We start from the raw sequence: 72,089 nt of genomic DNA, 5'->3' as shown, positions 1-72,089 counted from the left end.
TAAAAATGAAGAAAAAACTGCGTAGCAGATTCCTTTATCTATAGCGACTATGTGGTGCGATAACTATAGCTTTTATCAGAAATCAGTCATTCGTTACCCTTCTTCAAGATACAAGATACACACCAGGAAAACGTAGCCAAAATAAAAGAAGAATTTGTTAAAAGAATCTGCCATCTTCTCTGGCTTTTTTTTCCTACGCTCAATTCTAAAACGTTCTATAGAATTAGTTTTATAACAGAAAGAACGAAAGCTTCCATAACCTAGATGGCCTTCAGCCACCTGTCACACAGCACAGAACCCGATATTGACCAGAATCACACGCACGCTCATTGACTATGTACCGTCCGTAACGTTGCATTTCAGACAATCACTTAAAGTTTAAATGAAACAAGTTAAAAATGCACTGACGCTTCTTCCGCGCAATCGACTTTTCTGTACAGCGTATGATACTGTATGAAACTTTCAGCCGGGCGTAGTGGCCTGTGTTGTTGCAGTGCCAGGCACACGATCATGGATAACTTTACCCTTAAATAAAATAAAAACTACTAAGGCTAAAGGGGTGCAATTTGGATCAACATACCAGTTCGCAGCCCTCTAGCTTCGGTAGTTATTAAGATCTGAGGACAGACAAAAAAAAAAAAAGTGCGGACGGACCGACAAAGCCGTCACAATTGTTTTCTTTTACAGAAAACTAAAAATGTATGGAGTAAAAAAAAAAAAAAAAAAAAAAAAAACACGTTAAAAACCCTTCAAACTACGATAACTTATAATTTGGCTGATGTGCACATCTCATCCAATATGATAGTTACATTTTAGCTTAATTACACATTTCAAGCTGAATGAGTATTTCCTTCTCCACGCAAAAAAAAAAAAAAAAAAAAAAAAAAAAAAAAAAAAAAAATCGTGATCTCAGTTATACATATATAGATTGTGGAAGCAAAGCCTGACTCTTTAGTATGCACCTGGAATCACCTGAAGCTAAGCAATCCATACAAATGCTTTATTCATTGTTCGTTGCATGCTGTGTTTTTAACCTTTTTGGGGACAATCTATCGCTAGTTGGAGTCGTCCGTTTGAAAATCAAAACTGACGAAGAATGAAATTTCAGAGCAATGGGACAACAGTGATGTAAACCAATGGACTAAAATTTTATTTGAAACAACATTGCTCTCTGAAAATCTTATATACCTGATGGAAATCGGCAGCTTCTTGTTCTCAGTACACGGTATGAGAAAAAGTTAACAGCTACAGGGGCAGTAGTATTTGAGATATAGAATTGATTTCAGAAGAGATTTTTTTTTTATTGCTTGCTGACACAGATTTTTATTTGTTTAGATCTAAAACAGCCATAGCTGATCCAAATAGCTGAACGCAGAGATGAAATTAATCTACAAGACTTAGCAGATCTCCAACTAGGGCCTGCTTTGATATCTATAAGTTTAATCAATACGATGTTGAACAAGATAAACGTTACTCAAGTTGTGTAAAAAAAAAAAAAATACCCAGCATGCGAAAGTGTGTTCGTTATAATTAAGAACAGTGAGTGCATTGGTCTGAAAGGAATGTTTAACAAGAGACGGCTGCCGATAATGCAGATCATGACGTGACTATACTAATAGTGAGAAATCAAGTTTTGCTGGGTACAGCAGGTACCGATGTGATAAGCTTTTAGAAAGTGCACCTCTTGACGAAGAGTGTTACATCCAGCATGCCAAAAGAGGAATACTTGCCATTTAGAGACGCTTTTCCGGGACAGTGCTTCTGTAATGAGAAAAGAAAGTTGTAATTGCCAACTCTGCTCTCCCGCAGAAGCATTGGCCACACATGTTACTTACTTTGATACCCGATCTACCAAAGCCCCCTTTGCAACAGCAGCCTGGTCTCCTTATAAGGGCTGAAGTACACAGATTACGGCAGCAGAATTTGAATAATTCAAATGTATGTAGGCTGAGAAACGCCTAGATAAAAGCAGAAAGTGGTAGGGTCGAGAGGGAAAAAATAAGGCGTAGAACAGGTAAAAGTAGGCGCTGAATTGGGTAATCAATAAGTATCAATTTGGATAAACATTTAGATATTGTTCTTGAATGCATCAATTTCATTTTGTATTTCAAGACTCATAATTTTACTTGGGATATTTTCCAGACGATTCCAGCGACAGGATTTTCATTTTCTGTGAATCTTGTAATCTCTGTGTGTATTTGTCACAGCGAATGAAATCGAGCGACTAATTGCACGATAATCAATCATACGGTCAGCCTATTAATAAAGCGAGTATAAGTTATCACCAGTCAGGTAACATATTCTTGAGTTCTTTTATTTTTGATGTCATGAGATTTTATATAAGAATTTATCATTCTTTCAGTCTGGGTTCTTCCTTTATTTATTTATTATGTTCAGCATTTTTCGTTTGTGTTTTGACTGCAGTTTTCTCTCCCTTTTTATATATAATTTTTCTTTGAATTTGCGTTGACTTTAATCAACCATGTGCCTCATAATGTAACGATCAAATGGTGCTCCTCTGTTACTTTCATATACTATGTATGCCTAAGAAAATGCAGTGTTCATCCATATATTCAGTGTGTAATAATAATAGTCAAAAGGGAGTAAACCATTTTTATGCGTGCTGTTGTACATCCCAGGTTCCCAAACAGTCCACTGCCTCACCCCTACCACCTCTCTCTCTCTCTCTCTCTCTTGTACACACACACACACACACACACACCACGCACGCACACACACACACACACACACACACACACACACATATATATATATATATATATATATATATATATATATATATATATATATATATAGTCCTTTTCTTTTTGGCATCCTCTAACTTTGGATATTCACACTGACATCAAGACAATAGAAAATCGATATTTCTTCTATTTCCGGGATTTTTTGTATATAACTAAAATCCGACTTTCTACAATCACTACTCAAACATTAAACTCCGTCTGACAAAAGAAGAGAAACGAAAGGTAACTATGTTGATTCCACAAGATGAACACGATTGAGATGTGATAATGAGGATTAAGTAATGAAACGATGTTGTTCGTGAATATCAGATAGGATATAATGGATTATATGGACCGAAATCATGATAACGTGCAACATTTAGTATACTAGTGACGTTTGGAATATTCTGAACCCCTTCTCCAAAAAACTGTTCATAAGTTATATCTTACTGCAATTCGTAATGATGAAAGAATCAATACTTCTCTTTTAAGTGATTAAAGAACTATTTGACACTTATCATCCTTATCTCTGATAAATGGTTGTGAAGGTTGCATTTCTCACAAAAGAGAACCGGAGAGGTTAGAAACACCCGAAAGAACTAAAACCAGTTCTACATTTATGAGAGCAACCTAAAGTGGGATGCTTTGCTAGAGAGTCGCGATGCGGGATGATAACTCATCAATGGGCGGGCGAACAAATGCCACGGAAGCTGCAGACAGGGGACCTAATTTCCGTTCTGTGGTCGCTGTCACACGAACGTTATTTTTTGTCTCCGTGTGCCTCCAAAAGAAACAACACAACATTTACTGTCGCCTAAATCACACACAAGTACACGCCCGCGCGCGCGCAAACACAAGAGCTAGACTAATAATAGTAAGGATTCTCCAGAGGAGAGATGAAACAAATATAGAATATAAGTGCAAGTACAAAATTATCCGGAGCCCCAAAAAACTTAACTTAAGTACACACACACACACACACACACACATGTAGCACGACAGCAACGAAAATAATTATAGGTACCGCAGGATTTTGAAAATGGACGATCTCTTGAAAGTCTGTTGCATAAACGTAGGGCAAGATAAAAATTCATTTTTTTCTAAGGTAGTATGTCTGCGGTGTTAATTATTCATGTCAATGCAACTGCATCCTGTATCTGCACTAATATCTCTAGTAGTACCTGTGATCAGCATGTTCTTTTTATAATTAGTCTCTTCACTTTAGTCTTTCTTAAGTTATAAAAGAATAAGAAAATTTGTCAAGCTCTGAACATTATCTTTCTAGCAAGGCTGGCCAGTGGTCGAATAAATCTACAGATTTTATGAAGCTATAACCCTCTACCAACCTTCCAAACACTGCCTGTCGCAGTATGCAATAAAAATCCATTTAGAGTTCGTGAAAGTTCTGGAACCACATATAGACACATGCATTTTACGCACACGCATGCACGCACGCGAATGATAGATTTTTTCTCTTGTGGCACTTGCTAATGATACTTTGCTTTTATTTTACAAAATAAATGTTTTTGCATTCAAATAAGAAATAAATATGCAGGAGGTTAGCTGCCAGTTAGTGAATCTTACACAAAATCCTATAGTCATGTAGCATATCACTTACAAGCATGGTTGTACAGTTTAATACTGTTTATTTGGTTTAATGCGCTATTGACGAGCCTGAGCGTTTGGTGTGTAATTGCTGGAAGCTGTTAATTATTATTATTATTATTATTATTATTATTATTATTATTATTATTATTATTATTATTATTATTATTATTATTATTGTACGATACAGTATTGAAATAAGATGGTAGCGTTAACTTTGGCTGTTTCTTAGAGGAGCCTGCCCCTAATTCAGGAAACGATCTATGAATAAATAATAATAATAATAATAATAATAATAATAATAATAATAATAATAATAATAATAATAATAATAATAATAATAATAATAATAATAATAATAAGAATGTGGTTCTTGTTGTTGTTTAAATACTGTATTGGTCATCATGAACAGAGCCAAGTGACCCAGTTTTATGTAGACGATAACGACGGAATTCGTGAGTTATTCGGGCTTCTTTCATCCTTGTAACAACCTTTTCCGGCCATTGTAAACAAGTCGATTTGTGCTCTTAACTCCTAAGAGGAGTATTCTAGTAGTGGCGAGAATTAGAACTGAAGCCTTTTTTCAAGAAGGAATAACTACTAGGTAGCCTATATCTTTTGCTCATTTAGCCTATTTAGTGTGGAACACTAGTCCAACGACCTCAATGGCTTCTGGAGGAGGACAGGCTAATTTCGAAGGGTAAGCTTGTATACTCCTAGCCTAGGCTATAGGCAGTGGCCTATTTTTCGGTATTCTATACCAACCTTATAGTTATCAGGTTGGTTTCTAGTAGTTAGCCTAACCCGTACCGGATTTATGGAGGATGGCACCTGGTCACTTCCCCCCTCCCCCACCCCCATGGATATATAGCTACTAAATAGCTTAATAGAACATTGTATTCTTTCAGTGAACCATTAGCTGTTATTTTAATTACGTAGGCTAAGTCTACAGTCAGTGACTTTGATACCAAGGTTAGCATTCTTAAGTAGGTTGGTTAGGCTATATACCTACCTATTAGGTACCTACTAGGTAGGTATCATGAGCTGCAAGAACGATGTAGCCTTGTTGCCAACTGTGAGCTTTGGGTAACCACAATTGGTGTTAATATGCCAGTTACGCAGTTTATAATTAGCCTAATGGATATTTAGAAAAAGTAAAAGTTTAACTTTAAATGGTAATTGCATTCCAGAATTTAAAATATTTTCACATTTTAACGTGGTCTTTGAATGTTTCGTACGTTCATTTGTCCCTACACAAATACAAACTTTTGACCTTGGCATAGGATTTTGCTTACCAACACAAGCCGGAACAACTGGTAACTTTCAGATAGGTCATTAGCTATATACTAGTACTAACAGTATGGAGAAGCCCCTCCCACTCGTCAGTCAGCACTCCACTTTGTTTTCAGCCGCTTTCCTTTTGTTGTATTTTGTGTATATTTGCTAATATATTTTCATTATGCAAATCCCTAACTTGTGACAACCTTGGGAGAGGAAACCTTTTAATATTAAGCATTGTTCCTGGAAATTGACTCGCATATACCTACCTACTATTCTGTGCATCATGCAGGAAGCAGTAGAGCAACCAATTTAGCCCTTGTGGTGGGTGTCGAGTCTTGCCTTCTGAACAGTGGGTAAAGTTTGCTTGGAAAAAGAAGAAAGTTTCTCTGGTGTCATCAAGTGCAATACTCTGCCAGTGACACCGAAGATTCTGTCTGGTTCTGTTTTGTCCGTGGCGAAGCCTCCACCTGCTGTTGTTACTCGGAAGGGAGCAGTTTCTCCATTGCCGTCTCCTACTACAGCGTCGGTAGAGAGCCAGCAGAGGGTAGTGGATAACCGGTTTGACTACTCTCTGGCAGTCTCCTTTTGCCCAGAGGGGGAATTGTCCTCAGAAGGGCACTCCTCCTTGGGGTGAAGGGATGTGGCTTCTCCCAACCTAACTTGTCTTAGTGTTGTGGAGCCAGAGGGGCTAAGCTTGTCCCATAAGCACTTCCTTCCACTGTATTTCACTACTCTCATGGTTACAGTGTCTACCGACTCAAGGGCCACCACTACATCGCTGAACACTGCACATGCCCTAGGTAGTTTGCCCACAGGTGTTGCCCTCTATATCTTCTTCCTTTGGTGATGGCCTCGACACCCTGCTGTCCAAGGCTGGCCTCAGCCGGAAGAAATCGAAGAAGAGTAATTGGAAATCATCGTCATCATCATCATCATCATCATCTTCATCTGCACTTCATCTTTAAGTGCTGTCACCTCCTCCTCCTCTACTTTCAAAGCTATTAAGCTATTTTGTTTGGCTGAGCAGATTTTTGTCTGGCTGCTTTAATTCACCAGTGTGGGAATCTGCTATCTTTAACTGTCAGAGTAAGTTTCATCCCAAGTAAGTGTTCAAAACAAAATTTGCTATGTGACTAGCCCAGCGTCTCCACAGTTAAGTGGTTTTCAAGACATTCAAAACACACCTGGTAGTAAATAACAGGTGAATTAAACAACCATTTGGGTCAAGCAAGTGATCTTTATCTTGAATGCCAACTGCACTGGTTGGTAGGAAGATATAGCTATCTTTAACAGTAGTTAAGTATTCAAATAATGAATGGTATTAAGAAAATTTACATATCTCTTCATGTGTTGCAGGAATGATAGTCTCCAGGCAGGAAGGAGTGATGTATCTAAAAGCACTGATCGTCGTTATAACCAGGTAATACAGTCTGCTAAATATGAGCTAGTGAGTACTTTACTACTGGACTGTATTAGCAAAAATTGGATTTTATGTTCTGTTGATGGAAAATTAGATAAAAAACTAAATTCAAAATTTGTACAGTCTTTGTTCTCTTTTGAAAGAGTGTAAGTATTCTATATTAGTTCCTGAAAATGTCTTTATAATTTTTCATTTGTGTTATGTTTAGGCTAAGAGTTGTTTCAATTTTTAAAACTCAAGAAAGGCTCAACATTTGGACAAAAACTAATGTAAAATCCATGAGTAAGCTTGTTTTTGTTGTTGGTCTTGTAGTTGAGGGTTAGAAGGCTAAGATGGCACTTGTTTTTGCGGTTTTCGCTTATCAGCACCCTGCTGAGAACGGAACCCCCACTGATAACCGGGACATTGCCTGTAAAAGGTTCTTGTTTGTGTAGTACGTATATACTTATTAAAAATACAAATCACTCTAAAAAAGTTTATATTTTGTATCCAAATGCTTATACAGAGGAGGTTTTACTGACTTTTGTCAAAGCAATCCTGGTAAGTTGTCATAATTTGTATTAGTTACAACTTCCAGAGTGGAGGTAATTTTTTTGACACTTTCAAATTTGACAGTTACTGTTGTTATTATTAGTTAGTATGGCAGTTTTTAAAATATACGTATATATACTCTTTTGCATGTCCAATTGTACATTATTGGTACATTACAGGTTGTTCAGGAGTATATGAAGAGAAATCTATTGAAGTCTGACTCTGAACGCAGTAGTATCTCACCATCACAAGTATTGTCACTGCACGCTGATAAAGCAGGCCCTAATGAAGGATCTTATGTAAGGTAAAGTCAATGAATATTTTCAGTGAAATTACAACAAAAGAAGATGAAAATTTAAATTTAGAAGACAAATTTATTGGTAGTGTGATTTTTGCTTCCATACAAAGTATGTTCTGTAAATTTAATTTTGTAAAGTTGTTGTTAAGATAGTTACGGTATGCATAATATTATAAGGTACTTTATTAATACGTACCACATAAGTCTGACTATTGAAAGGTTCTCAAAGGACATCCTTGAATGATCTGCTCCTAAATGTGAATTGAAAATGGAACAAGGCTAAGTCAGTATGTCAGAAAAAGTCTAAATATCTGAAACTTAAGTAAGAACAGATTAAGGGGAACAAAAGGAAAGGAAAAAGCATAATGCAGTAAAGCTGGCACTGAAGGGATGCTGCAAAGAAGCTTGATTAGTATTTACAGTACACTACTGTACGTGACAGTTTTAATTGTAACCCCCCTCCCTTTGGGAATTTAAGAGTGCCAATATGCTGCATAATATATATAAGTACATATTACTATCTACATTGTAGTTTTTATATCCCTTTTCACAAGTAACTGGAAATTTAATTCCTATATTGAATCTGGTTGCCTAGCCATTGTGAAGTTGTTTACATATATTCTCTTTCAGTTGGGAATGCCCTGATACTCCTCAGTCCCAGAAATTTGCAGCATCAAAGGACCGAGGCTCAGAAACTGGAACCCCTCTTTATTCATTTATTGATGACCCAGACCCTGCCAATTTTCATTCTCTGGATTCTAAGATGACCTCTACAGCACAGTCCGTTAGGAATCCTACAGGTGGCTTTCAGTTTGGTTCTGATAATAGCAAGGCTTCATTTACATTTGAAGATGCATTTCAAAACACAGATCCTTTTTCACCCTGTGCAGAAAATGTTGTTTCTCTCTCATTTTGTTCTCTGCCATCACCTGAAGAGCTTGAGATGAAAACGCCACACAGTGATAATAACCAGTCACCAGCATCAGGAGGTGCTCCAAAGGACAGTGGGAAGAGAATTTCCCCTCCAAAACTGGCTTTTGTTTTTCCCAGCCCAAATAAGAATAAGCCAAGTAAGCAAGGCCCAGTCATGACTACATTTTCAAAATTAGATGATGTAAAGGAAAATGAAGATAATTCTCCTCTACCTCTTGGTGTAAGTATGTCTTTGTTAGATCCAGTATGTCTGCTTTTTATGTAAAGCATCTGCCATTCTCCCTGGATGAAATGAATTTTGTTGCATGTTGCCAACTACTAACGGATTGACCCCATAAGTGATAGGTTCATTGGGCAGTCAGAAGTGAAATTCTGAAGAAAATATCATAAAAAGTAAACAAAATTTCCACTTTGATGTTCTTGCAATGGTATGATTTACCAATAAACTCTCTTTAAGAGACTGCAATTTACCTTAATCATCTGATAATGTTCTTTGTATCAATTGACTCCACTGTGTTGGTCATATCACTTTTGGTAATGATATGCTTGACTACTTAGGGAAGAAAACTTTTGTATGGTTTTAATATATTTGATGAGATTTTAGATAGTGTATTCTGTTCTGGAGTGCCTTTGTTTTATGTTTTTAAACTCTTTTAATACTTCTAATAATATATTTACTTTTGTCCTACAGACTCCTACAGAATCCCAAGATAGTTCTGTCAGCCATCACACACCCAGCATTTGGGTTACTAATGTCAGGGGATCATCACACAATTTGTTAGGCAAGTGTATAGCATCAGTTAATTGTTTTGATGATCTCATTTCTTGAGAGATATCCAATTTCATCAGTTCTCTGGCACCTCCATTATCCAATTTCATCAGTTCTCTGGCACCTCCATTCATCAGATTTCGTTACTTATCAGACATGTCCAAGTCCAGAAAAGAAAATCCTTATCTTGCCATTTAATCCTTACCTTTCATCTTGACCCTCTACTCCTAACACATTCCACCCAGTGGCATAACTTAATGTCGGTTGTCCCCAGGGCAGACTGAAAGTACTGCTCCATTCCCATGACAAAAGTACTAAAGTAATGAAAGTTAATCGCACATTTTTAAGCCTTAACATCTCAATCATTTATTGTAGTTCACAAAGCTAAAACAAAAACAACAGTAGAGTTGATCAGTCGCTGTTCAGTGTTCTGATCAGAGGAAATATGCTAGAAAATCTAGAATTATGCCTGACCAGACATGCTCAAAAGATGCCAGAGTGCCACTCCCATGGATAGTGCAACTTGGGGTGGACCGCCCCCATAGTTATGCCACTGGTTCCACCAAACCTCTCTTCACTCCTTGCTCCTCACTCATCCTTACCACAAGCCTAAACCATCTCCTATCTCAACGTTGTGTCCATATTCTTTGCCATTCCAGCATATCTCCAAATTTCTTTGTCGTTCAGCCTCTCGTGCAGTGAGATGACCAAAGTCCACCTCATTTCTTATCACCTCAGCTCTTATCACATCGGCTCCAGTTTGTTTTCTATTTTAATGTCACGTCTCTGAATTATAAATCATCATTGATCTGATCATGGTAAAATAAATCTCTATTTTCAGTTTACTTGCAAGTACTGTACTTTTATTTTAAAAAATTAGTGTACTATAACTGTATTTTAATTTGTAGTATTAAGCTCACAGGAGCAGGCAATACTGGTTTTATTTTTATTTTATTACATTTTCATCTATTGAGTTTTATCAGGTTTTCATGTGATTTAAAGGTGGACCTGCAAAAACAGAGAATTCGCCTCGCAGAATTCAATCTTGGACTGGGGAGCCCACCCCATCAGATGAAAAGAAGTCAAGGTAAGACTTGGAAATTACTCTTAGTGTAATTTGGAATGATCCCTTTCTTTAGTTGCATTTATTTTTCTTTTTGTTATGAGAGATGAGGAGGCCATTAAAAAGATAAAGGAAAATGTCGGTCTCGAAACAGAATTGAGAAAATCCTTGTGATTGTTTACTATATATAAGAATATAAGAAGCAGCCACCTCATCATGAAAAATAACCTGCACTCCCTAGATCCTGTATGGTTGTAGTGCCGTCAGTGCACTTCATGTGGTGTACTATAGACATTACTTAGGGTCATTGCAGTGTTCCCTTCGGCCCCCTAGCTGCAACTTCTTTCATTCCTTTAACTGTACTTCTGTTCATATTCTTTTAATTCCATATGACTTTCCACCCTCTCATAACAATTGTTTCATAGTGCAACTGTGAGGTTTTCCTCCCATCACACCTATCAAACCTTGTTGGTGTCAGTTTACGTTTCAGTGCTGAATGACCTCATAGGTCCCAGCATTTGGCCTTTGGCCTAAATTCCTCATATTCTATCTTCTGTACCCCTAGAGCAAAATTTGAAGATTTTAGTGTCATCTATGAGTCTGCATGCCAGGTGGATGGATGCCGCCACTCATGCATTGGGATAACACTTACCAAGCTCTCAAAGCTCCTCTTTGTCACCCACCTCACTTCAGCCACCATCATTCTGGTACCTGGGCTGAAAGGCAAAGTGGAGTGCAGACCGACAAGTGTTCAAGGCTTCCCCTGTATTTTTGGCAGCTAATAACCTTGTTTGAAAGTTAACCTGTTGTTCAGGTTTGTATTTTAGGAAGAATACAAATTACTTTAAAAATTTGTTATATTGCAAAGCTTTAGTAGGTTTGGACATGTGATGAGAATGGATGAGGAATATGGTAAAAAGAGAATTAGATAAAAGTTGCATAGGAGAATGCCTGTTAGAAGCCTAAGGATGACATAGCAAAAGAAGACAGGTTTTGTAGGACTGTAGGTTGCACATTCTCGAGATATTACACTTAAAGTGTTTGTAAATCTTTAATACATACTGACATATATTTATGGAATCATTCATGTTTTAAGTTTTTAATTTTCAGCTATGTTTTTATGTACTTCATTTTTGCATGCTTTCTGTAAATATTTACGATGCTATTAGCTATTGCATGGGTCTCAGCCAAAGCTGTAAGTTTGTGTAAAAAGAAAAGAGGTTGTTATTGGACAGTAAAGTTACTGATGTTTGTAGATAATACAATACATTATCAAAAGAAGCTGCACTGAAAGATGCAGGTGAAAGTTTGAAAGCTTAGAAAACAAGTTGAAAGTTGATGTTTGCAAGAGTAATTAATGTTGATACCTTTTATAAATATATTTAGGTTATAGCTATACTCGTACAGTATATAATTTTTTGCCTTGCCTGCATTTGGTTTTACAGGATGAAACAATATGAAAGAAGAGCACTGTCAGAGTCAGTGTATCCCCCTGAGGAGTCAAATAGAAAAAGTTACACTTTTCATCCGTCACCTATTTCTTCAAATGAAAAAAGAGCTCATTCTTTTGACAGTAAGTTTTATTTTTATATTAGTACTATCGCAGTTATACCTTAGTTTTCGAACTTAATTAGTTCCAGAAGACTTGTAAACAATCAATCCTCAAACTCATAAAAATCATGTGAATTGGATCATTCTGGATCAGACCTCAAAATGAAAAAAAAAAAAAAATAAGGGAGGATCTGACCTCCAACTTTATCCGGATGTGTGTGTGTGCAAGATTTTCTCCTGATGCATAAGCTGTAAACATTATATTCCTAACTTCATGTGAAGTGGTCTTTGTAATTAATGCTCATTAATTACGAAGACCTAACAAAAATTATTAAACAGTTATAATTGGAAAAATAAAGTAATTGAACAGAAATCTAGTTCTAAATTCAGTACATTAAATAAATAAAAACATGCTAAATCTATAAACAATAAGCCTTGTTATTTCACCAATGAAAATTTTTAAAATATGCTATATTTTATTACGAAAAATTTTCTGTACTGTTTAACATGCACATTATTTACTTTTTACATTTTCATTCTAATGAATGAATCGTAAATATCCTATTCTATAATTCCTGTATCTTTAACTTGATGCAAAACACCTTTTTCAAACCTTTTTATGCTTTTGCATCCCCCAGCAAGAACAACAACAACAACAAAGTAGTTTGTAGGCTTACTCTCCGATTAAATGAAAATAAAATTAAGAAATTTACCAAACCTATATATTACACAAAAAACATAAATATGTAGCTGAAATAAATGCAAATTTGTTCACACCTTACCTGTAGTTGGGTAGTTGAAGTTTTTGCTGGGTGATGAGGAAGGTGAAGAGGAGGAAAGATATTATTGTTGGGAAGGAGAGGTCCCATCCACAAAAACAGCTGTGGTTGTTTTTCTTTTCTCTCTTATTTCTAGTGACTGCCTTTTCTTAAACTTGCACTTCCCCCAACTTGCACACCCATCAGTGTACCTCATACAGTGCACTGTAGGCATTACGTAAGATTCTTGGCAGCATCCCTCTGTCCCTCAGTTGCATCCCCTTTCATTCTTTTAGCTGTATCTCCATTTGTAGTCTTTCATTTCCTCATCTTACTTCCCACCCTCCTAACAATTCTTTCATAGTGCAGCTGCAAGGTTTTGCTCCTGTTTCATCTTTAAAACCATCATACATACTCTCAATTACTGTTTTGAGCACTGCATAATCTCATAGTTCCCAGTGCTTTGTCTTTCATGTAAAATTTATAATCCATTCCATTCCCAATTTGCACACATTTCTTTTATTATGTAGGGACATTCTCCTGTCCTTCCTCCTCTGAAGACAGTTCTTCAACTGTATTTAGTTGATGCTCCCTCTAAAGGTCCTGCAGAAGTTCTGTGGTGAGGTCTGCTTTGTATGTACTCTTACACTAACTTTTCCACGTTGTCACACACTAACTTTTCCACGTTGTCATCACTGACCTCCCCATGGATTTAATCTGAGACAGTATTCTCTACAACAGGCTCTGCCTCAAAGCCTTCAGAGTTACTTCCTGTTAGAGCATCAGGCCACAGTTTCCTCCAGGCAGAGTGCATAGTCCTGTGAGACACCCCCTCCCCCCAGCGGGTAATGTGTCTTAAGCTGGTATCACACTTGTCATTTCTTGCTCGCAGTTTTGGCCAGCATCCAGCCGATGCTCACGAGCAAAAGTGTTGTATTGTCACACTAGGACCTCGTGGTTTCAAGGAGCAGTAGGAAAAAGTAAACAAAACTGATCAACTGATATCATCATGGCGCCCAGAAATTGTCAGACTGTTGCAAGATGTGTTGCAGTGATGTGTTTTCTCGGAAACTTACGTGAATGCAGGAGTAACAAAAAACGTTTGTGGGTTCAAGAGTGGCTCAGGAGAAGAGAAGCCAAAGGTCTGAGAGTATGTCCTATCAGCAGCAGCCATCTTGTTTGTTTACAATACGCGGTCGCTCGTGGTTCGTGCTCGCTGCTTCCCGTCCAGATGGGAAGCTAAAAGCTCACAGTTTTCCATTTTCAGCAGCAACAGCTCGCTGCTGGAGAAAAAAAAGGCCTAGTGTGAGGCCATCTTATAGATTCTCTTTGGTTTTGGAAATTTTGTAAAAGCTGCACAAGGGTCCCTAGGAGATTATATTCTAGTCTGTTTTATTTATGATTTCTTAAAGGACAAATGATCAAGTCCTTGTATTTGAGGTAGAAAACTTGTATGTTTGTGTGTACATATTTAAGTCTGATCTACATTCAGATACATAAAGTGAGTAAACATTGTCACTGTACTAAAAGCTATATGGTTTCAATGCTCATTCAGTTTTAAAATAATCTTAAGTTCAAACCCATCAGTCATCTAAAGCCCCCTTTCATAGTTCAGATGTCGCAGATATGAAATAATTGTTTGATTGGCTTGAAAAAATATTAATGATCTCTTTCTTCTATTGCAGCTTCCAATACCACAATGCATATGCTGCATTCACCTTCACCTTCACCAAATTATTTTGCGTCCGAGGATTTGTATTACAACCATGATAAAACAGACTATGAGAGAAAACTTGACCGCCAAGAGAGAATTGGCTGGTGTCTAATCATTTTTGGAATTTCTATACTAATAAGTGCTGTCATTGTTATTCTCGTCATAGAAAGTAAGTACTTTTAACAGTTTTTGTGGTTGTGAATGTGTGTGTGGTACATAACTTCAGCATTTTAGTGAACTAAATTTTGATATCTAGCATCTTCAAGTTGTATGGACAGAAGTTTTGTGATTGGTATATTATTTTGTACCTGGTTTTTAAGATCATATATTTTAATGCTTTCTTGTAGAAGGTTGCTGGTCAAGTCACACAGGTGGGGGATGACAATACAGGGTTTTCAAGCAATAGTAGGTCTTGCAGTTGTCGGCATTTTCCCTTTAAAATTTAATTACTGTTCTTTCCCTTGTTTTGCGCTCAGGGTTTTTAAATTTTCTCTGCTCTTGTTGCAATCTGAGGGTTTTCCATTTTTGCAACGTTTGGTGGAGTCTTATTTCTGTTCTGTATGAATTTAGCAAAAAATTATAAGGTTGTAAATGGTGTATTTAGTGAATATGCATCCAAGTGTTTTCCTCTACACAATTGTAAATACATGTATGTTATAACAGACTTATTCATCCCAGTTTGGAATAGTATTAGAAATATTGCTCCCTATTTTATCATACTGCTTCCATTGCTTTCTTGATAGGATGATTGAATCAAAGGCAACTCATCTGGTCACTGACCATGTTTCTAGTGAGGTATGTCTATCAGAATCTTGCTGTCTAATTCTCCTTTGGCAGGTTGACGGAAATTAAAGATCAACATAGAAAAAATCAGCTTAGGAGTATTGTCCCCCTTATGAGTCTTTTTATGACTGACTCTGAGGAGCAAAAATGTTATCCCCCCACTCTATACACACCCTACCCTCACCACCTATTGTTTCCATTGTTGGTGATGTGTCTTATAGAGTCTGTGTGGTTTTTGGGAATTTTGTTAAAGCTGCATAAGGGACCCTAGGAGATTATATTAGTGTTTTATTTTTGATTTCCTAAAGGACGAATGGCTAAGTCCTTGTATTTAAGGTAGAATACTTTTATGTTTGTGTCTATTTAGGTCTGATCTACATTCAGATACATAAAGGAAGTAAACATGTCATTGTACTAAAAGCTATGTGATTTCAGTGCTCTTTCAATTAAAATACTGGTCATAAGTTCAAAATGTAGTGACTGCTCAGTAGTGCAAATTTTGTTCATAAATCTTCATACATCTTATATCATAAACCCATCAGAAATCTGGACCCCTCATTCACAGATCAAATGTTGCAGTTGTGAAAATCTACACAGCTTGCTTGGACAGGTTGGAAGAGTAATTTTCATTAATTTTATATCTTTCATATCCTAGAATTATAATTTGTTCCGATACGTAATACAAACCATCGGTCCTTTAACAATAGGAAGTAGCTAGCGGCAGCTGGAACGGTCGTAAGCTTCGAACAAGGGGAGAACGGTAGTTAACTGCTTGTCCGACAGTCGCGCGCCGCGCGACTGGGAGGTAAACAAATCACTTTTGCTTTCGGCCGCGGGTGTGAAGGACGTGTTCGTCATCGCTCTCTGCCCGCTTCATCGTCGTATGCTTTGTTTATATTGTGTTTTCTACTAATGGTTTGTTTGACTTGAAAATGAAACTGTAAGTACACTGTTTTCATTTTCATTACTTAATTATGAACCAACATGGAGTTATCGCCGTAGATGTGGCGATTTCCTCTCTTTTCATGAATTGAACCCTTGAATTATGTCTCGGTGCCGAGGGCGGGCGCGCTCGCGCCGAGTCATGTATTTTGGGCGAAAGTGTGTAATTGAAAAATGTAAGTACTCTTTTCATTATATTTTTGCCCTGTGCGTTCGTTACCGAGAGTGTGATTGCGCTCGGCACGAGCCTTTTAATTTTGTATAATAGAATGCAATGAAAGTGGATTCGCAATTGCAATATTCTTTTCATTTTCATTTATTTATTTGCATGAAATTTAATTTGGATCAATTTTCGTTCTTACCCGGGAATTGATCCTTACGATTTTTTTATGTGAAAATGAAATCGCAAGTGCAGTATTCTGTTTCATTTTCATATATATATTTTATGATAGCATCATATTATTGGATCAAGTTTCCGTTCTTACCCGGGAATTGATCTTTTCCCCTTTAAGTTCTATGAAGTGAATCGCAAGGGCAGTATTCTGTTTCATTTTCATATTACTTTTCACTGCTGTGCGGGGTAGGGGAAGCGAAGGTCTGCCAGGAAGTCGTCGGAAAGCTCTCCCGCGACTCCCTTGGTATCCGATTCTTCGTCTTCCTTCCTGCCCCCCGCTCAGCTTCTTCGTTGTATTTTGTATTTGGGGTCTTCCTTGCGTTCGGGGTGGGGCATGTCTTCCCCCCGTGCGTGAGGGAACCCCTCTTACTAATCTATCTATGTTACCGCAGGTGCTACATCCGTGGGAGACGACCTTGGACAGGTATGGACCACCGCGGAGGCAGGGCGTGCCTAGCATCCACGGGCTGCTGCAGCGTCTAGCGAGGTCTGGGGCGGTCTCCACTACTACCACGGCCGCTTATGCTGCTCCCCCCCCCCTCCTGGTCTACACTCCCCATGCTGTGTCGATGACGCCGTCTGCCGCTACTAGGGCCGCAGCCGTACCGAGGTGGGGTTGCCGCCGCCGCCTGTTTTCTTCGTGTTGCCTGCCCCAGACTTCCGCTGTTCCAGCAGCTCGCCCCTGGACCGGCCGCCAGGACCCAGGTTCCGCTGGCTGCCGATGATTCTACGAGGCGATCGCTGGGCCTGCCGTACCTGCCGCTGATGTGATTCCCGCTGTTGGCTTGGCTGTCCCTTCTGGGTCTACCGCTGCCGCTGTTCCTGCCGCTCCTGACTGGTTGCTGTTCCTGTCGCTCCTGGTTCCTGTGCCTGTCCATGCTGTCCTGCCCACGTGTGTCTTCCCCAGTCCCAGGTCCTTCCGGACAGGTGCAGTCGGGCCGTGTTGCTTCGGCAATAGCCCCGGCTCCGGCCTGGATGGAGGACCTGACGACTGTCCTGCGTGAGCTGACGAGGAAGGAGAAGAGGAAGCTGTCATCTTCGTCTTCATCGTCTGCTGCTGCCTCTTCCCCTTCGACTTCTAAGGCCCATAAGCCGAAGAAGAAGGCTGCCTTCCCCCCTAAGAAGTCTCCTTCGGGAACTTCTAAGGGCCCGTCCCACCTCGGTGGGACGGGGGGGTCCTTCTGGCTGGTCCTCCTGCTCCTTTCGGGAGTCGGAGGGGGGCCCGTCCTCCCTTCCGTAAGGAAGAGATAGACGGGGATGGACCAGAGGTGAGTATCGGTTAGCTCTGGTACTTCCTCGCCTGGTGCTAGCGGCGATGCCGCTACGCCAGGTTCCGGCTCGGTCTCTCGTTCGCGAGAGATTCCGAGTGTACGTTCTCCCTCGGGAGACCGTGCAGCCAAGTTTCGGCGCCAGAGTTCGCTCGGCGCCAAGACGCGGCACGGAGCAGAAGGCTGGTGAGAGACGCTCAGGTGACTCTTGCCAGGCCAGTGGCCGCTCTTGCAGCGACCAGCTGGTAACCCACCGGGTTTTTCCCCCCTAAGAAGGCTCCTTCGGGACCTTCTAAGGGCCCGTCTCGCTCCGGCGATTCGGGGAGCTCTTCTGCTGGTCCTCCTGCTCCCTCGGGAACAGGGCCCGTCTTTTCTTCTACCAAGGAGAAGAAGACGGGGACCAGAGGAGTACCAGCTTCGGCTGGCACTCCTCGCCTGGTTCTAGCGGTTTTTCTGCCGCTAAACCAGGATCCGCCTCGGCTTCTCGTTAGCGAGAAGTACCGAGTGGACGGTCTCCCGCGGGAGACCGTCCAGCCAAAGTCTTGACACTCGAGCTCGCTCGCCGCCAAGACCGAAGCGCGGAGCAGAAGACTGGCGAGTGTCGTGCAGACGACTCTCGCTAGGCCAGTGGACGCTCTCGCAGCGACCAGCTGGCTGCTCGGGTTGACGTGACGGTCGCTGACCAGCCACGGGTTGAGGCGAGGAAGGGGTCCCCGCGGTCGTCGGTACCAGCCACGGCTGGTACCAGCGGCTCGACGCGCCGAGAGGACGCTCGCCGGTCTCACCGCGACAACGAGCCTAGCAGGTCACCTGACGCCGCTCCCATCGGGACCGGGCGGAGACGGTAACCAGCAACAGCTCGCCTGACGCTAGAGATCAGCGTCGACGTTCTCAGCCGAGCCTCTCGCCCCAGGCGAGCGGCAAGGCTAGGCCTGCTGCTCGATCGCCACTGCGGGTGGACGATCAGCAGCAGCCCTCCAAGCACGCTGGTCCTGCCAGCGAGCTAGGGGGGAGCGTCAGGTCTGCCTCTCCTGTACCTTCAACCTCCTCGGGCTACACCGGGAGGAGCGAGGTACCTATGAGTGATCGCGAGAGGTGCGCCGCTCGCGATCCCGCTATGACGCCGTATGGACCAGGCACGGTTCTAGGACCGACCAGGGCATACGCGCAAGTAGCTGGAGGCGACCGTCAGGGGTCTGCCGCTGTTCCTCCTTCTGAAGGAGGAGTATCTCGGGATCTGTTCTTGTTGGAGGGACTGGACGGTTCCTTACTCCGCAAGACACGGTTACTCCAGAGATACAGAGGAATTTGCAGAAGTCATTAAGCTGATTCGTCACCATAATGACCTTGCGGAAGGATTGCCGCTCCCACCAGCAGAGCCCACGTCTCTGCTCGAGTCGTTTTGGGCCCGAGAGGGAACCCAAACCGACGGTGGGTCTGCCGCGATCGGAACTTGCCGATTCTGTCTCGAACCAGAGTCTCTCGTCTCCGGACAAGAAGGCTCTCTCAGTTCTGGCCGGTCGATCAAGCTTCCACCTCCTCTACTGCGACAGCGGCGTTTCTACGTGTCTTCGGACACCGTATTTGAATACTCCTTCGGTCCTCCTGAGAGGTTTCGACCTCGACGAGGACTGGAATGAGTCGGAGGACGGTATCGGCTCTCTCCTGTCAGGTGTCGATCAGCCCCACCCAGACGACGTTCACAGTGGCGGCAGACCCTTACCTACAGTGAGAGTTCGTAACCCTCCGCGGGAAAACGTTTTCTCCTGACGATACGTTTTCCCAGACTCTGAGAGGCCATCGCCGCAAGGCGATGGCTGTTCCTACTCTTCTCCAACTGCTAGTTCCACTGGGAAGGCGAGCGAGTATCCAATTCCTTCCCCATTCCCTCTCTCCTTACGGTTACGAGGGAAAGGGGAGGGATCCTACAGAGATTTCTCTGTAGGATCCCACGTTCGGGACTGCGCTACCGGGGGGACCTTCGGGTCCTACCTGACGTAAGCCCCGGTCGTTGAGGAGGAATCCTGCCCCATTCTCGATTTCTACGGGAATCGAGAGGACCACCAGCCGATATCGTTTGACGAATTCGGTGGGGGTTTCGCAGACTGCTTAGAATTCTACGGAATTTCTAACGCATTCAGTGTTCGAGTTTTACGATCTCCAAACACTTACGCGAGACCACGGTCCAAAGTGAGCGAGACGAGAATCCCCGATATACACGATAATCGGGAACCTCGCCTATGCTCGAATTCCTGGAATTTCTAGCATTGGGAAGAAGACTGCTGCTGAAGAAACTATCTCACAGTAGGCGACCAACCTGGACTAGAGAAGATCGGACGGGAATATCCAGTTTGGCTTGAACTATCGTCTTAGTATTCTGTTCACCATTGAAGCTTTCCTTCGAGGAAGACTTCTCCTTCACTCTCTTTGATAGAGATCGAAGGTGGTCGATCTCCAATCCTTATTTTGTTTTCTTGAAGGAAAGAATTTAGGATGGAGATCGTTGTTCAGAATCCTACAAATATACTACGTATATTAACCTCGCGACATGATTCTACTAAGCAGTTGAATTGTCCGAGGGGTAGGCGCATATTCTAGTTAATCTACGGATTGCGACTTATAAGAGAAGTATTCTAATTGAACTGCAACTCGGGGTTGCCTGCAACCTCCCAGGAGTTTTCAGTTTCAATTTTATATACTTATGGTTTTGTCACGACAACACCATTTCAACTTTTATATTTACCGAAATTCGTTTCGCCTAAATATAATTGCTCGAGCATATCTTTTATGCGTCGGTAGTTCTAGCCGAACGCATTCCTTCGTGGAATAATGGATTACCTGGCAACTCAGGATGACGATGTCAGCGAGAGCTCAGGCTCAACTACTGCGTATTGAACTGCCTGATAGCAGCTCAGTATCAGCTGGGCCTCCGATATGCACGGTCATGTATGTCTCTCTCTGCCCTGCTTTGATTGACTACCGAACCGTATCTCTGCCCACAATCATGGACTTAGGTCTCTGATTAACGGGGATTCTCGCAATAATGAAGGACCATCTACTGCTGTGACGCTAGATTCCATCGCCTTCGACATTGCGAGAATTTTCAACAGAGATATCTCTTGGACTCTTTCATCTTTCTGTTTACCGCACGGTAACAGAAGTCTGTACAAGTCTCCCGCTGCATCGCACTGCGATAATGCGAATGATTTTGCAGACATCTGAGTTTGTCTTCAAAATATCTCTTATTCGTAGGTGTACAATTGTTCATTGTTCAACCGAATTACGAGATGTGTCAGAAGACATCGCCTACTCTCCGACCTGACAGCTCTACTTCCAAACGTTCAGCCCATGAGAAGCAGTTCTTCAGGCGGCTTTCCCCTGTGTTTTCATTACTGAAGAACGCCCCCGCTTTCTTGCAACTACGACTTCTCACCGGACAGCAATGAAATAGCGTTAGCGTTTTCAGTCATTTGTAAGCACAGGTTATGAATCTTGAGAATCCTTCTCTCGATTCATCTGTGAAGACGTAGGTTGCATTCAATATCTACCTTAGTCTTCAACGGTACATAGTGTTGTTTCTCCTTAGCTGAGATTCAACAACCATGAGATGTTTTACCTTCAGGGACCTCGGTCTCTAGAAGGCAATTGACTTTCGCCTGTTGGGCACATGCCTTAAGAGAATCATCACCTCGCTGTCCGGCATTGGTGACAAACAAATACATTATTTGTTTGGTCTTTCGGCATAACCCTTTAAAGGCGAAGGTCACGTGACTTACTCGGATGCTTTGACAACTTGCCTCCTACCGAACGCAGTCAGTCGGCAGCTGTCAGAGCGGCCGAGTCAGTTACGAACTACGCTGTTGACTTAGTTCGGTTGTTACAGAGCAATCATTACTTCGTTTTAATAGCTTGTCACAGTACCCATACCATTGACACCCACCATGGAGTGTCGGTGTCCTATCCACTACCGAGAACTTCGCTGCATGGGATAGGAGGATGCGAGAGCTTCGTGGCAAAAACGGACAGACCAGTATGGGTACTGGACATCACCGAAGTAGAGAAGAGGGATAGGTCATGCGACTATTTCCTTCTTTTCCTCTGAGGAACTGCATGACTTCTCCTGCGAAGTCAAGCATCCAGGGGATGGGGATCCGTGACGCTCGATTTCGTACCGAACTTCGTAGCGAAGACTCAGAACCCTTCGGTCCCTGACGATTGGTTCGAGTCGTTCACAATTCCCTCCCTAATGGACTTCACCGCCTTCGATGCGAAGGAGATGCTGCCTTGTCCGCAAGAACTTCTCCGTGGCGCAGGTACTGAAGGCAGGGGTCTGGTCAACCAGACCACATGCCCTTCCTTCTACCTTCGGGATATTGCCCACAGGTCCTTGGATCTTTTTCCTTGGGACCCGTGGTGGCTGCTCAACACGTTGTGTAGCGAACCCAGACCCTCGCAGGCTGAACAGCATCGAGTCCTGGTGTGACCATAAGAATGGATGAGTGAATGAGAGTGTGACTGGCTCCTCTTCCCATCTTTTTCTTCCCCTCTACCTGTGGTTAGAGGGACACGGTCGTCACCCTGCTGGATAAGGACAAGATGCAGGTGAGCTACTCAACAGAGCCCCATCCTATCCCTTTCACTAGGGATAGGAGCGTATATCCACCACTTCCTCCAACAAGGGGGAGGAAGTGGATGCCAGCTTGAGACAACCCATACTTTATGTTGCCTCTTGCAAACAGGAACAAGTTCTTGCTTGCTGGTACGAAGAGATACGCTTGCCTCTCTCTTAGTACTCGGCCCAGAGGTCTGACCATTGATCCTGCGGTGCACACCCCGATCAATCGGACAGAGGCTTGGATCCCTCCCTCGCTCTTACGACCAGGGAGGCATTCCAGGGATGGACGAACACCAGTCTGTTCATCAAAAGACTCAGATTCCTCCCACCAAGAAGTGAGTCTTCCTATTGTTAAAGGACCGATGGTTTGTATTACGTATCGGAACAAATGACAATTTGTCGAAAATTGCATTTTTCCTAACTATACAAACCTGAGGTCCTTTACATATAGTCCCTCCTCATGCCACCCCTCACTCTGCGTATTTTGCATGGGCCAAAAGCAAAAGTGATTTGTTTTGTCGGACAAGCAGTTAACTACCGTTCTCCCCTTGTTCGAAGCTTACGACCGTTCCAGCTGCCGCTAGCTACTTCCTATTGTTAAAGGACCTCAGGTTTGTATAGTTAGGAAAAATGCAATTTTCGACAAATTGTCATGTATTCGACATAATCCATTTTATCTTGCATTTTTCTTGGAAAGGTTAATGACTAATTGTGGCTTGCTTCCTGTCATGTTTTCTGCACTGCTTAGTGAATTTCACTTTTCTTTGTCTTGCTCTCTGTGTACCTTAGTATGTAGTAGTATATTTGTACATATCTGTTTTGTTTTTGTTCCAGTTTTGATAGTACGTAGTTGTTTTTGCTGTTAACTGCCAAGGAGCTGGGTAATGGTGCTAGGTGATTTTATCCAGTTACCTCTTGGTTTTTGTATACTAAGCACTGGATGAGACTTATGAGTTTTTTTTTTTTTTTTTTTTTTTTATTTTAGAACTCCAGGATATTACCAACTGTCAGGAGTGGGTCTCTGGCACCATCAGCTTTTTTTTCTGGCTTGGAAGGAAAAATGTTTTGGCTGTGGCCTCCAGCGCCATGAGGATATCTTCACATTAGGATAATCATCTGTCTTCTGGTCGACACTGTTATAGGAAAGTGAGATGCAATCACTAAGGATCTTGTTTCCCAGCTTTATTCCTTAGACCTTAATGACATGAGGAACTCGGAATTTCTTGACCTGGATTTGCCTCCAGAGAAATTGGTTAGAGATTTTTCAGAGAACTGGTTTTGTTTGTGACAATGGTTGTGATGACCAGCGTAGGTGCTTCTACCTTCAGGCTTGAGAATACACTTGTCTGGTGACAATCTGAACACCAATTAGGGTTCAAAATGATGGTTAGATTTATAGGATAGAATGTTTTGTACTTTAAAAGCTTAACATTTGCTTTAGTGAAATCACTGATTTGTATGCTTTAATTGACAGTTCCAGCCCATGATTTTGAAGAGGAGGAATTTGAGCCTGACAGCAAATCATTCTTTGATTACATGGAGAATGTTCAAGGTTTGTTTGAAGGTGTTTTATGTAATTTTTATGGCACTAATACGTTTGTACTTGGTTTTATTTTCTTACATTTAAAATACCAGTACGTATATGTATTTACTGTAATTTAAAGGGATTCCAATGGAAAAACCCAACCTCAATATGTCCTGTGTCAATCAAATCTGGAGTTGTGAAAGAAAGTATGAATTAGAATTATAGCACAGGCAGTCCCTGGGTTACGACGGGGGTTCCGTTCTTGAGACGCTTCGTAAGCCGAAAATCGTCGTAAGCCAGAACATCGTAAAAAATCCTAAGAAAACCTTATTTTTAATGCTTTGGGTGCATTGAAAACTATGTAAACTGCTTTTTTATTGCATTTTTCATAAAAAAAACTTTAAATATTGATTATTTTGCATTTTTGGTGTCATATTTCATCTGCCAGATCAGCGTTGTAGGCGTCGTAACCCTGGAAATAATGTCTGACGAGTACAATTGAGAAGCGCCTTAACCTCGGAACGTCGTAACCCGAACCCGTCGTAACCCAGGGACTGCCTGCACCTAGTACTGTTCACCATCACTTTTTATGCTGGGCTTTCTCTATTTTGTAGACATCTAATGAATTCTCTCCAATCACTTGATCTCGCACTTTTTTTTCTGTGATGATGTAATTATAAAAAGCACAAAAAATTATTCCAATAATCACAGTAAAGATTCACATAATAGGCATAGCGATCAACAATCACTGACATTTGTTTCCAGTTAGTGACAAGAAGTTTCAAATGATTAAATATAAACGTGAAATAGCCACCCAGTCATCATCACCTCAGTCTGGTGTAGGATTATGGCCAAAGTATCCACCAAAACAATCTACTGTATCTCTTTGTTGAGCTGTGCTTCTTTTTACAGCAGATTATGCCACCACTGAAATTTGTAATGTTTAGTGATTGTAGAAGTGTGTTCAAAGCCTTCAGTTATTTTTCCAGAAGTCCATTTGCTTGGCAATTAAATTTCCTTTTCAGAAATTTTATGGAACTGGTATAAATGGTGAAATATGTTGGTTCCATATTTATTTAGGCATTAAAGAAAATGATTATGCTGATAAAACAGCCATGCTAGAACTACTGACCAGAACAAATTTAGGTTCACATCATGGCAAACTAAAGAGACAACTGGGGAAATTCACATGTAGTAGGTAATAGCCTTGGTGTTTAACAGAAATCTCTATGAAATAAAGTTGCTAAACATCTGTATGCCTTGACAAAGAGTACAGTTATCAAATGACATATAAAGTAAGTGTTAAGTAACAACAACTTGGAGTTGCCAGATGTTGCCGTAGCTTGCCGTGATGTGTGCCAATATTCATGAAGCCAACTGTGAACATTTCTGTTTGTGTGTGTGTGTTTTTTTCTTTTTTTTTTTTACTCCATCTTTAAAAACCATTACACCAGGTAAGGTTGGCTTTAATAGGTAATGATTCTGATAATAAAAAATTTGAAAAAGATAAAACCCCTGTTGGACTGGTGTGTTTTTCATTCCAAAAAAGATTTAGTACATTGAAATTCTGTCACTTTTTGAAATTTGGTACAACATGAAGGCAGTACAGTAAATGTTATCCAGAAATTTCTTGACTGCAAATAATTGCCAAACAATATTCAGAATGAAAACTTTGGCAAAAATTGCTGAAAAATTCCATCAAAACAAAAATTTTAGGAGATTATGCACTTACCATAACCCTCAAAGAGCCTATTGATGCCTTTTGGCATCACCATCTTCCAAACTTCAGAGAGCTTTGAAATGCCATGTTGCATCACTAAAAGGTATTTTTTTCATAGATTGTTATAAATTCAGAATTTCAAAAGTTGTATAAACAAGCCCTAGATGATGATCATAATGCAATAGTTCTTATTTGATCTGAAGCCTATGTAGCAACTGTTCTTAAAACTTTAAATGAAGCAGTGTTTTCTTGGTCGAGTTGGTATAAGAAAATACACTAGGTACATTTCTGTAAACCTCCATACCTTTCATATGTAAATGTAGTTGCATTCTTATACCTTCACTACTACTGTATATTGGTCTTTTTTTTCCAATAAATGCCAGGAACAGTCAGTGGTTGATACTGGTATGCATAGAAATATTGCATTTGTCTCATTTTTAGTTTTCTATAAAAGAAAACTATTGTGCCAGCCTTGTTTGCTGTCCGCACTTTTTCTGTCCACCCAAAGATCTTAAAAACTACTGAAGCTAGAGGGCTGCAAATTGGTATGTTGATCATCTGTCCTCCAGTCATCAAACATACCAAATTGCAGTCCTCTAGCCTTAATTGTTTTCCTTTTATTTAGAATTATAATTAGCCATAATCTTGCTTCTGGCAACGATATAGAACAGGCCACCACTGGGCCATGGGTAAAGTTTATGAGCTGCAGCTCGCACAGCATTATACTGAGACCACCAAAAGATAGATTTATTTTCAGTGGCCTTGCTTATATGCTGTAGCGGCTGTACAGGAAACTTGATTGTGCCAAAGAAACTTCAACGCATTTTTTTTCCTGGTTTTCATGATAACAATATTAATCTTAGAGATTTAGCAAGTTAGAAAATATTAAGTAACTGAATTGGAGGCAAGTGATTAGATTTTTGCATGTGGTGTATTAGGATATATTAAGTAACTGAATTGGAGAAACCTCATCGGATTTTTGCTTGTGGTGTATAAGTGTCTGCCAATTAATTGGTAATTTAGGGTTATTTCTCTGTGCAGGTTTACAGATTTGATGTTTGTGTAGTTTTTAAGGAACAATTCATTAATTTTGTGGTATGTGGATGGAGTCCAGTGTTAGTTTAACGAGGAATATGCTGTAATTTCGTGAAAGGGATTTTGATAGAACATCCTACAGTATCTTCATTATTAGTGACTACTACTTGTGATTTTCTCAGCATTATTCTTTTCTCATTTTAGCTGTTTAAAGTTACAAGGCAAATTGTCCCTGGAATCAACTTTGTTTGAAAAAAAGTGTGTGTGTTGGGGGATGGAGGTGGAGGCAACTTAGCATTTCTGTGAATTGTGCCAAAAGATGAAAATGACTATAAGTATTTAATTTAATAAATTTGATTTATTCTGTAATATTTTTAACAACTGTAATGGAAGGAGTATGAATATTTAATGAAAGCTAAGTGAACTGATGGATTTTAGTGTTCATCATCATCCAACCATTTTTCAATATTTACTACTGTATGACCTTAGGGTACCACTCCTTTGAGTAAGTCCCAAAATTCCTGTCATCTGTTCATCTGAAAGTGAAACTGATCATTATAATGCATTTTTGCAGAGGATGTGTTGTCAGCACTTCAGTAATTTTTAAGGTGAGCTCTGTGTAGCAGTAGACAAGAGAAAGGAACAAGTTTTTATTTATTTTGTTATGGATTGAAATACTGACGATTGTGTCTATATGTAATATTGGATAACTTATGTTGTTTTTTTGGGTGAGATATACTGTATTTAAAACAATGTGTAGTGATATACTACCCTTCTGTAATTATTTTGTTAATGTGTAGAGAGAGTTTTTTTCTTATGCAAAATATAAAGTTTTGAGACTTTGATATGTGCTTTTATTGAAAATTCAACATTTTTTATAAAGAGATATAATTGTAGTTACGCTATTTCAAGTTTAAATCTAGTATAATTTATTTTCTTACAGAAATCACTAAGAATTGTAGTAAATAAGTAAAAACTTAGTGTGTTCCACATGTTATACAGAAGATAAGAAATTATATGGTTCTAAATTAATGTAGTGCATTTGTATCCTGTGAAATAAACCAGATCAGCTGAAGGGCAGACCTTGGCTCTTCTGCTCAGTCCAAAACTAGGACGAGCCCTGTGGATCAAACTTAAGTAGAGCTGGTATTCTGTTATTAGTAAGGTATCAAGTGTTGACAAAGTTTAGTGCCAAAGGCACAAGGATAAAATAGAGAATATTCATCCCAGAAAATTAGTTTTACAACTGTTAAGAAGAAATACAACCATCCTTGATTTTGGTATTTGAAGAGGAAATTAGAATGAGTCTTCTCTCGAGGGCCGATTTTGTATTTTAGTATCACATACTGTTGAGACTTCACAAGAGAGATGGTACTTTGCTGCAAGTTATAATGTAATTTTGTATATTTTCCTTATTTACATAGTGGAAATGCGTAGTGCGTGAAAGGAAGATATGTTTTGTTGTTCATATTTGTATTTAGCTATGAAAAGCATTGTGTTTGGTCATTTCATTTATAAGATTGTAAGTATACATGCAATATTGCTTAAGTATTGGTATTCTGTTAATTGTCAATTCAGTAGTTGGTCAAATATTTCATTGTTGGTTAATGACGGCTGCGAGTCAGTCATAGTTGAGATATCGCCCTATAAAGAGTGTCCTGCGTATCTCCAATAGTCGTCGGGGTATCCAGGCCACTTAAATAATCCTTTCATCTATAAATTCGTTTAAATAAATTCCTTTATGAGATATGCATATCTAAGAATAAGGAAAATTTTCTTGTGGTGTTCCTTTGATGATGGTTATGAAATACTCGAGATTGTGCTAACACCGATCTTAGACAATTCAGGCTAGGAATAATGAGTCTGCCGTTTGCATTAATAGTAAGTTCACATCATTTATAAATGCATTGTGTACATAAGTGCTATTTAGAATGTGTGAAGTAATCTCGGTGCTTTAGTGTAGAACTTGGGCTACAATTAGGTTAGTACAGTTCAGTTTAGGCTGTATGAGCCCTTGTGATTTGAAACACACACTTCAAACCGAGTCCGTAATAAATACCTCATGAAGGCATGTGAGTTTTAAGCTGTAGAATAAATGAATGTCTGGCTAAAAGAAAAGATGATGCAATTAGTCCCAAAGAAGAAGTGGATTGCTCCTCCAGAAGGTTATACACTCAACCCATCTTGCAAATGCTGTGGTTGTGATATCATTGTGAGAAGTTATTAACAGTACTAATACATAATGGAAGCCTTTAGAGCAGTGGCTGAACAGAACATTACATGAAGATAAGGCGCTTCAAGGATATTGCACAACTTCTAACTCTGTCCAGACTTGAAACCCATGGAAGGCAAGGTGAAGGCAGTCCTTCAACAAGGTCTACTTATTCCTGATGATAATTGCTTATAGAAGGGATCCTTGGAAAAACTTGTTTACTCATTGAACAACTTAGGATTGGGAGGGCTGTTAAGGCAGGACAAAAATTAAATATAGATCAAAGCTTAGACAAGCAAATATCAAAACGTTTGTGGATGTTGGCAACAAAAAAAGGGGGCCCCCCAAGTAAAGACTGTTGAAAAGTCCTTACCCATGGGAAAGAACCAGTCTTGAAAAAGTTTCCTGGAATCGGCCGAGAAATTCCCAAAATACTTACCAATGGTAAGTTATTCCAAGAAGTTGATATAGAAAATAATAGAACTCAATAGAGTATCCTAAAAGAAGGGGATCAAAGGATGAGATTGTGTAAAAGACACATAGCTGACAATTCTTCAAGTTGAGAGAGCTTAAAATATACCATATGTAGTGTATAGCTTCTGATCTTGTCTAAAAAGACAAAAAAATGCTGGACATTAGACATCTGAAAGCAATGCAAAGACAATTCCGAAAGGACTGGTGTCTGGTGGGGCAATCAAACCAACTTTCCCAAGAAACAATTTCCAAGTTGTATCTGAAGAGGGAAGTAGCGCCTCAAGGCCTCTCCACACGAGCGGGCCTGATCAGCGTGCTCTGGGGTTGACGGGCAAATTCTGGCGGGCTTACCTGTGAATGTTGTCCACACTGGTGAGGCGATGGAGAGGTGGGCGTGCCCGACAATGCCAGTAGTGTGTTGAGTGCGGTACGATAAACATGGAGCCTACCGCAAAGAAGAAGATATTGTGTAGCATGATAATTGCTGTGTGCGATGAAAGAGAAGAAAAAGAAGAGAATATGGTGCAAAGAATTGCTCAGTAAAAGAAATGTATATGGTTAACGTACGTCTGCCAGGATCGAAGTCAAGCCATCTGGCACCACCATGATGATTTTGCTACAAGACCCGTTGGGCAGTTTGACGGTTTGCTCATCAAGCGTGCCCGTTATAGGGGAGGTCCGTTGATCAGGCCCGGTCGTGTGGACAGGCCTTCAGTGGCGTGGTTGATATGGTGTTTGCGTCCCACCTCTGTGGTCGTGGGTTCGATTCTCGGGTCGGCCATTCCATTGAGGAGTGAGAGATGTGTTTCTGGTGATAGAAGTTTACTCTCGACGGGGTTCGGAAGTCACGTAAAGCCGTTGGTCCCGTTGGTGAATAACCACTGGTTCCATGCAACGTAAAAACGCCATACAAACAAACAAACTGAATAGGGAAGTGGTTGTTGCTAAACCAGAAATGTGGGCCAGAATAATGAATGGTTGTGTTTATCTTTGTCCTTAGCAGCTTTTTTGAGAAAAAATTAAGAGTAGCAAGAAGATTAATCAGTAGAAATAAGGCTTAAGGGGGATCGCGGGGGTTTTTTTCCGACTTTTTTAACGACAGGATGTTGATATATATTTTTTTGGGGGTTGTTAAAAGGATATTGTGTGGAACTTCTGGAAAAAATTTTTTGTTCAGTGACCTTAGGTTTGTGACGCCAGAGCATTTTTCGGTCAAAAATGGCCATTTCAAAATGCATCTCCTCCTCTGCTTTTTGGTTTTTAAGGGATGAGATTTGAACCACGTATAAAACATATGAACCTTTGATATAAAGCCGGGGATTTTGATTTTTCAATTATTTTTCGAGATATGAATTTTTTTTTTTTTATGAAATTTTCCCGGAAAAATTACAGGAAAAAATATTGCCAAAAATCAGGAACTCAAAATATTAAAAATCCCTGGCTTTTTTTCAATCTACCCATGTTTCCCCCATATTATATATAGATTTCATTTAGATTGGTCCAATACTAAGGGAGGAGATACATTTTGAAGGTGAAAAACTTACTGTTTTGAGAACGGGCCTTCAAAGTTTAGGTACATAAAAAAAGGTAAAAGACTGTGTTACCATTAATTTTATGGTTTTATTTTTTATTTTTGAGTATTAATGCAAAAATATTATGAATAGGAATATTAATAATTGCTTATCTTTGTGCTCCAGCAAGCTTAGTCTTGTGTGCTGTGTTCCAAAATTTTGAATGAAAACTTTTCATTCGCGTTTTGTGTAAGACCGCGAACGCAGCGTTTCAAGCAATTCTTTCTTTCCTCAGACAGGGCTTCATACACAGCCTTTATTTTCCTTTTCACTCTCAGCATCTAAATTGATAACTGTTGAAGATTCTCTTGAACTCTATTTTCTCTCTTTCTTTACCCATTGCTATGCTGCGCTGAAAATAGCACCAAGAATCTTCCCCTTTTTGGGACAAAGTCCATGACGTTGATTTTCTTTGGAACTGAATATATGGTTGGATGATGCCATTATACCCTTCTTCATATCAATCCATGATTTACCAATATTACGGTGGATTGCCCTGCCATAATAATTAATCATTATGCTAATGTTTGTATCCGACAATTGTTGGAGACGGACATATCTTTTTAGGACATATCTTTTTAGGACATATCTTTTTTACTAGTGGTCTCAAATCAATCCTTTCCAAATGGATCCTCGAAATTACTTTGCATCCACAATTCGGTATTCGTGATTCATGTAATTTTTCAAGTCTTGCTTCGCTTATTATTATCATTTATTTTCACTATCGTTGATAATATCAGCCTCCGATCTACTGCTTTCTTCTTCTAAAATATCTTTGCCCTTTAGCAGTGATGAACGAATAAAGGGACGATTAGGGGTGGATGTGGTTGGCCTCTGGACAGCAGAGATCATAGCGTGCGCCATTTGCTGCGCGGCCTCTCTCTCTGTCGTCGTCGCTTCATTCCCATCTATGGCACTAGTTTCTTGAATTCTCTGTTCTACTTCTTCGATGGGCATATCCAATTGGCTTTTCCGCATTCTAGAGGCATGAAGTGAAGTCTTGGACCTTTTAGGCATGGTGAAAAACCAAAAACACCGCAGAAAACAGAGTTCAGTCAAGGCTAGCGAGCGTGAAAAAATGCGACCCTATAAAGTGCAAGTTTTATAGGCAACTGTTGGCCACTCCAGTGGGCACGCGCTGCGGCGCTGAGCCTCATGACTCATGATGCGTGCTTGTCTTGTCTAGGAATAACTAAAAAGGTACCAATTAGGCTATTATTGACATTATATATTTCATTTCAAAGGAAGTTTTCGTAACATATATCACAAAAAACTATACCAGACTAAAATCATTTGCGCTACTGGTGTTTTTGTGGGTATAAGTTATTGTTACATTTCAGGCCATAACTAGAAAAGTAAGGCGAATTTTAGCATAATACTTCGTGGACACATTCTTGAATGCTCTACGAAGCCATAGAATTTTTTTTCAGCAAATCGAATATGTTTCATATTTTTTTTTTGGCGTTTTTTAGGCAGCCGATCCCCTGAAGTGGAATCTTTTAGCATATATTTGAATTTTTGCGACTGAAGAAGGACGAGTCATTTGTTGCCAAAGGAATGAGGAGACCGCCAGTGAAAAACTTAGTGCTGGAGTTGGGAGATAAATCTTCAGTTGGATTAGCTGCTTACATGGGTTAAAATCACATAGATCAAAGAACAAAACTAAATTTTGATGGGAATTGAAGTGTTTGGAAAGGGGACCCATTAAGGTGCGTCCACATGGTCGAACAATGTCCGACAGACAAACATTGTTACCATATAGGCGAAGCAAGATGACGTCATAAGTGTTGAAACAATGGACGTAGATCTGGCAACGAACAGTGGTACCAGATGAAGTTGTATACCAATGTTTGCCCATCGGACATTGTTCGACCATGTGGACGCTCCTTTAGAGTTGGGCAGTATAGCAGTATATATATTTATATATATCTAATATATATAGATATTTATATATATATATATAATTTATTTTATATATATATATGTAGATATATAATGTATATATATATAGATATTATATGTGTGTGTGTACAGAATGAAAACACCGTATCGTGCTTTAAGAAATCAATAGGATCCACAGTAATATTCTTGCTTATCCAGATGAAATATATTTGTTTTAATATTTACAAAGTTTAGAGCTTTCGTCCGTCCTTCTGTGGACTTGACCATCAAGTCCACAGAAGAAAGCTATAATCTTTGTAAATATTAAAACATATTTCATGTGGATAAACAAGATTATTACTGTGGATCCTATTGATTACGTAATATTTTGTCACATGGCCGCACATGGCTTGTTTTATTCAGTAATCACTAAACCTTGGGAGTAGATAATGAGTTTAAGCTATTTCAATTCCCGCGTGTATAAAAGGAGATGGCCACTGATTTTCTTCAAAATCGGACTTCTTATTTCTATGTTTGTATATAATGTCTCCTTTTACAAATTCAAAATATTTATTTCATTAGTTGCAATAAACTTTATCTTTTTTTATTTAACGTAGAAATATAGTTTACTCATGATCTCGTTCATATAGAATACGTTTCTCTCGTGTTTGTCAGGCAGCTCAATTCTAAATTGTTCAACTTCAGTCTGTATTTCAAAATTGCTGTTTCAACATTAGTCAGTTTGATATTTTTTACATGAACAAGGACGTTTATAGTGAAGTTTTCATTGATTTTGTCTAATTAAATTTTTATCTACATTAAGTAGTGTTGTGAGTATATAGATACTAAATTTTGTTAACCTTAAATTGTATAAATCACAAGAGAGAAAACTTCCACAGCTGAAGTAGCTCCGAAGGGTTAAGATCTGAAAGACATAATCCAAGATATTTTTAGCAAAGTATCCATGTGACTTACTAATCAATAATTAAATGGGGAAACGTGGAAATACATAAAAGTGCTCAAATAGTATGAATTTACGGAGGTTTCAAGTGTTTTATGACTGTTCATAATTAGGAATGTTTAGACGACTTGGCGTGAGACTGAGAGTGAAGATCTTGGAGGTTTCAAGAGGAAAGGAGAATCTGGAAATTTGTATAAGTGTTATGGAGGAAGTATTAAAGAAAGGTCTTTGATATCCAGGAAGTGTGCGACTGTGACGATTGGCACAGGTTATTATTTAGGGCCGTTGCAATGCTTCTGATGAGACATTTACTCTGGCTAATATAGCGGGCAATGCTGTGGAAATTTTCTGGGTAGTGGATTCCTTTACGATTCAGCAGCTAATACTGTGATTGTTGCAGTGACCAGTGTTCTTATATTTCTAGAGACACTCTTTTTATAGGGAGAACTAATGAAGACGTACAAGGTTTATATAAACAAAATTTGAAGAAGAGAGTTTGCATTGTTGCACGACCAGTGTTTTATTTATATTTCTAGAGACAACCATTTCATAGGAAGAAATTTATGAAGACGTACAAGGTTTGTATAAACAGAAAATAGAAGAGAGTGCATCTAATAAAATAAAAAGTGTTGCCTTTAAACGGGTTCTACCCAAAATTCGCTGTGTTCTTTTCATAGATATAGATGGGATGGTTCTTCTCCTTTTGTTTGATTTATTTGGGTATTTTTCTTCTTTGTACCCTGATTTTTCACAGCTTTGAACAGGAGCGCACAGAACTGTGAGATCGCGCAGCCGTCCTATGAGACGTTCAGACGCAAGGTCAACTGGTAAGAACGTGAATAAAAAGAAGAAAAAAGAAGTTGTTCCCGTTACTTTTTTTCGTACATAAATGCTGGAAGCGAGTTTTACTTGATCATTTCATATGATTTTCGCTTTGATTGAAATTATACTCTCTATTATACTGTATAACAAAGAATGCATAAAAGTTTGAATCCTAGTTTCCATGGCGTTAAAAGGCTTGTTGCTTAAGATTCTCGTTGACACGTTACAGAATCTCACTGACTTGAAACAAGCTAACATGTTAATAAGAGACCAATTAAAGAATTGCAGTATATTTGACAGTTGTTTGCCACTGAAACCTGCGATCTACGGCGCATCTTCATGATGTAAGCAAACAGCTGGCCGATATTAAAGGTGCTGTCGCTCATTGTGTTAAACTAAAGGAATTTGCGTTTATTGATTTAGGCTCGGTTGTAAATACATCAGTGTTGGAGACTTGTTGCAAACTGATCGTCTTTTACATTGTAAGATGTGGCTATGTTTATCACGAATAGCGTAAAGGTGAACTTACAGCATGGGATGTAATTATTGACTAATTGGATTACGAGGCGACCCAGATTCCATTATGTATGAGATACGATGACACCTCCGTATTTGTAATGAGAATTAAGTGTATGATCAAAGTTACGTATCACTTTTCAGTAATCCTACCTGAAAAGCAACACGTGATGAAAGCACACGAAACACTGCGTGCAAAAAGTTGAAAGTCGACGTTCATTTGTTTCGTGAAGTTTGGCCTTCTGGTTGTAGCTTTCAGTCCTCGCGAAACGGCGAAGAAGAGTCTGTTTCCCGCCAGTGAAGGCTTACGCGTGGAACGTGTGTGTGCAGTGCGAAAAAGGAGTGTTCATTTCTATCGCACCCTGCAAGATGAGTGACCACGAAGATGAAAAGACGATCGCCGAAGATCTGGTGGTGACCAAGTATAAGATGGCGGGCGAAATCGTCAACCGTGAGTATAGGGCTGAGTGATGTCAGACCCGAGGAAAACAGTAGCCCTGGCCTTAGTACCGGGTGTCCATGTTTGATGATGAGTGTCGGAGAGAGAGAGAGTGGAAGGCGCGTGGGAGGCAGGCCTCCATATCTAACTCCTTTATTGACTCTAAGTCGAGACGCATTACGTCTTGTTGTTTGTTAAGATGAGGTGTGCAGTGAAAGGACGACTTTTGAGTCTTGGGGAAGGGCGATCATGGGTTACGACTCCAAGAATCTATTGTAATCTGGTCGTCTTGTGACGAGCCTTTGTTGGCAACTTAGTATGAACTTATTTCTACTCACTTTAGTATGAACCTGTCTCTGTTCACGTACCCCCTCACGTTTTATAGAGATGGACACGGCAGTCGGTGCTCTTGACAGGTAGACTTTCAGGAGATATTGCGGGACGAGATGATCCATCTGCAGTGTCTCATTCTACCCAAGGTATTGTACCGTGGGCAGCCCATCTAGGTAAATCGACTTACCGTACCCCAAATGTAATCCAAACTTTCATTGACGTAACCGATCGCGAAACTGCCATAGGTTGGGTACGATGACAGTCCTTTGCTTGATGTGTAGGTTGGTTTGCGCTAGTCCTTGTTGGAACGTGTCTTTCAAGTTGCTTGTTGGACTGATAGACTGCTCTTGTGGGCATAGACATCCTAAGGCTGGGCATGTCAGTATTGAATTAAGCCTTTGGCCCAACACTGATTATCTTAATTGTAATGCAGGAGCATTGTATAGCCCATTTTAGACTACTTAAGGTAAAATACTGAATGGCCGGCATCTACCCAAGTGTGACCACCTTCCCAAAAATTATGGCCTTAATTTGCCTTTTGGAAGATAAAAACTTACTTCAAGAGGAAAGTAGAGGTCTCGAGGTGGCAAGGTCAATTATGCTACAAGGATACCTCCTAACATAACCTACAAGAAGGTACCAGGTCCTTCCTGACCAGCCTTGACTCCTTTATTCTGGCCTAACTTAAATTGTCATGGGTATAGGTATCTAGGTAGTGATTCATGTCGACCTAACTTTGCCCATTGGCTCCATACTGGCAGGAGGGTCACTTGTCAGGTTCACAAGGAAACTGAAATGGTCATGATAAGGTTTATATCCACTCATGCAAATTAATTCACTATAAAATGTTTAACATTGCTTGAATGGTTGTCTCCTACAGTTATAACATCTCTTGACTTTAAGGTTTGGATGAGCAGTTATTGCTATCTAAGAGGTCTGGTGGTTTTATTTTCAGTGTTTAGTAACTTATGTATGGCAAAGCATCTTATCTGACTTTGGCGAGCTTTGTCCCTTCTCGAACCCCCAACCTGACAAATTATGGCACCATAAATCACTTGCCTAATTTTATGGTTTGCTTTCAGCATTATTGTTCTGTTGTTGGTATCTTTCTTCTCATCTTCCACCCTCACTTAACAATTGTTTTATAGTGCAACTGTGAGTTCATCCTCCTACACTTTATAATACCTTTTATTCTCATAGCTCCCAGTGCTTGGACTTTGGCCTAATTCTTATATTGCAATTCAATTATATTCCAGTTGTTGGACAAGATATAAATACCAATATGAAACACTTGATAATTTGTTAATTTTAAGGAAGAGTTCTGCACACACACAATGCAATAATAATGAAAGGGATGTAGCTTATATTATTGATACCAATGTGAAATAACTTGAGAAGTGTTCACATTAATCCCTGTGGGGCTGTTACTAAACATGGCATCCCACTGAGCATTTCTGCTTAAAAATAGAATATGGTAATGTTCCCATTTTAGTGGTAAATTTTTCAAGTTAATATACTCCCCTTTTGAAGTTATTCTGCCAAAAAAAATAAACAATAGCATTTCTGTGCAGTGCTATTCCTCAGAATTGCCTGTAAGTAATTTTATTTTATTGAAAGTGAGGGACAAGAATTCTATGGTAGTAAGGTAACTTAATTTCTCACTAAAGTATAATGTACCATGGATATAAGAATGTTCAAGGTCTTCATGGCATGTTGACCTTTGTAGCTTATGCACTCTGTATCCTTTTGAGAGATCCAGAAATCCTGAGCCTTTTTTTGGTAAACAATCCTCAGAAAACTGCTCTTCCTCAGTTCCTGTTATGTTTCATAGTAACAGTCGATTAGTTTTTTTTAGCCTGTTAAATGTCATGTTCACAGTGGAAATATCCAGGTTATTTACATATTTTGCTCAGTTTCCCATTCTTACCAGCCTTAGTTAAAACTGAGTTTCATACCAGAAATTGGCTTTGGTTGGGCAATTTTGGTGGAAAGAAATTGTGTAGTGTGGTCGAGTTTCCTAAATGATTTGGAACTTTTCTGCTCTTAATAATTTTTTTGACCAAAGGATAATTCATTCTCCCAATAAGTGTCACTGTTAATGCCATCTGTTGTGGCACATAGGTAATAGGTATTGCTTCCTCATCATCTTACATAGCCAAAACCTGCTGCCCCCCCCCCACTTATTTAATTTTCTTTTACACCAGCCATGTTTCAGCTCCATATATCAAAGCTGGTCTTATTAGTACTGTTTTATACATTCTTCTTTCAACTTTTATGTTGATCTTGCAGCCATGTAAGACACCTGCCATCTTTCTCCAATGTTGCTATCCAATCTGCAATGGGTGTTATTTCTACATCCAAATTTCCATCACCAGCTACTGTTGAACCAAGATACTTAAACTTTTCTACTCTGTTCAACCTTGTCCCTTCCATAGTGATTTTTAATCCTCTGTCTTGTAGGACCTTCCATTGCTCTAGTTTTCACTCCACTACCCCACTGTTGGTGCTGCATGTCACGATGTCAAAAACAAACGGCATGCACCATGGGGATTTATCTTATTCCTTGAGATAACACAAAAAAAAAAAAATAGTCAATTATAAAAGAAAAAAAATAACTGGACAGTACATTTGAATAAGTCGAAGGAGGTTAGACTTATAGAGGTGACATGACCCAGATTAAGTGAAGCCACCACTCGCCATCAATTTGACATTTCTGACTTGTGTATTTGTGAGTGAGCTACGATTAGAACTTTGTTGTGATTATCAATTTTTATTTACAATTAGGTATCTTACTAATATTTGAGCATTAAGGAAAAATTGTAAAACTTGCAGCGCACCACTTTTGTCTCAGTATGATCATTCAGGAATTCCTTGGAAGCAAAGCAATCATTACATACCTTATGGTATTTAATAATTTAATATGAACTCGCTAAATCTTTGTTTTAGGGAGAAGAAATGACAAATTCAGGAAAAATGCTTTGCTGATTAGTTTTTTGATGTTGTGAAGCATTCAGTGATGCTCTCACAGATGACCCTGATTACACAGAGCAGTACTTAAGTTGAAAAGTAAAGGGGACCTAAATCACCCCCCAGATTATCTTGAGATTTGCCAGTGCTGTGAAAAAATGTTCGATAAGGTCAGTATCTTTTTCTTAAAATTATGATATTAGTCTAGGAAGGAAAGAATTTCATAAACTATGCATTGTTAGAATTACATACCAACAGATTTGTTCAAGTTCTATAGCAGAATATATGTATAACAGTAAGCCACTAAGGAAAAAATCACATATGTTGCTTATTAAAGCTATTTCAGCAAATTAGGTACTTCCGAGTATGATATTCTCAAGTTGCAGAGCAGTTTTCAGCAACGTTGCTTGCACAAAGCAAACTGCAGTCTACAGACATAGTATGCAAAGCTTCTAGGCTACACTTTTAACTATCTGTTGACACAACATGCATTTATTCCTATTTATAAATTATGAGAATTTGTTTTTAAGAGAGTCGACTAAATGTGTTTATTGTATCGACAAAATTCTTGGATGGACCCCGTATTACTTAAACTTACTGGCCTTGGTGTGTGTTACAAATGTTTTCAGGGCAAATAGCTTCTGTTATTTTGATACTAATTATTGTCTGTAATTTGCCTAAAAGAAGGCTGCTTTTTTTTTCCCCTTATCTGTAGTTTAGTCTCAGTTTCTATTAAGTTATATGGAAATTATTGGTCATTTCACATGTTTAAGCCGTTGTTTTTGTTTCTGTTAGATCTATATAGCACTTGAATCGAAAAGAAATAATGTACATGGTTCAGAAAGTGTTCGTCTTCCTTGAAAGAAAACAAACAGAAGGAAAGAAAGAAATAACTATTTATTCGCGTAATGGCCATTGCTTAGCAAAAGTTTTTTTACCATCTTTCTGACTTGTCACCTGTCTTCATGGATTAGTTTGTATGGTCAGGGCATCTCCATAAATCTAACCTCCTTGACTAAGTCCTTTCTTCTGATTAGGCTAACCTTAATCCTGAAGTTAATCCTGAAAATGTACTTTTCTAGATTTGGATTAAATACCTCTTGCATGATGGAAAATGTGTCATTGGTGTTAATTATAGGAAAGTTTTGTTCCTTCATAGCCAGACTATTGGGAAGTATTATATAATTAATATTGTCTTACAACCGAGTTAGGAATATGTATTAGTTTTTTCACGTCACACTTACTTTGAAAACAACAATTTTAGAATGGGAAGTCAAAATTCATATCATAGAAAGCAATCAAACACTTTGTTTATAGCACAAAATCCTAGTAAGAAAAATTTTATATCAGGCACACTTTCTTGATAGAGTAAATGTTTTCTTTTCTGAGCATTATAATTCAATCCATTTCATAGCCTGGAAAGTTACATGTTGACATGAAGTGTCCAGGATTGTAGGATAAGACAACTGAATTGCCTTGGTTTCCATACAGTTAGTGCAATCATGACCATAAAGTTTTATATATACTAGCTAAGGTTTCAGTTTAGTTTAAAATTTAGTGTTCAATTTGTTGATATTTCAAGGTGTAATGGAGAGTAATTTTTTATACATTTAATGTTCAAGATTTTTCCAATGCTAGAGTTCCCTGGGGAAATGTCTCTATTGGACTCTGTTTTGTGTGGCAGTGGTGTAAATTGCTTGTACATAAATTTATTTATTTGAATGCCAGCAAACTGTTGGAGTTGTACCTAGAGGTTTGACCTTGGGTTTTGGTGGAATAGCCTAGGCTTGTGGTCAAGGATAAATGTTCACCCTAATTCCTCCCTGTGTATCATGGTGTTCTTTCGTATGTTAATGCCTTTAATACTGTATTTATTTAAAAGTTACATGTGGTAATATTGTTCACCGTCAACCAGTTATGACAAGTATCTGTACCATAGTTTGTGCACACAAGTACTTTGAGGGTGTATTTGAAAGAAATTTAGTCACTAGTGTCACCAAGCCAAATGTTGCTTGGCATGACTAGGACAGGGTATGAAGTAGAACACTACCATGAGCCATGGATCAGCCAAGGTCACTGAATTTTCCAATATCCAAAGTTCCCAAGGGGTATAATTGAGCAGATGCACATAATTTAAAAAGATGTATGTGCCTTTGTTGGTTTGTGTTTGTTCTCAGTCCTTTCAGATGGTTATATATTAAATAGTAAGTACTTGTGGCCATGTTGTAGGATATTTAGATTGTAAGCTGATTTTGGGGAAGTCTTAAGGTTTCATAAATTTTTATCAGTTTCTCATGACATTGTGCAGTAATTTTGCTTTTAAAGTTTTATTATTATTATTATTATTATTCCTAGACATTTTTTTTATATTTCTGCTGGCACTTTTAAGCATTGAATTTACAATGTACAGTACTGTGTTCAGATTTTTTTTCATGTAATCTATAGGACACTTTGCCATCATTTTCCAAATAGTACACATATAGAGTAGATTACATTTATTTATATTTTGTTGTTTATTTATTTTTATACATATGTATCTTATTTAATTAAGATGAAAATGCTTTCTTCAATTCTAGGGGTCCTGAAACATGTTGTATCCAAATGTGTGGTATCAGCTTCAGTGCGAGATATTTGTGCGGAAGGTGATGCGCTCCTCGAGGAAGAAACCTGTAAGGTTTTCAAGAAAGAGAAGGAAATGAAGAAAGGCATTGCGTTTCCTGTTTGTGCGTCTGTTAATAATTGCATCAATCACTACAGCCCCTTGGCCTCAGAGGGTGACACCATCCTAGCCGAGGGTGATCTTGTAAAAATTGACATAGGTGCTCACATTGATGGGTTCATTGCTGTAGCAGGTCACACTGTGGTAGTTGGAGCATCCAAGGAAAATAGGGTATGTTTGTTTGGTGTTATTTCCTTGTAATGTTAGTGATTGAAGTATAGGATCCATTCTGGATTTAGTTAAGCAGATTCATATATATATATATATATATATATATATATATATATATATATATATATATATATATATATATATATATATATATATATAATATATTATATAATATATATATATATATATATATAGTATATATATATATATATATATATATATATATATATATATATATATATATATATATTATATATATATATATATGATATATATATATATATATATATATATATATATATATATATAGTATATATATATATATATATATATTATATATATATATATATATATATATATATATATATATATATATATATATATAGATATATATATATGTTATGTATATAATTATATATATATATATATATATATATATATATATATATATATATATATATATATATATATATATATATATATATTATATATATTATGATATTATATATATTATATATATATACAGTGTTCCCCCCGTATTCGCGGGGGATGCGTGCCAGACCCCCCCGTGAATAGTTAGAATCCGCAAATGTTTGGAACCCCTATAAAAGCGTTAAAAACAGCCTATTTCGTTAGTTAAAACTTAAGAAAAACCACTAAAAATTTTCATACTTGGTTTTTTTAATAGTTTTATCACAAAAAGTGCATTTTATGATAAAATTGATCACAAAAACCAGGAATTTGTGGACATTTCTCATAGAAAAATACAGCAAATGTGCGAATTTCCCGCGAATAATGCAGGGAAACGTTCCCGAGAGAAATCCGCGAATGTGTGAGTCCGCGAATACGGGGGGTCCACTGTATATAATATTTCATTAGATAAGATTTTTACCCATTTACCTGTGCCTAATACATTTTAGGTCGTCCTCTTTATTTTTAAAGGTTTTAAACCCATGCAGGTTTTACCTATGCCCAATGTAATTCTGGTTACCCTCTTAGTCCATTAGTTTTTTTTTAATACATCTCATGAAGAATTAATTAAAAAGTTGGTGACCACTTATTGAAAACTGAAAGTTCTGACAACTCTCCTCCGAAGAACTCGGTTGCATATTAACGTCTGAGTCTTACATGAAAATAAAATTAAGTGAAAGCAGTAGTTGAAGGGAAGATGGCTTACCAATTTTAACCTACTTCAGAGACCATAATTGATTGAATTCCCAAACCACCCTTTGTATAAACTGCTTGATGTATGGAAATTTGGAAAATAATGTTTTCATGCTTTTGAATGTGCACACTGTGGATCAGGAGACCGCAACCCAGTGGAATTGTGGAAGACCAGAAATGTATTTGTGGTCAAGACTATCATGCATGGGTTTGCTTAGATAAAAAAAATTTTCTTTTATTTTTTACATATAGCATATGTATACATACCTAAGAAGCTACTATGAACTTTCATTATAATGGCATAGCTTTAACATTATTTTATTTATTTATTTTTTTTAATATCCTTTTAAACATTTCAGGTTAAAGGCCGTCGAGCAGATGTCGTGTTAGCAGCGTACAATGCCTCAGAGGCGGCATTACGTTTAGTCAGGCCTGGTAATTGTAATTTTGCAGTTACGGACACTGTCACAAAGATTGCGGAGGTGTACAAGTGTAAGCCTGTAGAGGGTATGCTTTCCTTCCAGCTCCAGCAGGGTCGTATTGATGGCGAAAAAACTATTGTACAAAATCCTACTGAAGCACAACGAAAAGAAGTAGAAAAACAGGATTTTGAAACACATGAAGTGTATGGCATTGATGTTATTATATCCACAGGAGATGGGCAGGTAAGAATTGTTTTAGGTTTTGTCATTTATTCAATGAGTTCATAAAATGATGATAAACATTGCATCCATGTGTGTATAACTGAATTCACATGATTAAAAGATGCAAGGGCCATCTGATATCTGGTGTTAGAAAAGTTATCCAAAAGTTAAGACAGCAGGTATGTAAGCAATTAAAAATACAAATCGATTAAAAATTTGTTATTTCTGTAATGGTTTATTTGTTGCATTGTATTTGTTTGTTTTTGGTTTGTTCAAATATTTTATTCAGGAGCATATTTGAGTATATATGTGGGAAATGGCATCTAAGAAACCACAGGTTTTAGTTTTTGTTGGGTAATTAAACATTGAAACTACCTAATTTGTAAAAATATTTCCTTTTAACAAATTCCATAACATTAACTATGTAAAACTCGTTTGAAAAATTGTATAGCATATAGCAATGTTTCCGGACTGGTTTAGATGACTTGAAATGCATAGCCTGAAGTTTAATACACCCATCCCCCCCCCCTCCCCCCCAAAAAAAATTATACATACTAGAGACAAACTGTGCAGTAATTACATTTTGCATTCATATTGCCAATAAAAATATGAGAGTTGCTTGGCCAAATCAGCTGATTGGAAGAAGACGGTGATCCTGGGATTTCTAGTCTGCATTTTTAAAAATTTATTTATATATATATATATATTATATATATCTCTATATATATATATATATATAATATATATATTTTTTTTTTTTTTTTTTTTTTTTTTTTACTTCATTAGGTAAGTTTGAGTCTTGTTTTTTCCACATTTTTCTCCAAGTTCCACGCTGGACGAGTGGTTTTCGAGCTGGGCTGCCAATCCGGTGGTCCCAGGTTCGATTCCCGGCTCGGTCAACGCGGAATCAGAGAAATTTATTTCTGGTGATAGAAGTTCATTTCTCGATATAGTGTGGTTCGGATACCACAATAAGCTGTAGGTCCCGTTGCTAGGTAACCAATTGGTTCCTAGCCACGTAAAAATATCTAATCCTTCGGGCCAGCCCTAGGAGAGCTGTTAATCAGCTCAGTGGTCTGGTAAAACTAAGATATACTTAACTTATCCACATTTTCAGTTGTTCAGAAAATATTTATTAATTTGTCATTTGAATAACCTGATTATCCAGATCAGGTGGTCCAGATTAGCAAGGTTTTACTGTGTCACTTATTTTGGCACTATTTACCTTGTCGATAAATATTATGAATTACCCACAGGTGTTTAAGAAAATCTTTGTGATTCTGCCATCAAATAAGATTTTCCAGTTTTAAATGTTAAACCTTACCATTTCTACAGTGGGGCACATTGGCATCATCTGTTGGATTTCAGTTCCCCATTGAAAATACTAGAAAATCCAAAAATGAGTTTTAATGGAATTTCTGTATGATATTGAAATTTTAAAAAAAATCATGGAGCACCCAAAAATGCATGTAAATATCCTTGCAACAAAGTATAATTTCATTATTATTGAAATTTTTACCACATTTTTGGCTTAGCACTCTTCTGGTGTAATTGGTGCCTATTTTATTTCACAATATTCCTCACTAAGAAAGCCGTAAAATACACGATAATGATATGCATGTATAAAAACATGCCTAGCATAAATGGTTGCAGTTGGATATGAAGTACAGGCTCTTTACAAGGCAGACAAATGTCTATTAAAAATTCAAGTGAGTGGGGAAAAGGTACAGAGCTGGGCAGTTGTTAGTTAACTTGGAAAGGAAGAAACCGTACAAAGTTTAGACTGTGAGGTATTGTCTGAATTTGTCTTATATTGTTTACTAACATTATTTGGAACCAAAACAAATGCATCAGTACGCTCTGCTGGTACAGTTAACTTGAGGTAAACCTAAATCGTGTGCAGTTTTTTTGGAATTTAGTTTTGACATAAGACTTGGAACACTTGAATGTAGAAGGCACAGCTATGTACAGCTTTTCATTAAACATTCTGATATCCACAAGTTCATAATTACTCATTTCTTTTGTACTAATCCATTTCTGAAATAAAAACTGAACATAGTATTTTTATTTTTAAGTAATTTCAGGCATTATCAGCTGTCTCAATAATAAGTTTACTTTGCATCTCTTAAATGTGCAATTAAAGCTAAAAAGTACCCATAATTATTATTCATGTGTTCATCCTCAGGGAAGAGAACAAGAAGCTAGAGTGACTGTCTTCAGGAAAACAGATGAAACCTACAATCTAAAGTTAAAGGCATCACGAGAATTTTATAGTAAGGTACAGTATTCTTGATCTTTTGTTTATTTGGTGGTAGAATTTTTTTCTATGAAAATGCAACTCTGATTTACCCTTACTTTTCTTCTAACTCAGTTGCTACTCACTCTCTCATTGTCTGGGATGATGTGACTAGTGCAGGTTGTACTAGTCTTTGTCTTAAGTTCAAATGAAGCTTGAACGATGTTTAGTTTTCCATTTTTGTAGGAAAAGAATTGCAAATTTTTCAGATAATTTGCATGTTTCCAAGATATAACAGACCTGTAGCGTTGTTACTGTAATACAACCTGCAGCCATCTGGGCATTTTTCTTTGCTGAAGGAAAATGGTTTGATAATCAGTTGCATGGGTGATGCCAATTGCCCTACCTACCTTGTTACCAAGCTTTTTGGTAATTTTCTGCAAATTTTATCAACAGGAAACTGCCTTTGAGTGCATGCTCCCTTTGCTCCACAAGGACTAATACGTATTACTTGTTATACATACCAGCATCTTAGTATGACATCATTAAATATTTTTTTTTGTCTAACCAGATATTGATAACATATTGTTTATTCCTTTTACTCAGAATAGGAAAACTTTTCTTTTTCTTTGAACAGAAGCAGGGAAGATTGTGGCTTCTCCGTTGGTTGTTCTGGATAGAAGCAATATGTTAAGGGACATACTAAACAGGAGGAATAGTATTCTGCCCACAGAGTGGTCTCTTGATGTTTAAGCTCTGGCAGTTTCTTTAATATGTGTAATAAATCAGAATGCAGGCATATTCATGACTTGGAACAGAAAGCGACCAATATTTAACTTCCACTTCCAGGGCTTCTGACTGATTTAGCAGGTGTTATTTAGTAATTTTAGTTGATTGTGAACCCTTACATCTCTAATTTTAAAATGGGAAGAGAAATAGTACACAAGTTTTGAGGATCCAAAGAATATAGGATGTTCCTAGGTAGTAACACCTTGGTGGCTGTAGGATTGATTTTGGGTTCTATTGCATTCCTAGAACTCATCTTTTTAAAAATTCTTACATTTCCACATGTTGTATGTAGATTGAGGATCGTTCCTTTAGTTTTACTGGCTGAGGATGCAGTTGTGCTTGGAAATTTTTGCATAATTTTTGCCATCATATTTTTTCCTCTAATTTTCAGAGATGAGCTGTTTATTGTGGAAACTTTTGTTTGTGGCCTGTTTGGTTTGCTTCATAAGATTTGATATGGTATATTTTTGTTATTGAGTTTTATAGTTACTGCTACTGATAATTAGTTCCCTCTTGAAATTGTGATTAGCAGGCAATGCATATTTGTTGTTTAAGTAGTCTTCATACTGAAAAGAGCATAGCATCACAGATAATATTGGTTTGATTTGGTCACATCCATTTGAAACACATATTAGATGAATAACCCACACAACAAGATCTCTGCAAGTATCCATTCCTATACAGTTTTGTCAGGCTCCTCGTAAGTATTGTAATGGGAGTTGAGTGGCAATGGTTCGTTTTCGGCATAAAACTGTGAAGAGTTTATCATGAGGGGACCCCAAACCTTATATTGAGTACTTGCTTACAATCCAAGTTCTATGCTTATTTATCAATAAAAGTACGTAAAACAAAAGAAAATGAAAACTAAAAGAAAAAACCTTGCAGTTTTTGTATTTCATAGCTTTGCAAAGGTAGCAGTTACATCCATAAAGATACATTTAATGAAACTGATGGCTACAGCCTACAAGAATTAACTTGTGTAAATGATGTTCACAGTCAGAGGTTTCTGCTTGAGGAACTGTGGAAATAGGATAAAGATCCACGATGAAAGTGTTAAGTGTGCAATCATGCCATCATTCTTAGTAGTTAAGTAAATTAATAAATTTGTAGAGAAGGAATCATGTAACTTAACTGCTTTTTTGATATAAAAAATTTATTACATTTAATGTTTTTCAAAAATCAAATCAAATTATTGAAATGATTACTTAATTTAGATGCTCTATGAAAGTTATGTGAAATTATATGGTGGTGGCAGGAGAAGAAAGTGGTGTAATTTTTTTTTTTACTAAGATTTTATTTGAGCTTACTAGACAAGTAGGAGGAGGCCAAGTTAACAAAAATGTGAGAGGTCTCAGGATGTAGACCCTGGACTCCTGGTAGTGCTTTAAGGCTGTCATTGATCTTGCCCTTACTTCCACATTTTAAGTGTCTTGTTCTCCCAGTTATTGTGGTTATAAAGTAAAGAGAAGTTTTGCATTATGTAATGTTATGAACCTGCATCATAACAGAAGTAGAAATACATTACATAGCCGATACATATACTCATGAGAAAATTTTTTTGTCTTCATTATATTTTCCATATCTATTTGTATATTAGGTACTTTGTGTTTTCTTCTAAACAGTGTTCAGAGTGTATTACTCTTTCAGGTCATAAGAGAAAGTGTTCAATAATTGTTGAAAGAGTGTGATCCATTTTTGCTAACATGTCCTATATACATACTCTAGCTTGTGATTGCTATTCCCTTAACATACAGTACAGTGGAACCTTGGTTTTTTTTTACATAATCTGTTCCAGAACTTCCCCCAAATGTACAAAATCTGAAACAGTAATTCCCATAAGACTAATGTAAATATAATTAATGCGTTCCAGACACCAAAAATTATAGGGAATAAAGTTTTACATTACTGAAAACAATGATAAATAAATATAAATGACCAATGAAATGAATAAAAGAACTTTTAACATCACTTCCTTTAAGGGAGACACTTTTTACCATATGGAAGATGGAGAGGAGGGGAGAGGGAGGAATAGAGGTTATTGTTTGGAAGGGGAATCTCCCTCCAGAAGGACTTCAGGTATCAAGGACCTATCTGGGGTTGCTTTATTTAAATTTTGTACCGGCACTATCTGAGGTTGCTTCCCCTCAATTTTATACTGGCAATAGGACTAGCTTGAGTGTCACTTGACTCCTGTTGCACAACTGGTTACCAGCTGGCGCTTGGAGGTTATCCTATTGTTAAGACTGGAGGTTTGTAAGCTATGAAAAATATAAATTGGTTAAAAGTTTGTCATGTTTCTGGCATTTCTTTAAAATTTGCCTAAAGATAAATACAGCATTGCCATTTAACATGTTGGAAACAGATTACAACAGCTTTGTTGGGATGGCATGTCTCCACAAAATTTTTTACATCACTCCACTTTGCAAACATGTCCTTAATCACTGAAGTAGGCACATTATGTATGCCCGTTCACTTTCTGAATTTTTCAAAGAGGCCTTAAAATGTAGGGATTTTCCCACTTGAGATTGGCATGCAACATCCTCCAACACTGCTAGGAGTTCTTTCTTAACTTTCTTTGATCCGATGATGGCTTATTTAGCAGTTGCACTCAAATAAAAAGGAACACGGGATTCTTTGTTTGGGCACTTGGTACAGGGCCTAGCCAAATGGTGGGGCCTGGATGGATCATTTCTGAGTATACAAAATCAGACGATATGTACAAAACCTGAGACAAAATTTTGTCATAAAAAGTCCATGAAAACCAGGGCATACGAAAACCGAGGTTGCACTGTATATAACGGATGTTTACATAAAATTGGTATAGGTAATCAAGGGATGATTGGAAGCATTATACAGAAACTATAAATTTGATAAGTGACAAACTGGACACAAAAACTCTTAAATGTTAATCTTGTCGATATTAGTAAAGGGATCTGCAGCTTCCTTTCAGCCTTAGTGCAAGCGCTGAATGGCCTTTGCTGCCCCAGTGCTTGGTGTTACACCTAAACATGATACAACCAACCAACCAACCTCAGTTGCACTCATTTTCTAGCCTTTTACATTATGTGCATTCCCACAACCTTTGCTGTTCAACCTCTGTCTTCCATCATGCTGTCCAAACATTCTGTTGGAATTCCCTTTATTTATTGCCTTGACCTTTGAATGGCTCAACATGTCCCTGTCCTTGTCTCTGTAGAGTAAATTTCAACATTGATCAGATGCATGCCAACAAATTCTCATCTGTTACCAAAACGAAGCACACATGAAATATGTTCAACCACCAAAACGAAGCACACATGAAATATGTTCAACCACCAAAACGAAGCACACATGAAATATGTTCAATCTTTAGAGGTGACCTACATTCTTTGCATGTAATTTCTCCATTGTTGTATGATTTACCAGTGGTTCCTTCATCATATGAGTTTAATTTTTACCTTGAGTACTGTTTAATCCCCTTAATTGCTTAAGGGGATCTTCCTCTTAAGGGGTGATGTGTCAAATTCTTCATCTTCATGCTAGGTTAAGGACAATGTGTCATGCACAAATTTGAATTTTTCAATTATTTTTCTAATAGATTTCTTTTTTAGTTCCTTTTGCCCTAGAAGTGATGCTAACTTTAGCCTGCCAAGTGTTCATACTTGTTAGCAATATGGTATTAGATGTTAAACCAGTATTGTCACAATAAGTACACTATGATGATTCACAAGCAACAGCATTATTACAGAGTAATATTCAAGAACTGGAGTCTCTTTGACGTAATGTAGGAGAGGATGTAGTGTAAATATTTTATTTTGTGAGTATTATTCTAGGTTGTAAGTGTTGAGAAAGGCAAGGTATACTTGTGATTTGGTAGTGATTATGAGTTTTCCTTTTGCAGGTTCAAAAGAATCATGGCACCATGCCTTTCAATATCCGTTCATTTGCTGATGAAAAGAAAGCAAGATTAGGAGTAGCTGAGTGTGTATCACATAAGCTAGTTGATCCATATCCTGTATTATATGAGAAGGTAAGTTTGCTATATATAAAGCACATTCATTTCTATCTGTTAATATATAACTTGAAACAGTAAATTTGTATTGAAAATTGCTTGTCGGCATTATCTGAATTACTGTCGGATTTAGCTTGTGAATGTGAGCTGGAATGACTGTTTAAATGAATACTGTATATTGTGATTGTTATTTGTTTAAAACCAGGCAGACCCCTCAATTACTTAAATGTACTTTATTGGAGAGGAAACCAGAGGTGGTTAGGCTCTGTCCAGGGAATGATGGGCTATGTAACTGATTCCTCTCCTAGAGATTGACCCTCATGATTGCTCTGTGCCTCAAAGATGGTTGTAATCAAAGCAACCCATTCTAAAATTACTGGATTTGGCTTCCTGTACTATGATGTGCCAGGAAGAAGGAGAGAGAGGTCATCTCCCCAGTGTCTTCGGGTTGCCATACTGCCAGTGACACTGAAGGTTTTCTTTGGTACCTTTCTACTTACTGCCAAACTTCAGCCTGCTCTTACCACTCTCAAGGGAGTGGTTTTCCCTTTGCCGACTTCTGCTGTTGCTGCCAGGTGGGGGAAGACAACCACCTTGGTTTTTCTCCGGGAATCTTTGCTCGGAAGAGAATATGTCCTATGGTAGATGTTCTTGGGGCATTGGAAAGATCTCTAACCTAATCCAACTTCCCTTTTAGGTACTGTGAAGGCTGATGGGCTTAGGGAGTTATGCCCCTCCCTAGGTATCTGGCAGAACCAAGCCTATCTTTGCTTATTGATCACTTGAAGGCTATGAAGGGCCTTCCTGTAACTGCTTCAGTTGTGAACATGGCAACTGTTCACCGGCTCCAGGACTGCCTCTACTACTATGGTAACCCCACACATGGCATCAGTGAAGTGTCTCCAGGTGCTGCCCTCAACATAGATTTTCATTTATGTTCTCCACACTGCTGTCTAAGGCTGCACTCGCCAAGTAGCAGTCCAAAATGAAGAGAAGTCTTCATTGTCATTTGTCTCTTCACCTTTGTTGTCTAGTGCTGTTGCCCTTTTACCTTCTTCCAAAGCTAGCAAGCAGAGGAAGGAAGAGGTTGCCTGGCCCTCCCACAGGAAGTAGTGAAGAGCTTCCAGCGAATATAGAGTGCTAGCAGGTCTCGCTAGCAGTACTGTAAGTAGTGCAGCATCATCTGTTGCCAAGCACACAGCTCTTAACTGATACCAGGTTCTCTCAACCTGCAGCGTACCAGTACCGGCCCAGTAACGCGTCTTCCTGAGCTGGTAAGGGTCCCCAGTCTACGAAACTTAGCCTGGCCTCCAGCACAGCCCAGCAAGAGAAGGGGACCGGGGACTTTCCTGACTCGTATCCCAGCTTTCCCGAGGGGCTGAGTATCCCTCTCCAGTGGAGGGAGCAGCGCAGGAGGACTGGGGATCTTGTTGACTTTTAGATTCTACTCCCCAGTCTTGGACACCCTCGAGTTAGAGAGGCGCCTTGTGGAGATAATTAGGATGACATTAGAATTATTTTGAGGACTAGACCGTCCTCTGCCATCGAATCAGTCTGGAAACCTGAGAAGGAACCCAGAGCTGCTATCAGTCTGCCATGTACTAGTTCTTAGCAGCATCCCTTTGGCCCTTAGTTGCAACCCATTTTATTTTTATTTGCCTCCGTTCATATTACCTTCTTTCCATCTTACCTTCCACCCCCTCTCGATAATTATTTCATAGTGCAACTATGAGATTTTCCCTATTGCACTTTTAAAACCTTTTTACTCCCACTTTCCCTTTCACTACTGAATGACCTTTGGCTTACAATCTTGTATACCTAGACTTGCCGATGGGGTCCTGTACCAGGTGAATTCTCTTGTTTCTGGTCAAAAGAATTCCCTCCTGTCCAGCTGTTCATGCATGACACTACTACCACCTCTAGCTTGCCAGAGGAAGTATTATGTATCTTGGGAGAGCCCATTACTGACCAAGCAGATTGATCTGGACCTGACATGTCTTTTCCCCAATTTGTCACTTCAGCATGTGTGTGTGTGTAGACAGCAGCACTAGAATCTGCTATGGCAGCATTCCAGACAGTCTCATGGATTGATATTTTGTCCCTTAGTGTTTCTAAGATCACTTTTTTGAGAGCTGGTACACCGAAGAAGGATGCAGTGTTTAAGAGTGATGCTGTCTGGACGTATGGGTTTTAGGAGGCCTGGGTAGTTATCCTTTGTGTGGGATATTAGTAGCCTTTGAGTTTCTGCTACCCCACTCTTTCAATCCAGTCTGATTTCAAATGTGTTCTTGGCTCATAGAAGTATCTTGCCTTGTGGGAGATGTCGCCAGGATTTTACAGCTATCTGTTGTTAGTGGAGAAGGTGACGGGCAGCTAAAGATAGGTCATCAACCTCCCTCCATTGAACCAGTTCATTCACTAGAGCTGGTTTAAGATAAAAAGCAATCTCTTAGCTCTTGATTCCGTCAGAGAGAGTGACGTCATGCTCTTGGTGGATTTGAAGTACTTCTGCTTTACCCGTACCGTAAGGGGATGGTGTTCCAGTTCAGGGCACTTCTTTTCTTGGTCTCTCAACCATCCCCCAAGATTTACTGTGGCATTTATGTTGACCTCAGGTTTGCTCATTCCTGTCAATTGGTTGGTCCTATTGAGCTCATTGCTGCAGTTGCTTCAGGACAGAGATGATGATCCTAAGTTTTACCACAACCTGGCGTAGTGGTCAACTAAGAGAAATTGGATCTCATGTCCAAGCAAATAGTCAAGTATTTGGGTGTACAGATAGACACAACAACAGTGAGAATCTTCCCTTCAGATTCTTGTATCAGGTAGGTTTACCTGCTTGGCAGTGACAGGTCCTTACTGGTCACCTGTCATTGGAGAAGCTGATAACTCAGGTGGCTTCTCCTCCACTTCCTGCAGTGGAGGATGAAAGAGTTTTGGTCTCCAGCAAGGGATCCCTCCTTGCTCTCCTCTTACTACTGTCAGAAGGAGAGAGCTAGCTTGGAGGATTAGATGACTTGAACCTCCTTTGATAGTGTGCGCCTCTTGGCCCTCCCAAGATGTTTCTGTTCTTTGACACGTCAATTGAGGGATGAGGTGCAAGTTAGCTTTTTTGTGCTTTAACCTCTTTGTATCTTTCCACTTAACTTTAAACGCTTAGTTTTCAAGATTAAGATTTCACTTTTGGCTCCTTTTTTTGTCATTGCCTGAAGTTTAGTATGCAACCATCAGAAATGAAAAAAAATATCTATCATATGTAAATATTGGAATATATGACAGCGCAAAAAAATTTTTTCATATATAACTGTATACAAATTGCGCTGTGAGCAAAACGGTTAAAGCTAATGAGTTAATTATTTTTTCTTGTATTGTTCACTAAATTGCAATGATTTTGGTTTAACGATCAAAGCAACCCAGAGAAAATATCACAATATAATGCATGAATTCGTAAAGCGCGGACGAAAATCGAAATATTATGCTAGAGACTTCCCGTTTGTTGCAAAATGAAGGAAATTGATTGAATATTACTAGACTAAGTGTTGTAGCTTACAATTACAGTTTTTGACCATTTCAGTCAAGTTAAAGTTGAACTAAGGTTGAATTTTTTCTATTTATCGTAATTTATATGAAAATATTTCAAAACTGATAAAAGCTACAACTATGGGTTGTAGCTTTTCTGTTGTATTCTACATGAAATTGCGCACATTTTCATATATTAAACTTTATGTAGCAGCTAATACAAAAGAGTGCAAGCTTTACGCCAATCGGATGAAAGAATTTCTGATTTTTTTGGCAGAGTTACCGCTCCGACGTAAGGAAAAAGTTTGTTTCAAAAATTCACCATAAATCAAAGTATTGTGCTAGAGACTTCCAATTTGTTGTAAAATGAAGGTGATTGATTGAATATTACTAGAATGTAAGAGTTTTAGCTTACAATTGCGTTTTTTTAACATTTCCGTCGAGTTAAAGTTAACCGAAGGTTGAAATTTCTCACATCGTGATTTATATGAAAATATTTCAAAACATAAAAGCTACAACCATGTGTTGTTTTTTGGTATTCTACATGAAACTGCACACATTTTCATATATAAAACTTTGTAACGGCTAATATAAAACGGTGCAAACATTACGACAATCGGACGAATAAATTTCTGATTTTCTTCAGCAGTTACTGCATGGACGTAAGGAAAATTTTTTTTTTTTTTTTTTTTCAAAAATTCATCATGAATCTAAATATTATGCTAGAGACTTCCAATTTGTTACAAAATGAAGGTAAATGATTGAATATTACTAGAATGTAAGAGTTTCAGCTTACAATTGCGTTTTTCGACCATTTCGGTCGAGTCAAAGTTGACCGAAGGTTGAAATTTTGGCACTTATCGTGATTTATATGAAAATATTTCAAAACTGATAAAAGCTACAACCATGGGTTTTTTTTTTGTTGTATTTTACATGAAATTGCACACATTTTCATATATAAAAGTTTATGTAACAGCTAATATAAAACGGTGCAAACATTACAACGATCGGACGAAAGAATTTCTGATTTTTTCAGCAGTTACTGCGCAGATGTAAGGAAAGAGTTTTTTCAAAAATTCACCATAAATCAAAATATTGTGCTTGAGACTTCCAATTTGTTGCAAAATGAAGTTAATGATTGAATATTACTAGAATGTAAGAGTTTTAGCTTACAATTACGTTTTTCGACCATTTTGGTTGAGTCAAAGTTGACCGAAGGTTGAAAATTTGTCATTTATCGTGATTTATATGAAAATATTTCAAAACTGATAAAAGCTACATCCATGGGTTGTTTTTTTTTGTTGTATTCTGCATGAAATTGCGCACATTTTCATACATAAAACTGTAACGGCTAATATAATACAGTGCAAACATTACGACAATCTGAGGAAAGAATTTCTGATTTTTTCGGAAGAGTTACCGTACCGGGCAGACGTAAGGAAAAAGTTTTATTAAAAAATTCACCATAAATCGAAATATTGTGCAAGAGACTTCCAATGCGTTGCAAAATGAAGGTAAATGATTAAATATTACTAGAATGTAAGAGTTTTAGCTTAAAATTGCGTTTTTCGACCATTTCGGTCGAGTCAAAGTTGACCAAAGGTTGAAATTTTGGCACTTACTGTTATTCATATGAAAATATTTCAAAACATAAAAGCTACAACCATGGGTTGTTTTAAGTTGTATTCTACATGAAATTGCGCACATTTTCATACATAAAACTTTATGTAACAGCTAATATAAAACGGTGCAAACATTACGACAATCTGACGGAAAGAATTTCTGATTTTTTCTGCATTGTGCTAGAGACTTCCAATTTGTTGCAAAATGAAGGGGAATGATTGAATATTACTAGAATGTAAGAGTTTTAGCTTACAATTGCGTTTTTCGACCATTTTGGTCGAGTCAAAGTTGACCAAAGGTTGAAATTTTGGCACTTATCGTTATTTATATGAAAATATTTCAAAACTAATAAAAGCTACAACCATGGGTTGTTTTTTGTTGCATTCTACATGAAATTGTGCACATTTTTATGTATAAAACTTATGTAATGGCTAATATAAAAGGGTGCAAACATTACGACAATCTGACAAAAGAATTTCTGATTTTTTCGGCAGTGTTACCATGCGGGCGTAAGGAAAAAGTGTTTTTTTTTTTCAAAAATTCACTATAAATCGAAATGTTGTGCTAGAGACTTCCAATTTGTTGCAAAATGAAGGTAAATGATTGAATATTAGTAGAATGTAAGAGTTTAGCTTACAATTGCGTTTTTCGACCATTTCGGTTGAGTCAAAGTTGACCGAAGGTTGAAATTTTGGCACATCGTTATTTATATGAAAACTGACTGGTAACAATGTTCCTGTAATCAAAACAGAATTCCCATACTAATAAAAGGAGCCCATAAAAACACCAAAATCTAGAGAAAAAAGGTTACTATATTTCAGAGACTGCTGTCTCCCTCTTCAGGTAGATGAATGAGAAAAGTTTACAGAAAAGGTGGTATTTATACCAAGAGGTCCATCCACAAACAAGCCAATTAAGTCACCCCCCCGCTGATAATCTTCCTTTAATCTTCTTAAGGGTTGGTTGAATGAAGAGGTTGTCGATCGTGTCCGAAATCCATGCTCCTTTTGAGATGTTCATTACCTGCCTCTCTTTTATTAAGGGGCCGATTCCATCATTTGACTCTTTCTTGTACCGGCAGTTGCTGCTATAAATTATATGAAAATGTTTCAAAACTGATAAAAGCTACAACCATGGGTTGTTTTTTGTTGTATTCTACATGAAATTGCGTATATTTTCATATATAAAACTATGTAACGGCTAATATAAAATTGTGCAAAAATGACATCAAAGTGACTAAATAATTTCTGAGATGTGTCACGGATGCTTTTTAGTGTGAGATGAGAGTAATTCGCGCATGCGCGCCCTGGGTAACGCTTGTAAACAAAACAACAGCTTGATCCGTGAACTCCCAGCATCCCTCAAGGCGCGATTCAAAATTTTTCGCCAAGTAGGCCTATAACTATTTTTCCGCGAATATTTAAACAAACCTTTTTAGCGTTGACGTATTTTATGTCAATTAAGCACCCGACAGACAATTTTCGTCGACGTAAAATACATCCAATAGGCGTTTAAGGGTTAATTGAGATCTGGACACTATGCAGTTGCTTATGAACCATTATAATTGAGATAATTTTTCGTAATACCCATTACGTATTTAGACATTTCTCTCCTTGCCCCTCATCCTTACTGTTGCGTTTCAGCTATCCACAATTTATTGTTAAGGACCAACTAAACAAATGAGAAACTTGGTAGATGGGTAAGAACCAGTAGATCTGACATATTGGTTTGTATTGAAAGGTTTTATAAGAAATTATATTTTTATTCGCCTCTTAAATTGTTATGGCTTCTGTAGGATTATTGACTGTTGAAGTAAATTGAGTAAGTTTTGAAAGAATTTAGTTCATTAACTTTTCTCTGTAGCACTCATGAAGAGGGGAGGGTCCTTGTAAATAATTTTTACAGGAACAAATATACTTTTATCATATTCAATATGTAAAATCATTGCTGAATAATAATGCTAACTTTGTATAGAGTTCATCTGTGAGACTGCATGTTATAGCTCAAATATAATATAGTCCTAGAGACACTATTTAGTAGTTTGTTCATAACAGATTGCTTGAAAACTTGTTCCAAATAGGTGTATAATGAGCTTTTAATTTGGCAAATAATCATAATTATTGTTCTCTTGTTTATGTTTTTAATGTTTATACTTTTAATTTGGCAATGTGCTTGTAATTTGGCAAATGTAATTTTTGTTCACCATGGTTTTATGCAAAGTATTTTGTAGTGTTTATTTTTTTTCTTAATCTTTTCAGTCAGGTGAATTTGTAGCTCAGTTCAAATTCACAGTTTTGCTAATGCCTAGTGGACAACACAAGATCACTGGCTTGCCATTTGATACTGATTTATTTGAATCAGAATATAAAATTGAAGATCCTGAATTAAAGGTAAGTATCTTTAATTTGTATGGTCATAATTGGGGATGTAGCCTCTGATAAAAAGAGGCTATTATCTTTTTGGGCGTGTTCCCATGCATTTCTTAGTAGTAGCACTCCACCTTTCCATGTGTTGGGGTCTTCCCTATGATGATGGTTATTATTATTAATTATATATATATTTAGAAGATGAAAGCCCTTCATATGAACAACCCCACAGGAGCCATTAACTTGAAATTCAAGCTTCCAAAGAATATGGTGTTCATTTAGGAATAAGTAAGAGGTAAAGGGAAATACATAAAAGAGGAGGTCCCACTTACTAAAGAAAAAATAAATAGATAAAAAATTATTAATATGCAAGAATAGTATTAGGGTGGAAATGCATTGCACTTCGCTTGAACTTCGGAAGTTCCAGTAGCACGAACAATTCCTAACTTTCTTGCGGCATTTGCTCAAGACTCTTTAGAAGTTTCTCAAAAGTTACTCTTAAAAAAAGTTAAAGCTTCAGACTCATTCAGCAAAGTTCCATCCACCTTCTGAAGGGGAGATCTGTATGAGATCTGCCACCAATAATGGTTTTTTGTTTTACAGAGTTCAATCTCATACCCCACTGAGTACACCATTCTCTAATCTGGTCCATGGCCTAATTGAGGCTGAGGGCCGCTTCATTTTTCATAAGTGGTGGTGAACAATCTTGTTTTCCAGGCCAATAGCTTTATCACTTGCATACATTAAAAAGTAACAGTGGACCACAGCAACTTGCTGCTCTTTATCTTTACAGAAATCTTGAACTTATCCTAAAACATATCCACCCACTCCAAGATTCTGAAATTTCTAAGTGCCTTTTGATTTACTGAATGAAAAAAACACTTGAATCTTTGTATTACTCTATATTCAAAAAACCCTTATCAAGGTTCCCTCACAAATGGCAAGTAGAATCTAAAAGAGCATTGCAGGTATAACCTAAGTGCTTCCAATATGCATATTGACCATCAACTAACAGTCCTTTAGATTCCACATACAGTACTTATATATAGTGGTCAAAAACAAGTTTTTCTTCAGCTTAATTTCCAACTTTTTATTTCAAGAGTTTCAATTTATTAGATATAATGTGAATATTATTCTTAGAACATAACCCTTTTGGGCTTGTCTTGTATGAGTTTGCTTTGGACTATCTAATACTAAAGGTAAGAAATGTGTCTTATTGTCATATGACTGAGTATTTAATAGCCCCCATTAACAGTCCCAGAACACCTTGTGCTGTTAAAAATATCCAGTGTTCAACCAGCAACAAATATTGTGTAAAAAAATTTACAGCCAACTCAATAATCAACATTTTCACTCTATTGCAGTAGCAAGTTCATGTATTTTGTGGTGAAATTTAATTAATTTTATGCACTGGGCTGGTTAAAGTAGAATATTAAAGTATTTTACTGGATTTCTTATAGTACATTAACTAAAATTAGATGTCTACATATAACAAAATCAGGTTAAGTTATCTTATCTTAAAAGAGGAAAGCTACCACAAAAATATGTGTGATGTAGAAGACAAAGCTACCCAACCTAAGTGGCAATTTTTTCAAATTGAGTAACTAACTTGTTAAAATTACTTAGTCCATTATAGAGAACTTTGCCATTTATTATGAAATGTATTTTTTATGATGTTTTATGTTATGTATGTGTTCATAGTATTTTCCTATTTGACACCTTGAGTATATTTTTATATTATGACATTATTTTCACAGCAAGTTATCACTGCCTCCATCAGTAACAAGAATGCTAAGAAGAAGAAGAAGAAGGCAGAAAAGGAAGCTGCTACAGTAGTTAAGAGTGAAGATTAGCAGGCATCATTTTAGAATAGTACTGTTTTACCCCAGTAAGCCTCCAGCGATCCAGGGAGACAGTGTTTGAGGGAGGAACAAGACGCCGCTACATCACAAGATCTTTTTAATCCTCATGGTCCATTGTACATCGGAGTAGTGAGAAATAGTTTTTTGTACCGATACCTCAACTAGGTCAATCAGTGTGTGCCTAGAGTTTACAGAACACATGGTTAATGGCATACCCAAGTCTCTCAGTTGTAACACTGTGATGAGCTCTCTCTTTCATTATTGTACTTACTTCTCTTTTGAAGCTTGTAAAGTCTTCAGTATTTCTTTCATTTCTCTTTTATTTTGGGGAAGGGTTTTTGAATTATTTAGGCCAATGGATTAAGCTTCATAATACATAGGTTATCATTCCAGCAGCATTTTATATCTAGCACCATTCAGTGTATTGATGGTGGTTTAATTTTTATTTATCTCTTACTTGGTGAAGTGGTTTAAAGTGGTTGAACAGCAGCTAAGAATCGTGGTTTTGTCTACAGCTGTATCTCTTGAGAAGTAGATGTTATATTGCATGTCATTGGTTTTCAGTGTTTGCATGTTAGTTTTGTGGAAATTTATGGTTATAGCATTTTAAGAGGAGGTTTGTATTCAAGAGCACTCTTAGCTTGAACCACTTTTTTATTTCTACCGATTCAAGTTTGAACTTTTTTATGCCAAATGTGAACTCCGTATTACAACTGAACTTTCATCGAGCATCTCTGCCTCAGATGTTATATGTGAACATTTGTACAAATTTTGGACTCATCCACATTGATGGCAATAAGACTCGAGTGCAAGTAAATTTTTGCCATTTATTTGTGGTCCCCTTTGATTTTAAAGGAAGCATTTAGTCACGATGAGAGTGGAATTATGGCCTAGGAAGTAAGGAATTGTCATGGTTGTGGTAGCAGTGGTATTTTTTTTATTGGAATACTATGTTCAATTTATTCTAACTGGGGAAGTAAAAAGATATAGCTGTTGTTGACATTGCCATGTTATATTAGATTTTCTGTGGAACTTTTATCAACAGTCTATTTGGGTTTTGGTTAGAATTCTTTGGTCAAGAACGTTACCATTTTGTTTTAAATTAAAAAATAAATTTTTCTAGCATATCTGATGGTATGAACAAGCTGAAACTTGTCATGGTAGTACATTGATATGGTTTGGTCGACTAATAACCCCAGGTACAATAATTATATTTTTTAAAGTATTTATCATTACAGGATTACTATTAGCTTTCATTTAAAGTGCAAATATTAATTTTACTCCTAATTATGTTTTGAGTTCTTTTCATGTCGACTCATACAAAATTTTTGAGTTAACACACTTATGCCTCAGATCACATGGAAGGTTTCATTCAGATATTGGTCATGATGCGTACCGTCCAGATAGTTTATTTTACTTTATTTTGTGATGGCAATGCTACACGGTTACAAATTCTGCTGAATAATTAACCTTTAAGTTTGTTTTTTGCATTAGTGACTCATTTCCTGAATGAAGGAAATTTGAGAATTTATTTGGTTAGAGACACACTTTAATATCTGTTGGTGTAAATGTGGGAAAGTTTTGTTTTTATTTGGCTATTTGTAAACGGTATTTGAAGCCACAAGTGGCTTTTTAGTTTTAAAGTGGCAGATTTATGTTGGCAGTTTTTTTTTTTTTTTTTTTTTTTTTTTTTTTTTAAGTTTTGTTGTACAGTATTAGAAAAGTTAAAAAAAAAAGGTAAGACAGATAAAGGCTATATATTAAAGCTTTGTTGATAAGAGCATATTATTTTTAGAAGATGTTAACAAACCAATATATATTTATTAACAAAAAGTAGTGATATTTGGTCTCCCCATGTTAGTATTCCTTCATGCCCTTTCCATGTTTTATTGTAAATGGTTTTTTACCGTTTATGCAGAATAGTAGTGGAAGTGAAAAGGGGAGAGTTGCATTCACAATCATTTACAATTGTTACAGATTAAAAAAATAGGAAGTGGTTTGTATGGAGTATTGACTAAATAGAATTTTAAAGCTTTTCATTTGGTAAGATGTGTTTATGATTTTCTCATTCTCCCCCCTAGTGATTAAAATTTAAACTTACAATTTTTTTTTGTAATATTAGTACAGTACTGTATTTTGACTTAGTGTGTCTGGCCTAGCATTCTATGCTACCTTGAGGTTGAGGTGAAAGGAACAGCATGTGTAGTGGTGCCGGACATTTTATACGCAGGTTTTCAAATCCAGAAAATAAAGCCCTTGTTCACAGTTGTCTTTATTTATTCCACAGTTTCCTCCTTGTGTGTGTTTGGTGCTGTAACATCCTTATCACTTGTGATAAAGGAAACTCCAAAATATACTAAGTAGGTTTGTAATGTCTTGGTCAAGTATACAAATTCACACAGGTGCAATTGTGTGAATGCAATGAATGCCAGACCAGTCCATACTGGCGAGACATTACTGCAAGGTTTGGTTATTACACATCATACATAATACATAAGGGTATGATATACATTTAATACATTAGGAAGGTATATCTATGGAAATGGAACACAAGAGAACGTAATAAATACAAATAAAGGTTCATACATTATTCAGTATAATGTCTTTCATGTACCTATACTTCCCTTCCCCTCATGCTTGTAGTGCTTTCCCTCTTGGGGGGGGGGGAATTTGCTGTCTGTGCACCTTGTGCAGTGCAATGTAGGCATTCCTTAAGGGTTTTTGCAAGTGTCCCTTCAACCCTTGGCTATGACTGCTTTCATTCCTTTTAATCTACCTCCATTTATTTTCTTTTCCACCATCGCCTAACAGTTTGTTCAATTTATTTTCTTTTCCACCATCGCCTATCAGTTGGTTCATGATGCAACTGCAAGGCTTTCCTCCTCTTACACCTTCCAAATTTTTTTTATACTGTCAATTTTCATTTCAGCGCTGAATGGCCTTATTTGCCCCAATGCTTGGCATATGCACCTAAAATCTCTCTCTTAGTACGCCCTCAAGCAGACCACCTGCAAGCCTTTGAGGACATTGGGGGAAATATCAACCAAGGACGGCTTTTCCCGGTCCAAGCAAGGGGCCACGGGAAAGAGGGCAGGTGTCAAAACTAAGGGGTGGCACTGAGTGAAGGAAAAGAGACTCCACCATACACAACTACTAGGTAGACAAATTTTGTAGTCCCGACCTGCCGAAACCGATGACCACCCCAACTTTGTCCCATCGGCAAGATGATGGGTCTTTGATCTGAACCTGGCTGTCCAATAGTCAACCTGGGTAGTGAGTGGGCATGTCAATTGTACCAAGTCTCAACCTGCTCAGCACAGCAGTCACAGTCCTCAGTCTTGACCTGCATCTCCTTTGAAATGAACTTTGGGTGTGCAGGGTAATCAAAACACTTGCAGCACCTGGTGAACATCTCATGGAAATGGCAAAGGAGTGAATGGTAATCCTCGTCATGAAGAATTTCATCAACACTGAAGGGTTGGGGATGTGTATTTCCGGTGACAAGTACACTCTCGACGTGGTTCGGAAGTCACGTAAAGCAGTTGGTCCTGTTGCTGAATAACCACTGGTTCCATGCAACGTAAAAACACCAAACAAACAACCAACCCTCACGAAGGGCCATGTTGCCTCGCAGGTGGAATGCATCTCCAGGTAGCTGCAAAGCCCATCCATCATTTGAAGAGTTGTCACTGACAATATGTCATAATAAAAGTGGTCAAGACTTTGTTCGATGCGACGTCAGAACCTTATCTGCAGTTTCTCCACTTCTGATGTCACATCGAAGAAAGTCTGTCGGGCAAACTTCGACCGTGTGGACGGGGCTTTAATCCTCTTCAGCCAGTTCCATTTACCAGTACCCACAGAAGGCATCAGCTGCTGTGAAAAACTAAGCTATCTGGTCCAAACTATGAATGGCAGTACGTAAAAAGAGTGGGCTGGGCAGGAAACTTTGCTGTTCAGTTTGGAGAGGTTGACGGTGATGCATATACTCCTTTGACATTCTTGGTGACACCATTCTGAAGGGTCAGCCTTGGGCTACCATGGAGACAAGCTCTTCCTTGACCTGGTCCCTGAAGGAGAGTGATCTGTCTTGGGGTGTGGATGGCAAATGGCACAGATTAGATTAGACTATAAAATTTTTGGCACAGCCAAGGGCCGGGCAAATGGCACAGCACCATTCTTGTGATGAATCCTCATGGGAGACCCAACCATGAGCTTGAGAGGAGCAGACTTCATCTTTTTTGGAAACCAACACGTCTGCAAGTTCTCGCAGGAAATATTCCTTGGCAGCCAAAGGCGACATGATGGCTGAGATAGGTAGCTCTTTGCATCAAGTAACATGTCTGACTTTGTCAATGGGCTTAGGAAAATCCAGAGATATTATGGCCAATTCTTGACAATAGGCATAAGACACAAGTGGAGTCTGGATATTTTCATGGACTTCAATCATAGCCTAACAAGAGCACTTGCGTAAGGTGAGAGTAGCTTTGAACATGCCAAGAGCAGGGTGCCATTTTGGACCCATCTGCAGTAAGTGTGTTATATAGTTAGCAGAGGAGGTTGGAGGCTGCTCCTGGGGATGCCTAAACTCTAGGTGTCGCTGGCCAATAATGGTGACATCAGCTCATGTCTGGTAACATCTGTATGCGAGAATTAATATCACCATATGACTGCACAAATGGGTTGGGGTGTCCTGGGGGCTGAGGAAGAATGGCATCCTAAACGACAACAGCTGTTCTGCCATGCATCTTGGGTTCTTGCTGGAGCAGGCAATACTATTGCTTGGAAATCTATCCTGGCAGTTCTTTTCTCTGCAGTAATTATCAAAGTGTCCGGTGGCGTGGCACTGGATTGTGCTGGCACGACATTAATTGTCCTGGACCAATGACTGGGGAGGGAACAGCTTTTGCAAGTACTGTTGGCAGCAGAGCACACATTGGGGTACTGCTATCAAGCACAGGACTGGCATGAAGAAGCTGGTGTCAAAGCCAGTTCGAAGGTCAGGTTGTTTCACTTGCCCTTTTCGTAGGTAGATATGTCACACAACTGGTCAGGTTGAGTACATATGGTGGAGGTTGCATTTTTAGCTGCTTCATATGACTGACAGGTTGTAACAACATCTTGTAATGAGGAGATGTCCAAAGAGATTATTTTTTTGGACTAAATATGCATCTTGAATCCCCATCAGAATTATCATTTTCAACTGTATCTCCTTGCATGCAGTCACATTCCCAAGGCACAAGTCAAGTTCCTCTGTAATGTGTTGACTCTGTCACATTTCAGCTCCCTATCTTGGGTCGGGATTTCATCCCCGGATGTCATACGATTTCTGTCTGACCCGAGGATTGGTAGGATATGGTGATATCTGAAATGAAAGGTCTCCAACCGGAATAAACTGGACAAAGGACTGGGAAAAGGAGGAAGGCTTCAAGGTGTGGCCAGTACTGTGAATATTTTGCCATGTTCGACAGAGCTTTGCTGTAATTTGTTTACTGGAATTTATTGATTTAATTTACAAAATTTTAAGGTTAATTGGCAGAAGGCCTGGATTCATAAGAGCTCCGCAAGAGAGGGCTGATACTACTAGAACTTTATGTACCATCCTTGGGCCTTTATTAATAAAATATTATACCTATATAATTAGTTTGCTGCCACTAAGCATTTTTCTGAAATTTGTAGTGGTAGGCAAGATTAGATCACGTTTCAAACATCAGCCAAATGGGCAATTAAAAGTAAATAATTAAATGAGTAGGACTCAAAAGGGCATGCAACTAAAACAACTGTGACATGCAATAAACATGAAGGTACTGTTTCTAGCAGCAACATGAATTACATGAACATAAACAAACATGCAAAATTAAGAGATAAAATGTGGCTAGGACATGGCCTTAGCTGTGAGCTAGAGAACAGTCGTAGCCTGTTACAGTTTTCCCATGCAACCCTAGGCACTCCTCTGGAAAAAGGCTCCAAAATTGCTGGTACTATTCATGGCACTGTGTGCTAGGCTAGTACTGGGAGAGCTTATTTCTCTTTAAACGCCTGTCTTTTCCCAATAATTGTGCCGGGGGGCTCCCTAGTTAGAACCTGGGAAGGGTCCTCTGGAAAAGGCTGTATGGCATCTTGGGTTGAGCATGACCCTGGTCCTGTGGGCTTGTCAGCGATGTTGCTGCACTGGCACTGGAAAATCTAAGTTAGTTACTGGGGTAGGGACAACTGCACATGTTACAATGTCATCTGGTAAGGCAGTGACTGTGGCACTGTCACTCTCTGACACTGCCTTGTTTCTCTCTCAATCTTATGCCAGCCTCTTCTGCATTTACTCCAATTGGTTGACAAGCTGGAGCACAGCCTCGTGTATGGGCTCGACAGGAGCTGACAGGGTTACTATTATAAGCTCAAACACGGGTTGTAGGGCCGTGCCTGGGAACAAACTTTCATGGCTGACGAGGAAATCTGAAAGATGAGACTGCAGCTGACAGAGATGCTAGCTCTTGGTCGGTCACCAGTTGCGAGGCCATGCCAGTGGTCAAGAGGGGGGCTCAGTTTGGAATCTCCTAGAGGGAGATTTAACTGGCTATGGGACTGGAAGCATGTAGACAACATACTCTGCAAGAGAACCTGAAGCCTGATGTCCACTCGGAAGGCTCAAGACTTTGAGGCGCAGGCGTGGGCTCTGGCTGTAGCTCGACATCAGGGCGGTGTTGCAAAGCAATGCCTGACAGAGAATGAGAAGTCGCAGGACTCCGGTAAGGCACAATTTGTGGCCTATGTTGACAGTCCTGGCCTGAGAGTTATCCTGGAATCACTGATACCTTGAATTGTCAAGGGTTGTAAGCTGCAATTCAGGCACTGGCAGGAACCTTATCTTGCCTGAAGTGGGAGACACGGGTGCCATTGTCTTCAAAGGCTATGACCCTTTGGGATCGAAAGCGACCTTTGGGAGGCACGACAGTGATAGGACCTGCAGCTGGGGTTCCTAAGGCAAAGTTTGGAATGGATGTTACAGCAACATTGCCTGTTTGGTCAATTCTTATAGTTCTGGGTTGTTAACTCTGTGGAGAATATTTGTGCATGATGTTATGCTTTGCTCTTGTCATTTGTTTATGATGTTTCTTTATGTTGTAAGAGACCAAGCGAAACATCACAATGTAGGCACTTGGTAGGTTGGATCTCCGAGGTAAATAAAGTAAATTTTTCAAGTCTGCCTTTGATTTATCATGCCACGTTGGTCTAAGCGGTCAACAAATGGTAGCAGAGCATGGTTTCGATCCACGGATCTCTGGGTTATGGGCAATTCTTATAGTTCTGTGTATGCCCACTTGAATGGCACACCTGGCAGAATGCCCAGCTCCAGTACCTTATAGGTGCTGTGACTGTAGGGTTAGGCAGAGGGGTCTGCTTCTCTCTTCTTGCTTCAGCAATCTATTTCTGAGCAGCCGGGTTTGTTGCAATAAGAACATTATGTCGTGGAAAGTGAGACTGCTTGTGCCTCCTGATGTAAAGGAGAGCCTTGAGGAATTTATATTCCAGGAGATTTAGAAAGGATGCTGAAATTCCTAATTGTCAGCTATCTGACAGCAATCTCAGAAAGTGGCAGGGTTCTCTTCACTAATGTAAAGGGCTAGTTGGTCATGGGCGTAAAGCCGTAAGTCCTCCATCTGAATTCTGCTTTTCGGATCTTTGAACTCTGTACATTCCATGGACTCCAGCCAGTGGGTAAAGGCACAGTCCTAGAAGGGTCAGTCTGACCAGGGAGAAGCAATCCTCTTCCTCTGCTCTGTTTGAGTACCGGGAGCTTTGGAAGAAGGGGAGGAGGCAGTAATAACGCATGACGGAGATGAAGCTGAACGACGACGACTTTCCCTTCAACCTCTTCTTATGGTCGCGGCAGGTCTTCTTGAATAAGGTTTGGAAGATAACATCTCCCTAAGATGAGGATTTCGGAGGGAGCACAGAACAGCATACCACTGGAGGCATGGTCATAGGAACCACTGTTGTCATGGTAACCATCACTGAAGGAGCATGTGAGGCCCTCAAGTGGGAGACCAAGCTCTTTACTGAAGGCTCACCCAGGAGGCCTAGGGAGGGTCATAGATCACTAAGCCCCTTGGTCTCCCCAAAACCTGGAATGAAAGTTGGGTTAGTGGCTGCACCCCAACCCTCAAACGAACAGAGACCGCCAATGAGTAGTTGTCCTGAATCATTGGCTCCCACACCTACTCTCCTGATAAAGTAGATATCAAAAGGGAGACCGCTCCCTTAAGAGTGGCAAAAAACGAGTTCTGGAAAACCAAGAGATGTAAACCAATTACCCAAACAGTTTATGTACTATATATTGGAAGTACTAGTTGAATACAATATTCCTACTTCAAACCATATAGGAAAATAGTCTATGCAACTAATAAATTTTCACCACTTGGCAAATTACCTCATATATCTACCCCAATTTATGTTACCATGGTCTTTCTGGTAAAGAAGTTGGTTTGAATGGTTCTGGCCTGTTATTACTGTTCATTAATAACATACTTTACAATTCTTTACATAATTTTCCACTATTTATACCAGGCCACCAAACTTTGTCTTAATCTACTATTACACTTGACAATACCTTGATGTCCCTCATGGACCAAATCAACAATCTGCTTTCTTAAAAAATGAGGTTATTATGATATAACAAAGTTTCATGTATACTTACCTGGCAGGTATATATATAGCTATATTCTCTGTTCGCACTGGCAGAATTTTCAAAACTCGCGGCAACCGCTAGATCACTGGTAGTTCAGGTGATCGCCACCCCGCTCCCGTGGCGCTGGTGCTCGGAATCATTCCCATTTTCCTCAGATTTTTCTCTGAACCCTGTCTTCTGAGGGGAGGTAGGTGGGAATTTAATTATATATACCTGCCAGGTAAGTATACATGAAACTTTGTTATATCATAATAACCTCATTTTCATGTATGACACTTACCTGGCAGGTATATATATAGCTGATTGACACATTTGGAGGTGGGTCAAAGACAGCAACATTGTAAGAGTTTTAAAATTTAAAATTCAAAATACTCTTAGATTCCTTACCTGCTAAGGTAGCTGACTTCAGCATTCCTGCCTCTTAGCCTGCTAAACCTTAGTAGCTTCCAACTAGGACGTGACCTATTAGTTGATGAAGCTAATTACAAGGGTCTGACAACTGGACGGGACCAATTTGTTGACAGGAAACCCTAGCCCTCTCTTACCACGGGCATTCATGCTAGGATAAGTTAGACCACCTGAACCACACACAAAACTAACCTAACACACTACACTTCACAGACTGAAGAGGAAATAACCCTCTCAGACAACCATAAAAACAACACCACTTCATTAAAATACCTAGCATGTTAGTAAGTTATGGGGTGGAAATTCCTTTGCCCAATACTGCTCCTGAGGATACATATGGACCCAACCTTTGACAATTGTCAAACGTTGTTTTGACGTTTCTAAGGTAATGACTTGCAAACACTGAATTAGTCCTCCAAAACGTCGTTTCAATGATATCTTTGAGGGCCATATTCTTTTTAAAAGCCAAGGAAGTAGCTACTGCTCTCACTTCGTGCGCCTTAACCTTAAGGATGCCGAAATTTTCTTCTTGGCATAACATATGAGATTCTTTAATTAGTTCCCTAAGGAAAAAGGCAATAGCATTTTTGGTCATTGCTCTGCTAGGATTCTTCACAGAGCACCACAGTGATTCTGAAGTTCCTCTAATCTTACTGGTTTTCTCCATATAATAGCGCAATGCCCTTACTGGACAAAGAACTCTCTCTTGTTCCTGTCCTCATAAATCTGAAAGACCCATAATCTCAAAAGACCTTGGCCATGGATGAGCTGGATTCTCGTTCTTGGCCAAAAAAGAACCCTCCTAAATGAGGCAAACCGGCCCTTGTCATGGTTTCCAGCCAATATGTTTGCTAATTGCTTGCATCTCACTCACCCTTTTAGCTGTGGCCAAGGCCACCAAAAAAAATGGTCTTTTTCGAGATATCTCTCAACGAGGCTTGATCCATCGGTTCGAACTTACTAGTTCCTAAGAATTTCAGGACCACATCGAGATTCCAGGAAGGCGCTCTGTATTGGAGTTCCTTCCTTGTTCCAAAGGACCTTATGAGGTCTCTCAGATCTAGATTATTTGTAATATCTAAACCTCTATGTCTAAATACTGAGGCCAACATACTCCGATACCCTTTAATCGTCTGAGTTGACAATCCTATTTCCTTCTTTAAATATAAAAGGAAGTTGGCAATTTGGGTCACAGAGGTACTGGATGAAGAAATCTTCCGACTCTTGAACCACTTACGAAAGATTTCCCACTTCGCCTGGTACACCTTAATAGTAGAGGCTCTTCTAGCTCCGGCCACCGCTCTGGCCGCCTCTCTAGAAAACCCCCTCGCTCTGACAAGTCTTTCGATAGTCTGAACGCAGTCAGACCCAGAGCGAGGGTGTTCTTGTGGTACCTGTTGAAGTGAGGCTGTTTGAGTAGATCTACTCTTGCTGGAAGTGTCCTTGGTACATCTATTGTCCATTCCAGTACCTCTGTGAACCAATCTCGGGCCGGCCAGTAGGGAGCTATGAGAGTCATTCTTGTCCCTTGACTCTCCCTGAATTTCTTCAAAACCTTTCCTAATATCTTGAACGGGGGAAAGGCGTACACGTCTAGCCCCGTCCAATCTAGAAGAAAGGCGTCTACTGCGACTGCTTGACGGTCTGGGACTGGAGAGCAATAAGTCGTCAATCTCTTTGTCATTGCTGTCGCAAGCAAGTCCACCACTGGGCGACCCCATAATTTCCACAGACTCTGGCATACTTCTAGATGAAGAGTCCATTCTGTTGATAGAAGTTGACCTTCCCTGCTCAACAGGTCCGCTCTCACATTCTTCTCCCCTTGAATGAATCTGGTGAGAAGGGTTACGTTTTCCTTCTCTGCCCAAAGAAGGATCTCCTCCGCCAACTTGCAAAGAGAGATTGAATGTGTCCCTCCTTGTTTGCGGATGTACGCCAGAGCTGTGGTATTGTCCGCGTTGACTTGCACCACCTTGTTGCGAATCACCGCGTTGAACTCTTTCAAAGCCAAGAAAATCGCCATCAGTTCCTTCCTGTTTATATGCCAAGCCGCTTCCTCCTTGCTCCAACGACCTGAAACTTCTTGATGTCCGAGTCGCTCCCCAGCCTGCGTCCGACGCGTCTGAGAACAATACATGGTCTGGGTTCTTTTGCTGGAGCGACGCTCCCTTCGCTAACTTCCCCGGAGTTAGCCACCACCGCAATTCCTCTTTGATCTTGCGAGGAATTCGAAACAGGAAGGAATCTGGTTGCGATTTTCTTGGCCAGACTTGGTTCAAAAATATTTGTAGGGGTCTCATGTGAAGCCTTCCTAGAGAAACGAACCGTTCCAGGGACGAGAGGGTCCCCATAGGCTCATCCACTCTCGTGCCGAACATTGTTCTTTCTCTAGAAAGGCCTTGAACTTTCCGGATGCACTGCTCTTGTCTGTTGGGCGACGGAAAAAAAAAGACCCGAAAAGTCACTGAGGAGATCAGAATCCCCAAATAAACTAGCTCCTGATTGGGGGTCATATTTGACTTTTCTAAGTTCACCATCAGCCCTAACTCTTTCGTTAATGTTAACGTCATTTCTAAGTCCTCCAGACATTGCTTTCTTGATTGGGCTCTTATGAGCCAATCGTCCAGGTATAGAGACACTCTTATTCCCAGAATGTGTAGCCACTTCGCCACGCTTGCCATCACTCTTGTAAAAACTTGTGGGGCTGTGCACAGTCCAAAGCAGAGGGCTTTGAACTGAAAGACCCTGTTCTGGATCACAAATCTCAGTACTTCCTGGATCCTGCA

The 72,089-nt window shown here is 38.8% G+C and overlaps 2 protein-coding genes across 6 annotated transcripts; both read left to right on the top strand.

Annotated features, from left to right (window-relative positions):
• The first annotated feature begins 4,720 nt into the window (after positions 1-4,720).
• On the top strand, positions 4,721-27,794 carry LOC135206195 (uncharacterized). Of its 4 annotated transcripts, none has more exons than XM_064237523.1 (10): positions 4,721-4,804; positions 6,987-7,050; positions 7,761-7,885; positions 8,510-9,032; positions 9,504-9,594; positions 10,584-10,668; positions 12,090-12,217; positions 14,639-14,836; positions 24,144-24,221; positions 27,524-27,794. In XM_064237523.1, the coding sequence occupies exons 3-10, from the start codon at positions 7,776-7,778 to the stop codon at positions 27,547-27,549; spliced, it is 1,239 nt and encodes a 412-aa protein (XP_064093593.1). In that variant the 5' UTR covers positions 4,721-4,804; positions 6,987-7,050; positions 7,761-7,775; the 3' UTR covers positions 27,550-27,794. The 4 variants fall into 4 exon arrangements, with proteins under 4 accessions (XP_064093593.1, XP_064093592.1, XP_064093591.1 ...); XM_064237522.1 differs by having other exon boundaries at positions 4,765-5,049; XM_064237521.1 differs by lacking the exon at positions 4,721-4,804 and adding an exon at positions 4,811-5,049 and having other exon boundaries at positions 6,987-7,077.
• Positions 27,795-35,639: 7,845 nt separating this feature from the next.
• On the top strand, positions 35,640-62,474 carry LOC135206194 (proliferation-associated protein 2G4-like). 2 transcript variants are annotated; one of them, XM_064237520.1, is made up of 7 exons: positions 35,650-35,837; positions 41,702-42,015; positions 43,539-43,844; positions 46,009-46,101; positions 50,729-50,857; positions 58,240-58,371; positions 60,105-62,474. In XM_064237520.1, exons 1-7 carry the CDS (start codon positions 35,756-35,758, stop codon positions 60,198-60,200), a joined length of 1,152 nt encoding a protein of 383 aa, XP_064093590.1. In that variant the 5' UTR covers positions 35,650-35,755; the 3' UTR covers positions 60,201-62,474. The 2 variants fall into 2 exon arrangements, with proteins under 2 accessions (XP_064093588.1, XP_064093590.1); XM_064237518.1 differs by lacking the exon at positions 50,729-50,857 and having other exon boundaries at positions 35,640-35,837.
• Positions 62,475-72,089: the final 9,615 nt, after the last annotated feature.

The sequence above is a fragment of the Macrobrachium nipponense genome, chromosome 29, assembly GCF_015104395.2.
Source record: "Macrobrachium nipponense isolate FS-2020 chromosome 29, ASM1510439v2, whole genome shotgun sequence".
Lineage (NCBI taxonomy): Eukaryota > Metazoa > Arthropoda > Malacostraca > Decapoda > Palaemonidae > Macrobrachium > Macrobrachium nipponense.
This window is presented reverse-complemented; position numbering and strand designations above follow the sequence as displayed.

Excerpts from the sequence above, each read along its gene's own strand:
- LOC135206195 (XM_064237521.1), top strand. The coding sequence starts at position 5,015 with ATGGCTTCTGGAGGAGGACAGGCTAATTTCGAAGG. Across the intron at positions 5,050-6,986 it reads GGACAGGCTAATTTCGAAGG|GAATGATAGTCTCCAGGCAG; the intron begins GTAAGCTTGTAT and ends CATGTGTTGCAG. Across the intron at positions 7,886-8,509 it reads AATGAAGGATCTTATGTAAG|TTGGGAATGCCCTGATACTC; the intron begins GTAAAGTCAATG and ends ATTCTCTTTCAG.
- LOC135206194 (XM_064237520.1), top strand. The coding sequence starts at position 35,756 with ATGAGTGACCACGAAGATGAAAAGACGATCGCCGAAGATCTGGTGGTG. Across the intron at positions 35,838-41,701 it reads GGCGGGCGAAATCGTCAACC|GGGTCCTGAAACATGTTGTA; the intron begins GTGAGTATAGGG and ends CTTCAATTCTAG. Across the intron at positions 42,016-43,538 it reads GAGCATCCAAGGAAAATAGG|GTTAAAGGCCGTCGAGCAGA; the intron begins GTATGTTTGTTT and ends TAAACATTTCAG.